Consider the following 72,089-nt stretch of genomic DNA (forward strand, 5'->3'; position numbering starts at 1 on the left):
ATCCAGTTAAAGAGCTAATAAAGCAGAGGACACAGAGAGGGAGACAGGGAGGGAGGGACGATGCAGAAGGGAATATTGAGATCGTCTCCTTGTGGATAATGGAATAGTTTTGTTCGCCGGCCGGTGGAATTAAAAAGAATAAAATGTTTCTTCAAGATGGGGTTTACTTCTTGTCAGCTGCTGAGGGATAACAATTAAAAAAGACAGAGACATCTTTAGATAAAGAAAGAGGTGGACAAATGCTGATCCATGACACAGATAGGGAGCACAGTGAGACACGTCACTCCTCATGCTTCATAATCAGCAAACAGCTTTGCGTTCATGAATGCGAACAGATACATTCTCCACAAAGTCTGTCTTCTGTAAAGCATCAAGAGGACAAATGAAGACTGGAAACGCAATTTCAGTTGGGATCTGGTGGACTGATCAGTGTCTGGGCATCCAAGGCCAATGAGAACAAGGAAAAATATTTTTGGAGTAATGCTAGAACAGCAGTGTGTTTGCGAGTTGGCATCTTGGACTTTTCTTTCTTTTTGACTTCATGTAAAACAGGAACTTCTTTCAACGGCCAATCCACCAATGCAATCCATCAGGAACTGCTCTGTACTTTATATTTCTGCACTTGGCTTCAGTGTGCAAATGTGTCCTCCTGTATCCAAGGATCTCCTTTTGAGAATCAGTGCCCACATTTTAACAATAGAAAATATACTAAAAAAACTTTGTGTTTAAGCCTCTGTGTACGTGTGGACCTACTTGAAGTTAAGATACCCACCAGAAATTTAAATTTAAGTTAAATATCCACAAGGATTCTCCATCGTCCTTACAGCCAAGATTAAGGTGAAATAAAATTTTTCTCTTTTCTTTTAAGGGTGAATTTCTAACGTGGCACTACAAGTTTAATTACTTATTATGGTACTACATCAACCAGAGCATCTTATTGAATCTCCTTTAGGACAATCATTTCAATTAAAGGTTCTACCTCCTCTATGGAAGCCGGAAAAGTTATTTACCGGTAAGAGGTTACATTTACTTAAATTCATCTTATATAAAGATCTAGGAACATTTACTTGAGGACTCACACATGCTTCAGTAGAAACGCCTCCGTATAGCCATACTTCTACCAAGATGTCAAAATCCAAGAACCTTCCACACTTTATGGTTCACTAAACTCTAGGTGGTGATGGGGATGTAAGATGGAAGAGAAGGCAAAACAAAGATGCAAAAAAAGGATGTTTCAATGCACCACTGCAGTGTTTTTCTGGATTTATTACATTGCATTACATCGTGTGTAATTTGCATTGATCATCTACAAAACTGCTAAACCAAGCAAGTGGAGCAGAAGAGCTGCAGCATGGGACTCAGCTGCTTCAAGTCATGGAAACATAACAGTACAGGCCACAAAGGTGAGACACACACATTTACATGCAATATATTATTTATTAATCCCTCCAGAAACGTGGGTTGGTGTGTGGTGCCCTTGAGTGGGATCTGTAGCTTGCTGACTCAGGTTTGGCACCTACAGTATGTTAGATGACACTGTGTGCGTGAGTGGGTGTGTATGCATGTTAATGTGTGTTTGTGCTTTATACTATATGTCTGTGTGCCACATGTGACTTTGACAAGGACAGATAAATGAGCATGATGGGACATGCAGTGTATTAACAAGTCTGTGCACCATATAGAGATGAACGCTTAAGTACCAATACCATACAACAGCTCCACATCAGTGATGGGTATTCATTTATAAATATTTAAAAGATATTCATTTTTAAAAGTTTTTAAGTGAGGTTCACTGTGTTAATTGTCATACTATATGCCATTTGAGGTGATTATATAAACGTGACTTGGACCACCCCCCTAAAACACCCATCTTTTTGTAGGTAACAGAGATGTGTTGGCCAGCCCAGGTTCGTATTTCTTCCTGTCTAACAGCGCTGGTCAGGGTGATGAGTGGCTAAAGAGCCTCAACAAAGGAGTCTGGATCCCTTTTACAGGTACACAAATACACAAACACACTGTGTGAGGATATATTCCCAGAAATATTTTTATGCTTTAACATACAATTTTAACAAATTCACACAAGTGAATGTAGTTTGATGCCTGCTGGGTGTGTGAGAAACCACAACTGTACAAAAAAAGATAACATTAGTTCCCTTTGATGCATATAAAAGTTAATCAACTCAATTACACATCTACTTTCTGACAGGATGAGGTAGACTTTGGTCCTATAAAGAATCTGATCTAATATCCTCCTCCCTCACAGGTGTCTTTGGTCAGCGCCTGGAGGAGACGGTATTATACGAGCGGCGGTATGGGATGCGCTTGATACCTCTGGTGGTGGAGCAGTGTGTAAACTACATCCGGGATCGTGGGCTGCATGAAGTGGGTTTGTTTCGTCAACCGGGACAGACCAGTCAGGTCAGGGAGCTGCAGGAGGCTTTTGATGCAGGGGAGAGACCGTCTTTTGACAGGTACAGCCTGTCTGCTTTTTACCTGTACAGTTTCCTTATCACGTGTTCTTCAAAGCATTCTGTGAAAAAGTTCACTTGCTGTCTTTTGTCTGCAGTAGCACAGACGTCCACACTGTGGCATCTCTGCTGAAGCTCTACCTCAGACAGCTGCCGGAGCCTCTTGTTCCTTTCAGTCACTACCAAGACTTCCTGCTCTGTGCACACAAGCTGAAGAGTGACTACTCATTGGTAATTGCATGAAATTACAACATACGAGAGTGTGCCAGAACATAATATTCAAGCTGAAATAATTGAATAACCCTAAAAAATAACCCCGATAGGTTGGAATGGCAATTCTTCTTTACAAACTGCTGCACGTTATAAATAAATAAAAAAATTAAACAGATAAATTAATAATTTATTTTTTTAACGTTGCATACTATATCTTTATATTTAACTTTTGCAATAGACAGCATTTAGTGTGCTTGGACCTATACAGAGGGCAAAAGCTACTTCTAGCTACTACATCTTATTTCTTACCTTCCCACCATATCTTTGCTCTGTGTCTTTGTTTATTTCCCTCATCCTGACTTCCCACATCTTATTCTTCCTCCCTCAGGGTTTGGAGGAACTGAGGAATTTACTTCATGAGTTGCCAGTTGCAAACTTCAATCTACTCAACTTTATCTGCCAGTAAGACCCATCCCACAGTTTTATTTTAGATGTCTGCAGGTTTTCATTCAAGTTTAATATTGTTTAATACTCAAAAACAACAAATAGAAAACTGGATATACATAAACTCAATGGAGCTCTAGACAAATGGCACAAAGACTTTGCTCGCTTTACATGGTGGTCTGAATGCTTGAGAGTAACGGACAGCTTAAAAGTATTTATATCGTGTGTGTCTATGTGTGTGTGTGCAGGTTTCTGAATGAGGTCCAGAGTTACTCTGACAGTAACAAGATGAGTGATCAGAACTTGGCCACAGTATTTGGGCCCAACATCCTCCGAGCCAAAGCTGAAGATCCACAAAGCATCATGGGAGGTAGACAGACAAACTGGCACAATCGTACATTGTCATCGAACTATAATGTTTTACAGTAAAACTGGGTTTACGGTTCTAATTTCAAATGAGCTGAAGACATTTAAAGCTACATTTACCATCCAGAGGTGATTTGTGCTTTATGTTTTCATTTAGGGCATCAATCGATCTTCCTGCCTCAGCCTCCACCCAAGTTGTCTCACTGAGATTCTATTTAGAATTTGAATAATGAATAATGATTAAAACTATCCCTGTAAATGCACTTTATGATATTGAATAATATCTTAATCTCTCTGTCTATGCTCTAGGTGCAGTTTTAGTCCATGTGTTGATGTTGGCGTTGATTAGAGAGCATGAGTCTCTATTTGCCAAAGTCCCATTGTCCATCGCTGTCCGTCCACCTGGAGGTTTGCATGCATCACCAAGTGCTCTGAGGCACCCACATGTTCACCCTTTGCCATGCTTCCGCCAACTGTCTCTGCCTCTCATCGCACAATGTTCCAGAGACCCAGGACAAGCCACCATAGACAATCCCAGGTACAACAGACCTGATCTAGCAAAGAGTCACAGTCAACCAACACTCTCAACATTTTACACAAGTAATAAAAATTATTAAAATTCTATAGTCTTTAGTGATCTGGCACTAAACTACTTACTATTTTATTTTTATGAGATAATTTCCTGTTTCTGTTTTTAGTTGATTACCTACCCTATTCCAATGCTTCTGACTTGCCTGACAAACAACTTTTCCATGTTACATTAATCCCTTTCTCACATGTCTCCATCCCTACTGTCCAACATTACCAGACATCAGTAACCTTGGCACTTGCTTGATGTAAAAAAGTCCATTATCTTAAAAATATAACAGTTTCCTTGCTCTCCATAGCCACATGTCCTCTGCTGGTGTCAAATCAGACTTGTCGTCTGGCCAGAAGAAACTTCTTGGCCATCGCTACACCTCATCCCATCCAGAAAACTGCTTCTACCCCTTGCCCTCCTCCAGTCAGCCCTATCAACACCACTCTGATAGACACAACATAGACCATCACCAGCACCATACTGGCCAAGGACCGTCTTCTACAAATGTTCAAGTCTCAAAAACCAGTCTCCACCCACAAGACCCACTGGCAGACAACGTCAAGCCCAGGCGGATGTTCATGGGGTGGGCAAAGGTTTGGCCAGACCCAGGAGAGGCAGGCGCTAGTTTCTGGACCTCTGGTGCTGCAGAGGAAGAAGGTGCAGTCAGTGGGAACAGCAGTGAGGTTCAGGAAGACAGCACTCCCTCTGCCTATGACAACCTAGACAGAGTGTCTTTATGTCAAAAGATGGATGACACTAGTAGACATTTTGAGATCCATGATTCAGGAGATCATATTGGAAGTTGTGAAGAGGTGGCAGAGCAAGGGGAGGAGCAGACAAGGGACTCCTCCTCTTCATGGTCTTCCTGTGAGGTTCTACCATTGGATGAGAGCAATGCTGTGGGTGATGTTTGTCCTGAAATGCCACCAAAGACAGATAAAAGGTTATCTCCGAGTCAAGTAGTAGAAGAGGAAAACGTTGATAATGATGATGCTGAAGACAACGACTATGATGATAGTGTCCAGCATCCCAACTCCCCAGCCTCCTGCTCTGTACTCAGTGGCAGCCCTCTTAGTACAGGCAGCTCAGAAGTGTTCCTTCCCTCAGGTCCTATAGATTCCCAGAGGTCTGAGCCTCTGTCCCAGCCCAGAGACGCTCAGTCACTCCTCGCTGAGCTGCGGCAACAGATGGTTAAGCAAAAAACGGAATATCAGGCCAGGATACAGAGGTGAGCCAACTTTAAATCAAATTGACATACAAGTTAAACTTTAGAAAGATCAATAAATACTCAAACTCGCCTTCTGATGTTTCACAAATGCAATAAATTGTAAGTGCTTTTCTATAGCCTGAGTATGTACTCTGTGGTACTTGTGTTTGCTGCAGGTTGGAGCACTGCAATGACGTCCTTGAGAGGCAGGTTGCAATATTGCAGGTCAGTCTGGAGAAGCAGAAGCGCAGCCAAAGTGTAGCGGAGATCAAGATCCGCAAAGTGGAGAAAGCCAAAGCTGACGCTGACCGCCGAAACACCACACTGCAGAGAGAGATGGAGCTGTTCTTCCACATGTATGGAGAAATCAGAAGAAGAGGAGGAGATCAAAGAGGAAGAGGAGGAGGGAGTCTCTAAAAATAGGGAGGGATAGGTTACAGGAGAATCCGACACAGGAGACAGGTTTGTTGATAAAAGGGAGGTAGGGGATATGTAAAAGGTTTCAGAAACAGTCTGTTTGAGGACAAAGGAGAGCCTGGACTGTTAGGAAAGGTGGACTTGTTTAAAATACAATCAAAATTACAAAAAGGGCTGTAATACCAGCCATTTAAATCAATCTTGCATTGTGTTGTTTCTGAGTCTTTGCTGCCTCCCTATGATGGCATCTGGCAAAAACAAGATTAGGATAGATGTGAGGGTGGCTTGAACCAGACAAAGCACTATGACTGGAAAACTGCGTACAAGTCATGGCATAATGCAGTCTAAATAGTATCTTTCAGTAATATCGGAGTGCAGGCCTTAATTTTCTACAAACCTAGAACAACCTTCTGAATTATGAAATTACCTCAACCCTGAGTTACCCGACACCTCATCAACAGATACTGCAAGCATGGCAAGACCTTTTATATATTTATTGACTTCGAAATATACAAAGCATGCGTCCAGTCACAGATTACCTGCTTTAATGGGTAATCACTGAAGTCTGCTGGGCTAGTCAGATAAGAAATCTTACCAATTACAGTTTTGTCTTTCTGTACCTTTCATTGTGGAATCAGTTTGTACATAAATAGACTTGTTTAACATGTACCTGATTTTCTACTTTATTCTTATTTGCCTGTTGCGTTTAATCAACAGATGAGAACCGCAACTGGATGAACCGAAACTCTTTAAAGCCTAATAATATTTATTACATTAAACAGTTGTACTGTTCTGCTTTGTCAATCTCTGTAAAAGAAAAAAAACAAAACAGTGAATAAAAGCTGTTGGAAAAGATACCTTTTCCATACCAGAAATAAAAAGCACTGGCTCTTGTTTTTGCAATGATAATGTAACATTTATTTTTAAATACCTAACTGTGTTGGAAAAGAAAATCTATACAGAGGAATAGAAGAAAAAATATCTTAATCATCAACTGTAAAAAACATAAAACAGAAATATATAGGAAATCAGCCAGTCTGTACTACAGAGTCACACAGACACACATGTGAAACAAACACGATGCTTCAGTCAAGGAGGAATTTAAAGGGAACAGCATCACATTTCAAACATCTGAACATAACGCAACTGAACAGAACAAAAACATTAGACATTGTATTCACTTATTATTTACAGCCACAGACTGCAAGAGTGTGTTCACATCGGTGTCCAGATTTAGGAGAATTCACTGGGAATGAAAAGGACAACATCAACAAACACCACAGGAGAGTCACTGATGGCAACTGACGTGGACTTGAAATGTTCCCTTCATAGAAACAGTGACTCTTCTGTTCCTGGGTTACATTACTGTACAAATGGAATCCATTACCACCAAACACTGTTTCCACTTAAATAAAGTGCAAAATCAGCCAAGAGCAACGTTTCATAACAACAGAGACAGGTGAATCATATAATTTCCATAAGCTTAACCAAAAGCTTTGTTGCAGAAACCTTGTATAAAAGACATATATTAGCATTTAGCTAGCACTATATACATATCTAGCGCCTCTGTGGCAAGCCATCCACTGTAAGCCTGCTGCAGTGCCTAATATAAAACCTGCATTTCAATAATTTCTCAGTTAAATACATTGCTGTGACATTTTCTTTTAGAGTGCATAATGTTTCAAATCGAATTCTCTCTGTCAGTGATACAAGGTTTCTGCAGGCTGAGCTCCAGTTTGCACATCTCTTGCTTCACTCAATGTCCACACAGCAGCTGCTAAGCAGCAGAATCAGTCAGAAACAGAAACTAAACTCCTTCATATTGAGTTGAAAAAAATATAAAAAATTAAATTAAAAACAGCCTCGAAGACTGAGCACACACAGAAAGAGACTTCTTTTATTTCATTCTCTAGGTTTATCCACTTTGACTGACTTCAGTACTCAAAATGTGTTAAGTGTGTTGCTACAGGAGGAGATAAAAAAGTAAGGGTTTTTGTTATTGTTGGTTTAATTTGTATTAAACTACAGTTAAAAAACTGGTTAGACATCTGCCCTCTCTGCTTTGTGATGGTGAATGAAAGGTTTTCAGAGACAGACAAGCTGTACTGACTATCAACATAGAAGGAGAGAGCATCTTCTTGCATGTGTTAGTATTCTGGATGTCTGTGTAACACAGGAGAGTTGGTCCAGATTAGATAATGAGCATTGAAAGTGGGGTAAAGTGCATTTACAGGGATAGTTTTAAATCAGGATCCCCATCATCTTCACCTTAAGATAGTCATAGTTAAATAATCTGACAATTGACTCCATGTCATCTGGACGAGGGTTGATTTATGTCAGTTATTTTCAGATCTTTGCATCTATAATTGTTTCAGTGGCGAAGACTGTGGGCAGTACAGTGGTTCAGTGAATGACGGTGCTGCTGTTAAGGTCCCATGAAATGGTTTTGAGGTGCACAGTTGAGGTTTGATAAGTTTTCACAGGGAATGATGATAATAGCTGCTCAGGAGGGTGGGCATGTCATTAAAGGCAGCATGAAAGACACCAACGATATTGGTTATGCTGAAAACAAATTTTCGTTTGTTTTGTGAGTTTGAGTAATAATTTTACTGTTTGTCTTTGTCTTCTCTTCCAAATAAGTTTGGCTAATTTAGAGGATTGCTTATTTTCAGCAACATCACAGTAACTGTGCACAAAGGGACTATAGTCAGAGCTCATCATTTCACGGGACCCTTTGCGTCTGTGTGGCACGCAGCTTTGACATTTTTTTTTTTTTTTTTTACACGTCCCTTCAGAAGCCAGAGGGCGTCAGGATGTTCATATCTCTGTGTTTGAGCTTGTGCGGTCGTGTTCCCTGCCGTCGGCCTTCAACTGTGGGAATCTCCATTTTGGGAGGCGCCATCTTCTGAATGGCAGTGTTATCGCCCAGCCGCGTGGCCTGTGACTTCATTACCTCTATGGGACTTGGCTTCTGTGCACCGCGGTAAGCCTGCAGTGCAAAGCCTGCTGGGAAACAAGAAGCGGAGGAAATAAATGATCAGTTTGGCAAAAAAGCTTAGAACAATTCAATTCAATTTTATTTGTATAGCGCCAATTTACAACAGAAGTTATCTCAAGGCACTTTACAGTGTAAGGTTTAAGACCTTACAGAAAATATTTATACAAAAAATTATTGATGATTTGTTTACAGTCTGTAGATTAGCTTAACAGGCCTCATGTCAACAGCAACTGAGATTTTTTTAAGCACTTTTACACTTGACCTAAAGCTATTTAACATTTTAACTCTGTTTAATGTTAAACTGTGTCTCACGTTGTCTCAGCGATTATACTGTACATACTATTCATGTGACATGTGATTTATGTCTCTCAGAATTGAAGGTGGTTATCCAGATACAGATCCAGATTTACAGAAATTACTTTTGAATTTCTATGAAATCAAACTGTGACATAAAAGCAATACTACATCTCTAGTTACTAGAGATGTTTTTAAAAATGGTTCTACAAAACTTTTAACAAGACTGTTGGTGGAGGTCTGTTCTCCAAAACATCATCTGATTTAAGCATTTTTAGCCGTTTCAACACACAAGCAAATGTTTAATGTTCTGACACTAAAACAATAAGTTTGCACTGTGACTCCGTCATCACGGAGGTTATTTTATCATCCTGAGAAGGAACACAGTGAATCTGAATGTGGTTGTTTGTGTTCTGTCCAGTGTGCTTACTATTAAGGCATAAAGCTCAATAACAAATTTAAGAGTAACTAGGTCAAAAGTGGGAATCACTAGCTGCATTGCATAAGTTTCCTTTTCTATTTTTTTTTTTTTTTGTCACAAAGGCATTTCTGATGATTACTTTGAGTTGTTCTTATGCTTCTAATTGTTTCTCATCCATCTTTTTGTGTGTGGTACTGGACCCTGGTGTTTTATGCATAAAATGTTGCTACTTCTTTTTGCAGTTTTTGCTTTCCTCAACTTTAAACTCACATTTTCTTAATGCAGTTTTGAATGTATTTTAAGATGCTAATATTCTTTCTTATGATATCAAGTTATATTAGTTGAAAATATTAAGTATTATATTAAGTATAATAAATACCGTATAAGCTGCTTTACATGAGAAGGAAACTTAACCTGAAACAGTTTACAAACTAATAAGTTAGAAGGCCGGAAGCTGGTTTGTCACTTTACTGATGCAGCCTTTGTATTACATGGTAATGCACAATCATTTAAAGTATTTTAAAAAGTACGGTTTTACGGTCAGTTTCAAACCTGGTCTCTACAAACCTCTTTCTTAACTGAGAAATTTGCATTTCTAAGTCTAGCAACTTCTGAACTTATGCACAAAAACCATATTTCCTTCATTTACTTACCTAAAGTCATCCTGGAAAAAAGATTTTAATTGTTTCCAAACACACTGAATGATCACACATATGAAAATCTAAATGTTGTTTCTCAGCAGACGCCTCCGATCTAAGTGTGAGCTGACTTTTATATCAGTGGGATAAAGAAAATCTTTAAACCAGTGAGCATATTATTGGACTGTGAGTAAGTGTTTGCTGCCAGTCTAAAGGTTGTTAATTTACCCATGTAACTGTTGTGCTGTGATGTAACTATAAAAAAAAAAAAAAAGTTTCTGTTTGCACTTGACCAAACAGTAGAGTATGTCTGTTGGATTTCCTTTCGGCTTATCTTCTGGTGTAATTGTGTCATTTATTAAAGATGTAATGGGAATTCAGCTGTAAGATAAGTTTAACATGAGAAGAGGGAACTTTTTTGTGATTTTGTTTACACCAAACAAACCGACATTCAAGAGCCTTTGTCAGGATTTAGTGCTTCACAATTAACCAGTGCGGCTTACCTGTATTTGCAGGATCTGATCCAAGGTCTGAGGTCGACTTGTGGACGAGCGGCCGAGGCCCAAACACATTCCACCGTTCAACGACGCCCCCTACTCCTCCTGCCGCTGCTTCTCCTCCCGCCATGTCCACGCTGCTATTGGAGGAGCTAAGGCTGAGCTCCGAACCTGTACTACTGAACCAGCTCCTACACAAACACAAACACACAAACATTATGCAATCCTAATGTGTATCTTATTTCTGCGCCAGGACAGACTTGACCAGGGCACTGTGGTTTGTGTTTGTGTGCATACCTGCGTTGTTGTTTTGGGGAGCTGTGTGGTGTATTGGATGGAGTGGACTGTGCTGAAGAGCTCTGCCGCTCTTCTCTGGTCTCCATGCTCTGGATCTGCAGTTTCTAAACAGCAACAACAAAGCATTGTTTAATCTTATTGTTTGAAATGCCACACAGTATTACCTCCATGTACAGGGAGATGGAGTTTTACTGTCATGTAGCCAACTCTTGTCTTGAAGAGGGAACTTTTCTGTGATTTTGTTCAAATGCATTGATCTGGTTCTCCAATTTGTACTTTTTGTTTTATATTTTGTCACCTCAGTGGTATCTGAAACATCATTCCTTAGCATATAAAGTGTGATGCATTAAAAGTCTGTATCTAACCTGCATGGAATCGGGTATGCGGTGGTGGTGCCTCGTCTCCTCAGCGGTGAGGCCTTTGTGGGGTGTGTAGCTGGTGTCAGTGAGCCCTGCCCTCTGCTCAAACTTGTACATACTATCCTGGGTCTGCTCTGAGAGAGACAGGAAAAGAAATGAGTGAAAACTGAATTAAACTTCACAACCTTTTTACCTTATTAAACTTAGGTTTAAGAAGGTTGTGGACACCCCTCAAACCCAGTGATTACAATGATCTTATCTTTCTTCATTAAATTGTATAAAACACACAGAATTACTTAAATAGACTGTATTGCTGTCATTATTATATGCAACGTACTGGTGATAAGAGAATTCATGATGATGGAGGAGGCCTTGGCTTTCACCACACCTGGCAACCTGGAGGGGGTGCTGTCTGACACTGTAGGCTGACTAACTGCCCCACTCTCATCCTCCTGGTGGAAAAACAAAACCAAAACAAAAACGTCAACATCATTGTCATCTACACCTCTGCTCTTAGTAGTTAGTCTAAAGTAGAGAATAAATCAAGTGTGTGTGCTGTGGAGGTGCTGTCTCACCTCAGCAAGATGTGTGAATTTCCTTTCTGGTATGATGGGTCGTCTCCACAGGTTGTTAATGGTGATGTCATGGGGGGGTGTGGACATAGGGGCCTCCAGATTATCATCGTAGCTGAGGGCTCGTCGAGTCATCCCGACAGGAAGCTTCATCCCACCCATCCCAGAACCTTCTATGGCTGCGGACACAAACAACAACTCAATGTCAGCTTTGTCTTTACTACTGACACTGAGACAATTTCACTCTGAGCTGTGCACTAAAAAATGATGGAAATAATAAAGAGCATGACTAGACTTTTGTAAGCGTTTTCCAGAATTTTTGGGGGAGGGGGAGTCATAAAGTAGTGAAAGACAGACTTCATCTGTTTGGTGTTTTCTCATGTAGAACCGTAGAAATTTGATAACCATATCAGGTTTTATGTAGGTTCAATGAGTATGATAGGAAGTGTGAAAATGGCAAATTTAGTCCTAAAGCAAAACCTTATTAAAAACCTGATATAGTGGGTGAACAAACATGTTTACTGAGTGGTTGCTATGGCTCAAAGCTTCAATTTTGATGCAGCATTCATGAAACTATGGAACATATCTTTTTGTCCATTTCAGGCTGTAGTTATAAATATAAACAGATTTCTTTAAACAATGTGTGATTCAGTGTGAGTCACGAGTGCGATAACACTCCACTCAGACATGTCTCGTGTGAAACACAAAACAATCTGTGTGAATCCCCTGATATTCCGAATGTGTGACGCAACATGTTAGTCCTTATTTTATGTTTTTGTCTGCTACCAGTAAGTAGTAGAAACCAGAATGCCGATTTCTGACTCACAACACACACAGGATTTAGTGAAACAGCATTAAAAAAAAAATCAATATCTTAGAAAGGGGTCAGCCACAGTATCTAGACACCCAAACATTACACTTATGTGCTGAACATGCTGAAACAGGAAAGGCTATTTCCTGTTGCCAAAATATTGGAGGCACACTATTGTCTGACAAGTCTGTAACCTTAAGACTTCCCTTCATTGAAACCGAGGAGTCAAGCCCAAACTGTGAAAACCAACCCCACATTTAAGCTTCAGGAAATACTCACCTGGTAAGTCACCAGGGCCAGACATGATTTCAGTAAGATTATGAACAAGATCAACTAGGACAGGGCCTGAACAAAAGAAAGAGACAGCTGCATTATTACACTTACACACAGAAACAATTATTCTGCTAGAGTCCTAAACCTACACCTTTTCTATAAATATCTAGATGCCAGAAATTACAGGAGCAATACCAGGTCTACACAGTGGCACATCTGCTAAACACGTTCCTCCTGTGTCGCTGGGGTGTCTTCAAGGTGTGCACGCCATGTTTTGCATGGTTGCACCACAGCATCACACTTGAATACTCCAAATGTGTTAATAAATATGCAGAATCGAAACACATTTAATCCCATTTTTTTCGAATCTTTGCAAATTTTGCCAGATGCAATAAAATATTTTGTAATGTCAAGCACAGATACTGAAAACAGTAACGAGACAAGACAAGTGGGTACAACTGTAGCCTCTGCTGTAACCAGTAGATGACAGCAGGATTACTCCTGAGGACGATGGCACAGGCTGGCTTACATAATTCCTGCAGCAGCAGCAGCAGCAGCAGCAGAGGCCTGCATCACCCGCTGAGGAAATAGGTTTACTTCAAAAGAAAAGCTTGTGGGATACAAGTAGTACTGTAGATGTATAAGCAACTAAATCATGAATAACTAGAAACAATATAGCTTTTCTGTTTATAGTTGAAATTAAAGACTATAATTTCACAAATGATATATTTGAAATCCACATATATAAATACACCATCCATACCCATTAACTTCATCACATAACAGAGACCATATTCCCATTCTCACATAACACCATTCAGACAATCAACGAATAATACAATCAGATTAACAGGTGCATTACTATGTGATCCCTTTGACATTAACATATCAGCATCCTAAATATCTGCATCACCCAAGATCAATTTCACTTTCATATTCTACTAAAACAATACGTATTGGTGTATTTAACTCTACCCGAATTGAAGACTGACTCTTACACATTCGCAAAATGCCTTAAGTCGAGTTTTAATATTTACGCATCAACAAAAAGCAGGTAGGTTGTTAAAATGATATATTATTTGACTGTAGTTCAGTGGCCTCTGGTCGGTCTCCCCGCTCGACATAGCCGAAGCGGTCGGGGATGAAGGACAAAAAAGATGCAATAAAGGTGTCGAAAAGCCACAACAACACTGAATTGTCAACATCATGTTATATTTAACTCACCAGAGGTACAAAGCGGCTTCAGAGCGATAAGGGAAACATCGGTGACCCTCCGATGTCGACAGGACCATAGAGAAAACAACGGAGTTGATGCACAGCGGCCATTACTGCTTCAGATAAATACAGGACGCTTCCTCCATCCAATACTTGATGACGTCGTTCACGCTGTGTATCGCGAGAGTTGCGCTGAAAACTCGTTCCCTTCCTGTTCATTTAAAATAATCAGAATAACAATAATACATTAAGATTGTTTCATAATATGACTGCACTTACTACCTTTTTAAAAATGTTATTTTAAAATAAGGTAACAGAAGAAAACCTGGCCAGGAGGGGACATCCACTGTTGGAATCTAAACAGGTCAGTCATGAATATAAACAGGTTTTTTCTTAATGTCCTTCAGTAATGGGTCATTTGACTATATTGCTTTTTAACATTTAACATGCTTTGATAAAAAATCTTAAATTAATTGTATGGTGCTGTACTATAATATAGTCTAATTTTTGAATTACTAAAGTTGCACTCAATGAGCACTCCAGCAGCCAACCAAAGTGGTCTAGAACTATAATAAAAACCCATCTGTCAAAATCAGCATTTGTAAATAAAGGTTAAAAAAATTGTTTAATCTTTTAACTTCATGTTGACAAAATGATATGCCCCTATTATCAAATGTATTTCTTTGCATTATAAAATAAATCATGATGGACTCCTTACAGTGACACACTTACATTTTAAATACCATTATATGTTTCACTGTTACGCATATATTATAATATGCAAAAATAAATAAATAATTTCACACCTAAATGGACTATCAGAGGGCAGTGACACTATTTTGACAACGTGCTTGTCTCCACCCAGTGGCTGACTCAGACGACGCTTTTATTAATGGGACAATAAACACTTAGGCCAAATATTTAGGCTACGGTCAAAGTTCAGTTTACAAGCATTTTTGGCATTGTGGGAGGAAACCAGCCACCGCCAGGGAACCAAATCTCACCTTCTTCTTTCTCATTTTCACTGTGAAGTTGATCTTTGTACCAGCTCTGAGTCCTCCCACCTCCTGATGCGCACAGCAGTATTTGCATAAAGAGCATCAAGCGCCTCCCTCAGTAGTTTTTCTTTCTATGGAAGGACTCCTCTAACCGGACTTTCCTCTTCAGTCTACACTAGGACTACTAGGACTACGTAGACGACCTACCTTCACAAACCCTCAGAAGAAAACAGCTTGAGGAACCTGCGTGGTCTTTTCCCGCAGCGACTTCTCCGCCTTGAGAAACTTGCAGCCGTCTGCTGTTGCTGTTTTTCTCTCGGGTTTGTGAGGAGTTTAAGCTGACAGATCCATCAAGATGTCTTTCCAGTCGAGCCAGAAGTCGACTACGTCGACCTCGACCTACCGGACCGTGAACGTCACCCCCCAGGAGCAGCTGACCAGCACGGTGATCCAGGCCGGTTCCGTGACGCAGGTGCCGTACGCGCTGAACGGCTATGACTCGGTGCGATACCTGGTGCCGATGCAACAGGCCGTGCCACAGCAGTCCTACGTCCTGATGCAGCAGCCAATGGTACAACCAATGGTACAGCCAATGGTACAGCCAATGGTACAACAGATGATGTCCCCGGTGTACCTGCAGAGTTTACCTCGCCTGAGCGTCAGCAGCCAGGAGTCCGACCTGCAGTACCATCAGCAGAGCACTTTGGAGGTGAGCAACCACGATCAGCCCCTTCTCCTGCTCAAAAGGCTCATTTAAACATGATTATTAAGATGAACTGGAACAAAACCTTCCGGGGTGCAGGGAAGGATGAAACACTCTTCTCAACAAAGCATGCAGTGTCAAAGGTTATATTAGCCTGTTTAGTAAGTGCAAGAGTCTAATGATCGGAATTTAGTAAGGAAGCATTTGAAAGACAACACAGGGAATATTTACTGAGCTCAAACAAGCCTGAAGGTGACTTCCTTAGAATCTGTTTAATGCAGTGCATACCAATAATCAGCCACCTTTAAACCACATTACATATAAAGCTCAGAAGTTATTATACATGAAAAAGAAATTAAAATACTGTGCAGAGAATTGAATGAACACAAGGTCTGCACATCACCCGTGTATTGATCTGTGGCTATGATTGGAAAAGATGTGTAACTAGAATAAGGACATGTATTGTGTTTTGTGGGTACTTGTTCAAATGCACGTGAAATGCTCTTTGATGTTCCTTATAGCAGCTTGAATGTTGCAAACACACAGATTATGTCCCACTTTTTTTGTGCCACTCTGCAGTCTTTTTCTCTGGTGTCTGAATGTGATCATCAGCCCGAAGTTAATTGATTATTTTAAAGTATCACTTCAGTGTCATCATTTTTTATCTGGATAATCTAGATGAAATAGAATGCAGCCCAGTAGCGTAGTTGTTAAATTCCTCTTTGCAACTTCCTTGCTTTTTAATATCGCAGGAAACCTTTGTTGAATGTCATCTAGAGGTGTTAATAAGTCAATTAAACAGTTATTCCAACAGAACATTATATTTTGTAACTTGTTTAGGCAAAACCAAATAACCTAAATTTCCAATATTTGATGTCAGACGATTCATCAATGGATCAATCAAGAAAACAAGTTTCATTAGTAAATAATGAAAACAATTATTTGCAGCCCTGGTGTCTTGATTCTGAATATTCTGGTATTTCTGCTGCTTTGTTTGTCTTGTTTTGTTAAAGACAGGTTTGCAGAAAAAAAAACAATTTTTCATATTCTTTAATACAAGCTATAAATGAGCTTTTGTTTTTATAGTCACAGTAGTGACACTATACTGTAGTGTTTTGACATGGGTCTCAGTAATTTAATGTCCAATAACTGGAATTTAAAGTGTTTGCTATGACTTCCCTGGATGATTAAATGAGCTCTAGTGAAGTTATTGTTATTACCTGGGTTCACATTCTCAGAAGGATTAAGAAACTATTGTTCCTGCCCTTTGACACTTGACTGTTTTATAGACATTGTGTCATTGTCAAAGTATAACACTGCATTATGCATTGTACTTCACTTTGATCAGTAGAAATTGTGCTGCAGGCTCTGGAGTTTGTCACCTGCTGAGTTTTCACCTTCCTTGTATACTTCTTACCAGTGTGGTACCAGCCTGCTCCTGAACCCGCTAAAGTGTTGACAGCAAACTCTTTCCTGCTCCGACTAACACTTCCTGAAAGCTTTGGCCTTTTCCACCCAGATGGTTTACACACGTTCTCTACTGTAAAATTAAAGCATTTGAATATATTCCTGGTAGTTTACTTTAAAAAAAAAGAAGTCAATTTTAATGTTTACTATTGAGTCACTACACTCTAAAAGTTCATGTCGTGCTTGATAGAGAAGCGGTGCCACACCCGGTCTGACTGTGTTGAAGCGACACACCCTCACATTTGAAGACAAACACATTCTTCCACCTGGCGGGATTAGTTTTGCTGAATTAAACAGCACTGATACGAGGGCAGTTGAACATTACACCATGCCCTGCAAGACTAATTCATTGTGATTGGGTGGAGGACGTCATTTATTTTTGTATAATTTACAGTACATGTCAATTGAATATGTCTGACTTGTTGATCAGACAAACAGTCACAGAAGTCACACCGGGCCATGGCAGCTTTATATGGGGATCTGTTGCTTCTTTCTCACACCAATTAACCACTGTGTTGGTTTTAGAGGGCAACCTGCTCGACTGCTTTATTTTATTTTATGCTGTTAGGGTGGTATTACACTTGACAGATGGATCTTACCTCACCTGATCTGAATCTGTGGGACTGTTATTGGCTCAGATTCAGCTTTCAAATTGCTGATGCCTTCAGAGTGACATCAAGGCAAGAGGACAAGTACCAATATGCTCTTCTCAGTTGGGAAGCAGTGCTGCACTACACTGTACAAACTGCATGAGTAAAACTATGTGCATCAAGACGCCCAGATCACATATAAAGCTTTGTTTGCTGTCACTGTTTAGCATGATTTTGTATTGAGAGTTAGTTTGCCAGAAACAAATGATAAACAGAGACCTCAGATGATCATTCTTTGAGGTCCTGTTGTGCTGATTGAGTCAGAGATCTGTAAACAGCGGTGTCAGCTCTTGGGTCTATTGGAGCAGGCTTCATGTATCAGGTAATTCAAGGTTGAAGTCAAGGTTTGAGTCTAGCCAAAGAAATTTCAAATCAAATCTCAATTCAAGACAAGTCGCAGTATGTTCTTTATCAGAACAAGTGCTAAGTCTGACATCTTTCAGGACTAGGGCAAGAATAATCAAAGTCAGGTAGAGGTTATTGGGCGTGTTGGGCACTAAATGTTGAGCAGTTTGAGACGTGTTTGACATAATCATGTCATAGCTCACTAAGGATCATGCAATATCTTTGCGGTGCTTCCACCCAGCTGAGCCACAAAAGAAACACGTTTTTGTAGCAAATTTTGAATGGATGTGGTAATTGACTCTGCAGCAAACAGCCACAGTTTCACCTCCTCCCTGTATGATGCACACAGTCAGATTGTGTTTAATGGGTCGTGTACACGGTCCCAAACCATTAATTGAGTGAGAATATTTAATATACTTAATGTTATGCAAAAGCAAAAAAGAAATCGTGTTGCTTTGCTTAACATTTGAATTTTAATTATGTTATCTTCTTCTCTGTCCCTCCTTTGTTGGTTGTATCAGAGTACCAGCAGGAAGTCTTCATCAGTGTTCAGCCAGTCACCCAGTCCCGTCAAGAGTCCCGAGCCAAGTGCAGAGGAAGAGGAGGTGAGGAAAACACAAATGCATACAAATTTGCACCATAAAGGTTTTTTTTTTTTGATAACAATGCTCAGTCTGGCAACTGCACAGGTATGTGTCCCTCACTTGGTAAAAAACAACTAGAGTCATGTTAAATCCTGTTTTGTTTACTTTAGTTTAAAATGAATAATGCTGTGGATAAGAATCTAATCTCAACAAAAGTGTGTAAACTCCACTAACAGACGTATTAAGTCATTAAACATGATCCACAGTCCTGCTAGGCAAATGAGCCCAAAACGTGCTGCAGCATGTAACCCTGCTCTTAAAATGTCACTCAAGTTGGGAGAGAAAGTGTGAGCGGTTTTTCCTGTGTCTGAACTTCACACAGTCTAGTCCACTGGGTAAAGACTATGGAAGGAACAATGACTAGATATTTAAAAATGAACAGATGTAACTATTAAATTAGTCAGGGAACTAATATCAGACAGATGTTTAGGTTAATTCATCCTCCATGTTTGGTTCAGTAGATATAGAAAACTAGCTTTTTTTTAAGCATTATAACTGAGTTACATATTTGGTGCTACAGACATAGCCAAGCCTTTCCTCTCTGTGCCATTTGTCTGCGGTCTTCATTTTGGTAAAATCATTCGTGCTAGCTCTAAATGATTTCAAATTGGATGTGTAATTTTGTGATAGAACAAGGAGGAGTTTCTTCAAATTTCACAACCAGGTGAAGAAAGATATAAAAAAAATAGCAGAGAGAGTGGTGAGTCTAACTGGGCAACCACACCCATCTACATGAAACCTCTCTTTCAATATGGGAACATGTCAGTGTAGCATAATGAGCGAGCGCATTTTTATTTTTTTTATTTTTCGTTTTAAACCCTTCTCAGTTCAGCCGGGGGCGATTCACTGTACATGTGCGCTCTCGGTGTGCAGCTACGCCCTGCCTCCACATTCACACTGTTACAACAGCACTTTGTTCATAATCACAGGACCTTGTCACAGAGCTGACAAACCATTCAGGGTGGTTGTTAAATTGGGGTGTGTCTGGTCACTTCTCATAGGCCTGGGCTGTGGGTGGGTGCATTCCTTGGATGTGAACCTGCAGCGTCATGTATATAGCTGTTGTCAAAGCAGGGAGGTTCTCTGATTTATCGTGGTTGGGACGGTGCTTTGATGCCATTCTTGGCATGACCAGTGAAAGCCTCATTTAATGTAGAGTAATCATACTTAGTTGTTATTCGGCTGTTCAGTCTCAGTTTCGTGATTGTCTGTGTTTGCCCGAGTGAGGCGCTCACATTTAAAGAAGTTAGAAGCAGAGTTCAATTAGCAAAGACACAAATGAACATGAATGATAGTTTAATTATTAGAAATTAAACAAAAAGAATGGAGGTCTGTAAACAGCAATCAGGTCAGACATCCCCTTCAGCCAGGATGATGATTGGATCATAAGAAGTCCTGTGCACAGTACATGGTGAAATTATTGGTTGATAGTTGAGAGGTGGAGTCCTGGTATGATGACGAACTAATGTCATCAACAGTTGCCTTCATGCTTGAACTTGCATTAAGCTCGAAGGCTGTAACTGGCAATTTTCATTAATGTAACTGTAATTTTTAATAAATTGCCATGTGTGAGTTCCTGCAAACAATAACTTGATATTTTTCCTTTATAAATGACAACATTAAAAAAAACATTACCAGATGAATTATTTTAGCAATACACATAATGCATATCGAAAGAAATCTGCAGCGTTGTTATGTGGGTGGTCAGTAAGAATCAATCCAGAATAAATTAGAAGTACAGTCTTATAATTACACTAAGGCTTTTAATATTTTCCCTTCATCTGCAGAGTGTGTGCAGCTACTTGCTTAGTATGTGCTCAGTCTTGTGCCAGGTGCAACTTCAGAAAATAATTTGGACTTGTCACCACCTACTCACCTTTTCTCAAACAGGCAGCAGAAAGCTTTTGACAAGATTGTTTGAAGAGGTCAAAGTCAGGAGTAAATTGTTCTTAGACAGACATGTTGACTGTTTTTCTACCGGAAGAAAGATTGTTTATTATATTCTTGATGTTTTTTTTTCTTCAATTCTATATTTTCTAATTTCTCTTTTAGTTAACTTATTACTTTTGTAACTTTCAAATTACTCCGAAGCTCCTTTGAAACTGCTGGTACCAAAGCTTTGACATATGATGCAGCATTTCCTAGATTTGGAAACTTGTGGTTTAAGAGATTTGTTATCTCACAGCATGTGATTCCAATAAAAACAAATTATTTTTCACAGGTGAAGCCATTAGGGGTATAGTACTAAGTGTGTACATGTACAGTATGTGGGCAAGAAACAGGCAAAATAAATTTATGACTTCAGTGACATCTTAAGTGTAAGATAAATCCCGGCTTTTTGACCTCTGCTGTTTGTTGACTGACAGACACAGTGAGCCTGAAGGGAAAACGTCTGACAACACACTTGCCCACGTTTGTCTTTCTGTAGTTGTGTGCATGCTCATTGGCATAATGCATACCTTAGCCCCTTTACTTTAATATTGACAGCTAAACCTAAACCCGCTGTAACCTAAAGCTCCCTCTAACCTTAACGCTTAATTTAAGTATTAACCTTCACAGGTAGCTGAATGTCTGATTTATTGGCTGTGGTTCAGAGAATGGAGTGCGTCATCCACTAATTTCAACATCAGTCCCCGGCTACTCCCGTAAATATGTTCTAGCGTCCCTGTGCAAGACGCTGAACCCCAAGTTGCGTGTCTAATCAGTTTATGTTGCTAACATGCCAAGACTTATGAACAATGAAGATAGGTGATCACTATCAGAGTACAAGGTGTGGTAAAGGAACAAAGCCAATAACCAACTTTTTGTAACTGACTCTTACATCAGATGCCTACAGATAACAGATAAATTATTTTCAATAATTTCAAACCTGAAAGGAAATTGAACAAACAGCAGACTGACTTGCATTAGATTTATTATCATATCATCCTCCCTCGTGGACGTGGCAGATCAAGAATGAAAACTAAACCAACTATAGCCAAACTGCACATGGATTAAGATTTAATATTCTCACACATGGGATGGGGCCTCTCCGAACTGTCTTATTACCTAAACCTTCACTCACTGAGCCAAGCGAAGCATGACATGCCCTCACAGTCAGCCACTCTTTCGTGATTGGTCGAAACAGCTCATATAGGTTTGTCTGTAGCTCTGCCTGCAGCTGTTAGCAGACATATACCGGTTTGTACAGGCCAAAGGTGCAGCTATGCAGTATATGTTAGACTATGAATCATTTCACATTTTCTGTGGATTCTGTAAAATGTGAATATGATGCCGACCCGAGGCTCAGCTTTTATCTCTGTTGCACAACACGGCCAAACGTATGTACACACTCTTTTCTCCTCCATGCACAACTACAGAACCAGGGAATAATTGAGATGTTTGCTTTAAAATGACCTAAATGATTTACCTGATCGTTTGTTCATCATTTGAAATTTTGAAAATTTATCGGCACTGAAGATGTTTTTATTGTTATTGGCAAATTATTTTTTTATGCTCAGTTGACAGTGTAATTGTGGTTCAGTGTGTGAGTAACATTTCTCAGCTTCATTTTTACATTTTGGACATTCGTTCTATTATTATCCAGAGTGAGTCGAGCAGACGTGAACCTCTAGATCTGATGGCATTCTGTAAACAAACACAATCCCTTTGAAGGACATCAAAGCCACAGCGTGCAACAGCTCTTTGATAGACCAGCTGAGTGAAAGGTGTGAAGGTGTGATTCAGCAGAGCGGTTGCTGATGGACGTGTTTACTGCTGTCTGAGTGAAATCTGTCATATCTTCAAATCTTCTCACCAAGTAAGAATTGCCTCGTCGAGCCTGAAACCAAATTAGAATGAGTGATTAGCTGAGCTCCAGTGTTGTTCAGGTTTTGTCCCTGATCAGCTGCTTTCCAAGAGGCTTTTCTCGCCACTGTGGGGTATGCTTAGAATTCAGTCCTAATTACAGGACAGTGAAGGATGGTGTCACGTTGTGGTGAGGCAAGAGCACTAAACAAGATATCATGTTTTTACACATTTACTATGAGCAAATCGCAGCATTTCCAATAGTTTCTGAGCCAAAAAGTAAAACTATTATTTTACTTCACTATCATAACAACAACAACTTAACGTGACAGGACGAAGGGTGATTTGTAGCTTTAAGAAAACACATTCCTAACAGCTGTACAGGACAAGCTTTTCAACAACAGCATTTTACAGCCTCGCAGTCCATATTTGTGTGAAAATATTTACAGCTCAGCACCTGGTTTTTGTGTTGTCAGCTTGTATCGCATCAGTGCTTGTTTATCTGGTATCTAGTCGTCTTCTTGCATTGCAATAAACATGATAACACACCTCACGCACATCTCCATCAACAGGCATCTGGCATCTGTATGCTATCTGCTTTCCAGTCTGTTGCTGGTAAAATCACCTCTGAAGCTGTCATACTATTGGTATAGCTGAGTTATGGCCTTGTGATGCATTTTGTATCTGCACATTGTTGTTAAATAAATTAAATTTTCCAGTTTTCTTTCACTATTCTTTTGCCTCTGGTGTGAAAAGATTTCTTCCTCCTTCTTCATTCCAGCTATGAAGTTATGATTGGCTGATTAAGTAAATGTAGCCCTTGTTTCACATGCTTGAAATATTTGGTAAAGCATTTGTTTGTGTGGTTCTTACCAACTGTGCCAACAGGGAGAAAAGCTGGATGAAACCATGAAACTGTAGGAGAGCAGGAGTAAAACATGAATGTCACTGGAAATTCATAGTAATTTAAATAAATCTGGGTGAACATTTTCCACCACGTGAGGAAATCTTTAAAAGGGAATATTTATTAATCTTTGGAAACATGCTGATAACACTGTCACGTCTGTACATAAAGATAAAGCAGGATCAGGCAGTAAGTTAGCTTAAAATTTTTCTTAGGTATTCTGATGCTGCTATTTAATTGATTCTCATAATTTTCTGGATATTATCAATTCATTTGATGCTTCTTTAGATTTTATAGAGAACTACAAAGATTAGAAATTGCTTGCATTGATTGCGTTACACCAGTAGTGCTGCAGCAGTCACACAGCTGCTCAGTGAGTGTGTATAAGAACTGCTGCCTTACATCTGACATGATCACATCAGAGGTGGTTTTCTCACACATTTGTGTTTTTTTCAGTGCTAGATTGTGTTGTTATGGTGATGTCTGGACCACATCCAGGTGTCATAATGACTTTTGGAAAGACATTGCTTGGCGTTTTATCACCGACTTTTAGCTTGACTTTCAAGTTGCACGTCTAGTTCTTTTTTAGATTAGTACAAACTTTCACTGTGTGTTGAAACTGGTGGTGATCCCCAAATTAAAAAAGTAATCATCACAGTTATTTACGTACCTCACATCTGTTGTGTAGGCCTGAAGCCTGATTCCATTTTAAACAGATGAAGAAGAGCATGTGTGCAGTGATTGTTGTTTTGCTTTTTATTCTGTGATTTTCAGTTTAAGTTGAATAAACTACTTCATTATTTTGACCTAATATAATTTCAGCTGGTGGTTTTGATGTTGTCATCAGTGAGAGGGTCAGAATGAAAATTAAGTTGTTTCAAGAATCCCTTTAAAGAGTGTCAGTATTTTTACATAATAGAGATTATGAAGGGTAGTGGAAGAGTCACGGAAAAGTAAACTGGAAAGAGCTAGAGATACAGTACAGACTGAAATATTCTTACCTCACTGCTCGACTGAATCACACACAAAAATGGCTTGATAAGAGGGAAATGTTTTGCAGGACACAAACAAAGACTCTCACAGAGAGTTGCACAAAGAGCCTGTGTGGTAAGGTGATTCTTCTCTCTCCAATAACAACCTCTACTGTTACTCAGTCACAGAGAGTCCTGAGAGTCCGGTTCACACACTGACCTACATCACTTCACACACACACACACACCAGAGAACCTGTCATGGTGAAAAGGTGATGCGATGATATATTGGGTTTAGATATTGGATTACTCGTCTCCTTTCACAGCTTGTAGAAGTCAAACTAGATCAGTCAGTCAGTTACTGATGCTGAAAAGACTTTGAGTGATTTTTGTTTGCACTCGAACAGGAAGGTGTTTCTTTTTTTGATCCAATTTGACAAGAAGATCGTCTTAACTTCAGAGAACACGCTGATATCTCAGGGTTTGGCCTCCAGGCAGGGAGAAGACAGAGAAACCTGTGTCAGTATCTCACTGTAGGTCTTCAGCTGATGCTGGGAACACTGACGTTTACTTTTTCAGTCTTCCCTTATTCAGATCAGGGGTCTAAAGATAGAGGATGCAATAGGCTGGATATGAATGTAGTTGACTTGTTCAGATATTTAATTAACTAAGTTTGACAAAAACTCAATTTCTGTCAAAATTACTGTAATACAATATAAATAAAATCAATACTGTAATAAACAATTTTATCCAGGTCATGCACCTGCATTACCTAAACTAGTGCATTCAGGTTCAGGTCTGGGATCTACTTACCTGTGAAGACATTAACTGCCTTTTAAACACTACCTTTAACATGTAAAGTGGAGATAAATCTCAAGAATGCTAGAATCTCATTGTCAGTGCTGGTATCTACTGGTCTGTCCATATGTGCACTCTCCCTTTCACTTCAGGAATGACAGCTATTTTACCGAAGCAGCCACAAACCCACAACACAGAGACACACCCACCCCCAGGCAGCCCTACTGTTGCACTCTTATGTTCTCATCTGTTTGTATTTAGCATTTAGGAACAAATATAAAAGCTGCCGGTCTTTCGTCCCACTGTGACCTTTGACCACTGCAAAATCATAAACATAAATACAGGTTTCACATAGTCGCCACTGCAGCCAGACAGGGTTTGACTTTACAGCCTCTCACATAGCTTCAAAGGTGTGTGATTTATGGAGTACAAAGTATGTACTTTTAAATATTTATTAAAAAAAAATGTTTATGGTGGTTTCATGTGCTCATAGATCAAATTGTGTCATAGAAACTATTATCAAATTTATTTTCAGCATATCAGTCATTCGTCGGCTGTTGAAAAATTTCCAAAAAATGTTTTTCATGCACTTGAAAATTTAAGATAACAATGAGATCATGTGGTCTTTTGAAAGATGTTTGTGTAAAGAGTGTGTAATCTGATTTGAATCCACTCCTGTGGCAGTGTTTCCTGGTTGTAATGATGTCATTGTTTAGGCTTTCAGCCGTTGGGTGGTGGTGAAAGGTCAAAGTAGAAACAGGAAGTTTTCTTTTTTATTAACACTCTGAAGCAGTTTATCAAGAGTGTCTTTATCAATTTGGTGCCGTTCTACAGAACAACCTTCACATTTCTTCCAATTTAGCACATTTATAGTATTGAATTTTTGCTGGCAGTGTGTCAGAGTTAACTTTGGGGTCATTTTTTAGGCTGTAGGAGTAAGCTTTCATGATCAGATAATCTTTAGCAGAAGTGGACAAAAGATTATTAGAAGTAAAATACAGTGCAATACTAAATCTGTCTACAGCCCAAAAACACACAGACTGGCTCCATGTGGGTTTTGGTCGACCTCCAATGCCACAATAGTGTAAACCTCACTTAGAGGAAAATTGGGTTCCCAATGTTCTTTAGACCCGTGTGGAATCTGACAGGACTCCGAACAACCACACATATTTATGACATCAGTCTCTGTAAGTCAGGGGTCAAACAGAGATCAAGTAAAACCATGTGACAAACTATAACACCACCCAAATTGTGGGTGGGAAATATGTATTCATCATATTTAATCACACTTCAGTCTTTGCTAAAAGCTTGAGAGATGAGGCTAAAATAGTTTAGTGACGGGCTCTTAAGCAACCAGCTCATCACAAAAAGTGCATCATAGGATGACCTAAAAATAGAAGAAGGGCGGGTTAAACACATTACAAACACAAGGAACAATGCTTGTGTGTCAACAAACACGAAGCGCGTGACAGGTATTTGCAGAGTCAAGGTGTTTTCTGTGTGAAGAGTACACACAGCGAACAGCCCAGTTCAGCTAGGCTCAGCTCAGCGTGGTGTTAGTTAACAGGTTATGCAAAAACGGACTCTACTCTGTTGCTGCAGGTAGATAACAGGAGGTGATGGGCGTGTTTGCTCAGAGCAGGTGTAGCTGTAGTATGTATAAGTAGCAGGTGGGTATCCTAGGATCTCGAATGTTCTAGAGTTGATTTACCACATGATTATAAATATAAACTATATAGGAAACATATAAGTACTCCTGTATGCATGCTCCTTAGCAGTTTGTAGTCTGGGCCTGTCTTTTCATGGTTTAGTTTTCTTAGTTATAATTAAGCACTTAATGCTGCAGCGTACACTGAAATTTTAGAAAACAGCTTGCTCTCATATTTGTGTGTCAGAGCCTCTTTCCTATTTGTCTAAATGGAAGGAATCACATTCGTCTCCTTAAGTACCCGTCAGGCATCATTGTTAGAATATTTCAAAGGACTTTTCAGTTTCAGTGAAACTGTCAGGTCATCTGAACATGTTCATTATTATCAGCTTAACTGCAATAAATTGTTTTGTCAGAGGTTCAGAGGTAGTTCACTGAGGTTCCCATTGAGTCGGCTCCTCAGATCGTCTTTGCAAGAGTGATCCATGTTGGCTTTCATCACTTATATGCTTTTCTTCCAACTTTCTTTACTAACTTTTTACCAACTTAAATTTACTCTACATATACTGTGAACTAATATAAGTGACAGACAATGTTTACCTTGAATACAGAAAATAGTACGAAGATAACGTACGAAGAAGTACGGACCCTTCACATTCAAGCACAACTGATGTTTATCTCTGTTTATGCAGGAGGAAGACGAAGAGGAGGAAACAGTGGAGGTGGAAGAGGTTGAGATTCTCAATGTCATACAGCAGAAACCGCCGCCAATGATAGAGAAGTTGTCTATAACAGAGGTGAAGCGCGAGTTGAAGGAGGTGCCACAGTCCACAAAGTTGGACACACGTTACTTTGGCGAATTGATGGCTGAAGTCTACAGGAAGAACTGTGACATCTACTCCTGCATCTCCGACCATGTGTCCAAGATCCGTGGACAGTGAGTGTTCAAGTGCTAGTGTGTTTTACAGACCACGAAAAGTAAAATCACAGAGTGATTACAGCAATGAGAAAAAAATCATTGCTGTACTAATCAGTACTGAATGCTAATTATGTTTGGACTAAGACTGACTCTAAAACATGAGGCGCTAATCTGCCTTTGGGAGCTTTTGTTCATGGCTGCAAAAATTTCATGTTGGATGAAACAAACTACACAGAGAAGTAATGATTTTATAAGTAATTATAAAACGACTTTGATAAAATCAAATCATTTGGCAAATACTGTAGGCTAGACAACAACCATGAGGTATCAGCATGCTGATAGATCTCATGAGCAGCAAGCTCAAACAGGTCAGAGAGGAGTGTCAGTTGGCGTCTTTTCATTCTTAATTCCTGCCTTTTCTCATCACACACACTGGCTGCGGTGGGTAAAGTCATATATTCAGTTTTGTTATTCACATGTTTTTTGTCACCCTGCATAAGAAACACAGTTACTGTACAGTAAACCTGGGTCAGAAAAAGAGAGGCTCACATGAAGTGCAGAGCAGGTGGTCTGATGTAGCCAGTAAGAGTAAACGGTGGCTCAGATCAGAAGTCAGGTTTGTGTCCATCAAGTCTCCACCCAGGTGATTCATGTAGTGTTATTTCAAGTAGTGTGTGAAACCATGAAATCCTAATCCTCCTCCAGCTTTTCACTTCTCTGTTAGCTACCTTTGACATCTGAGGCTCTAAATCACTCACACAGACATCTGGACCATTATACTGGTGTGGCTGATTTATGTGCTTTTCAAGAAGTGACAGAAGGAGTGAGCCTACTGGGATTTTTTTTCTCATCCCTGCATTTATCCATCATTATCTATCATTCACCTTCTAATAAGTTTTAGATTAGAGATGACGAATGCTCATTTTAATGTTGCATTAAACTCTGTATGTTGGGGTTACTTATGCCTTTTATTTCACTTTTTGTTCTTTGCTCATATTATCTTAAAATCTGGACTGAACTGATTCCTATATATGCCATTATGTATAAGTATAGGCCGTTAAAGGTAATGATATATACAGATTGACAACTGTTACCGGAGAAGGCGGGAGAGATGGCACAGCTCCAGCTGTATTTCTTCAAGTTGTGGTTACTGGGTTTGTAATAACTTCCTGATACATTGATAACGACAGATTTAATTAGTTATTTAGCTGGAACTGAGTCTGGTAGTGTGTCTGCACCTGTTGATCTTTCATTAAACGCTCTTGATAAATTGAGCTAGAACGTTCAGAATTAAAGTCTGTAAAAGCAACAGGAGCCTAGTGTTTAAATAAATATATAAACAGATTAAAAAATAAATAATATAAGTGATAAAGTGGACTCTTTCTGGGAGGGCCACATCTCTGGAAGGCCGGGTCTGGCACAGACACAGTCTGTCTTGTGTAGACCAAACTTTTATTCTGGATAGAAAGTCAGTCCCCTTAATGTGGCAGTGTGTTTGTTTTTGGCCTTGCTGTGCTAATTACGTAGAACAATTAGACACACACACTGTTTCTGGTTGAGTCATGCAGTCAAAAACACAGAAGTGTCACTTTCTTTTTTCCCCCTCTTTCTTTGCCATGCTCATTGTTTGTCTTTCCTCTCTCTGTGTTACAGGAAACACCATCTGGATCACAGCAATGACTATAAGGTAAGAAAAAAATCAGCATCACACACATCTGAGAAATACATCATAACAGTGCTGTCAGAAGACACAGCTTTATCCTTGGTCAAAGTCGACCACAAGCTGGAAATAAAACAGACTTTATTTAAAAAGCTGTTGATTTGTGCACAGTTTCATTGTTCATTGTTTGTGTGTGTTTGTCTTCAGATGGAGAAAGACGAGGTGGAGGCTTTGATTCCCAAAGGAGCCACTGAACTCACCAAACAACAAATCCGCTACCTGCTGCAGGTGAGTGAGAGTTTATTTTATTTATTTGTATATTAATCTCTAGATGACTATAAATATTAGACTTCATTTCTTAAATCATTTCTATTCATTCTCAGAGATGCTGTATCTTGATGCTGATATTAACTCCTCCTTTCTTGTGCTTGTCAGACTCGTCTCACTGCAGACAAGAGCATGCGTCTGCTGTTATCCACCTTCAGCAGTCTGAGAGAGGAGCTCCTCCACATGTCTGAAGACCTACGGGTAAGAGCTGCTGCTGCCTGAGAGGGACTCTTTAAACACTATACTCTGGTCCAAATATGGTACAAGATCAGCAAAACAGTGCAGCTCTGCATGGGCCCAGTCATTGACTGTTACCTTCCTAACAGTGAATGTGACTTTAAAAGAAGCCAAAGCCTCCAGTATGTTTATGTTCTGCTTTCACCATGAAGCCAGACAGCATCAGATGACCCTTAACTGGTCGACACAATTCATTACATGACAACAAACACAACCAAACTGTTGCAGAATAAAAAAAAATTGTAAAGATAAGATGGCAAAGGAAGCATGACTGAAGACTGCATTCAGAGGTAATCTGAAAAGTAAACATAGAGATGGAAAATCACAGAAGAAGAAGTGAGCCATGTTCAGCTACAAAACTGTGCAGAACATGCGTCAGCACACTGTGGCCAGGTTGCATAAATTAAATGTGAACGTAAGTGTTCGCACTTTAATTTGTGCGAGGTTAGAACAGTATGTGCAGCCTACACATTACATTATGAGCCTTTAATAGTTCTAATTAGACGCTTTAAATTATAGAAGGCACATGCTGGCTTCAGGCCAGATAATAACAGCTTATTACTGTCAGCGTCTATGCCGTGTAGTGGAGTCACTTTACTGTCACCTTCCTGAAGAATGCGAAACATACATTGCAATTGTTTTTATTTTTGCTTAATGTTTAAATTTTATATCAAACAAAAACAGACAGGGCATATGAAAAATGCAAACACAAGGACAAATCCAGTTATCTAACTCTATTATTCTTCCTTACCTGACCATAATAAAAACTAATTCACAACTAATACAATCCAAATATCAATCAGCAAGGAAAAATACTAAGACATAAGTCAATATCTGAATATGATATTGATACATGAAAAAAAATACTGTATATACTGTGTGTCTCTTGTGTTACAGCGTCTGGAAAGTGAGAAGGAGTCTTTGGAGAGAGATCTGAGTTTCAAAGCAGACCAGGCTCGGCAGTATGACAGCCTTCTAGAGGCTGTCAGGGAAAACAACCGACAACTCCAGGTAAGGTGCACCTCTTTATTTGTGTACAGGTGAAATATTTAAAGAAAGAATAACTCTTGAAATTAATTTACCCTCTCAGATGTACAGTAAATGAGATGAACAAAATATAAACACATCTGTTTAGTAAGAAAACAACAGCATTATAATCCCACTGTTGTGAATCTGCACGTGTCATTCCTCTCCAGGTGTCTCTGAAGGAAGCCGTCACCGTCCAGCGCTCCCTGGAAAGCCAGATGATGAGCAATCGAAGCACAGACTCGAGTCGTGAGTTCAAGATCAAGGAGCTGGAGGGGAGGATGAGAGCACTGGAGAAGGAGAACGAGATGCTCCGACTGAAGGCAAAACACTATCACTCTCACTCTCTTAGGAAAAATATACCATCAATTTAGTTGTGCTTTTAAAATAACTTTTTTCTGCCTAGCATAAATAAAATAATGACATAATATTTACACAAAGATTTCTCCACCTGTGCTTCAGCTGTTAGACAAGGGCCAAGGAAACAGCTCCACCCTGCAAATCAAGACAGAGGAGTTGTCACGCCAGTACAACGATCAGCTCAACACCATGAAAGAGGAAAAAGATAAGGAGATACAGAACCTGAGGGTGAGATTGAAACAGGACTACTCGTTGGGTTGTAGTGAGATTAAGGTTCAGGCACTAATGCCCCCCTCAGGATGACTTGTAAATGGATGGGACGCTTTGGGGAGTGACGTCACCCATCCTGTCCATGTGTCTGTGTCTGGCAGTCATTTTTGATATAGTGGGTGGTTCGAATGGGGCAGAAATCTAAAATTGCGTGACGTCCTCTTCTCTCTCTTTGTTCTCCCTCCAGACCCAGTTAACGAAAATCCAGACCACGATCACTACTACTGAGAAGTCGTCCTCAGAGAGGTCTCTCGAGCTGAAGATCTCAGAGCTGCTCACCACGTTGAAAGAACGGCAGATCACCATCACCAAGCAGGAGGAGGTCTGTAACATAACACACCAACACTATTTCTGTTACAGCTGTTCTGACTATTTTACAGTTGTTGATGGAGAGATCCTAAAGAACCATACCAGTGTGTTTGCATGTTTCATCTCTTTAAATACAAACCGTTACGACGTATTGTCAACCAATTAATAAGGAGTGGACTGGGTCATGAGCAATATTATTTATTTATTATTTTTTTGCTTTCTTGTTTGTGATTTGTTTAAAACCATCTAACTGCTTCTTATAGTAAAATCACTACATTCCCAAACAGAAAGTAATTAAGTTATGGCTTTCTAAATGAACAAAAGACTTGTATATGTTCAGTCACGCAGAAAGAAACAAAGAAGCCTTAAAAAAATCTGTTTACATAGAAACACACAGCTCCCTTCAGGGTTATAAACTGATTTATTTCTTCATTTCATTTTCACTTTTCAGGTACAACTGCATTCTGACCTTTTTTTTGCACAGCATCAACTGAAGCGGGCTGTCAGTTAATTAAACCCGGGAATGTTTTTTTGTCACCCCAGGGTGCCGACATTGCATACCTGCAGTGTAGTTTCCCACACATGAAGCAAGTTTTGGCGTCGCAAGCTCATTTGCATTTAAAGTGATCTGATAAAAGGACACGCTTAGAAGACACGATGACTGAAAAATCTGCCTCTGTTGTTTTTTTAACTAATGACCTCAATTTCTTTTAATGTGCACTTGTCTAACACACAAGAGACCGTACAATTACTTTGTTCACACGAAATACTGTCTAAAACCACTGTAACCACCAATGATTTAAGGAGTTAGCAAACAGTTTATTATCAGGTTTTATAACCACACCTGCACACAAACAGTAGTTAATGAAATAAAAAACTAGATAAAAAAAAACAAAACACAAAAAATCTGAAATAAACATTATAAAACAACAATCCCAGTAGAGACGTTAAGTACTTTACCTGTCCACTCTTTTGACATGTGACCTGTGATCTTGTGGCCCTCAGGAGATCAGAAGGTTGATGCAGGAGAGAAACGACAGCTCCAAGAACGTCACCAAGACAATCATCACCAAGAGGTAAGATACTACAGGAAACTGTAGACCAAAGAGACAGAGAGATACATACAGTACATTTATACTGCATGAATATCTAAAATTAGATATTCTCATATGTTGAGATACTTTATTTTGATTTTCATCAGCTGTTTTAAGTTTTAATCAAAGGCTTGAAATGCTTTCACTATACATCTAATGAAAGTACAGTAGTATAGTTATAGTTAAGTACAGTTTAACTCTAAAAAACACATGATATTTAGATTTTTTTAGATGAACTAGGACTTTCTGCTTAAGCCATCATTGAACATATCTATATGTGTGTGGAACCAGGTACAGGAACCAGTACCCCATGCTCGGCCTGCTGAGTGACGACTACCAGCTGACGTCGCCCGTCAAAGAAGCCAAGACCATTGTCATTGAGAGAACTGGAGAGATGATCAAACAGGTAAAAACAGGAGCGGAGGAAAGGGTTGGCTTTAAAAGTAAAGACCAGTAACAAACAACACCAAAAGTTGTAGTTTTTTTTAAATGCATAAGGACCCTGCATTCTCTGAACTGAAGCAGAGAGGGACCATCCGGAGCCACGGTCACTCTAACATGTTTGTTATCAATACACAGTTCAAAAGCTGCTATTCATGGTGGTATGCAGGTGAATTGGTGCACACGACTCAAGTAACTAATGGCACCATTAATGCTGACCGGTGTATGGCGGTTTTGGAGCAACGTATGCTGCCATCCAGACAACATTGCTGCTTATTTCTGCAAGGCCAAACCACGTCCTGCATGTGATACAGTACAGCAGCAGGGCTCTGCAGTCAGAGTCTGCGTGCTAAACTGGTCTGCCTGGTCCAGACCTGTCACCCACTGAAAACATTTGAGCAGCTGAAATCTTTTATTAAGCAGGAATGCAAAAAAAACAAAAAGCTTTCATAACCTTTCAAAACTGAAGCGACTGGTCTTTTCAGTTCCCGGACACTTTGAGTGCTGTCACAAGAACACCTGATTCAACAAAGTGGTAGCAGCAGTATCACGTTTCTCTGTTTCAGCATTTTTACCATTATCAAACAAATAAAAATCACTGCAATCTGTTTTAATTTACATTTCAAGTGGCGTCCCAACTTTTTTTGGAACGGGAGTGCTGTGTACACAGCAAACATTCAAGCCCGTGTTTGCGTGTTGATGGACAGATTCATTCAGGGAAGCCTGCTGGCATCGAGGCTGTGTGCTAAATTCTGTCGCTGGTGATTGGTAACAGACCATCTTCACTAGGTTGCACTACATTCAACACTGATATAATGAAGAGTGGGAGGCAGAGGTCAGAGCGATGGTGAAGGTTTGTAGCAATACATACAATATAAAAATGAACTTTATATAAAAATGAAAATTACATCTTCCCCTTATATCAATCATTGTTTCAAGGCCGGCACAAACCTAAAGAGGGGGGAGGACATTTTTTAAGTAAGAAGAAGGAAAATAATGGTATTGGCCCCTTTTCACATGAAACAGTGGCAGTGTTTATTGGAAATTAAGGGACAACTGTGTACTTATCACTGCTCTCTGCTCTGGAAACAAATGAGCTGGTGTCACGCTGTGGTAAAAAGGTCCTATCCAGGGAGTTCTGCTGCAGTTTTTTGGGTCGAAGCTCAGAAATGTATTAAAACCAAAATTCTGTCCCTTTTCAATATCTTGTGTCATGTTGAAATTCTACTGTATAATATTTAGAATAACATGCAACATACACACTTTGAATTACGACACATAGTATGACATAAAAGTATGCTACCAGCAGGAGGCGCCAACAACATATCAAATTCAAAACACATTGAAATCAAGGTTGTGTAAAGTGAAAATGAAGGTGACCATGAGAAAACTAACTTGACAGTCTAATCATTTCTTTATTGCACACCCATTCATCTATATTGAGTACAGAAGACCATTCAGCTACAAGGCCAAAATAAGGAAAACCGATAAGATCGAGCTTCTGTGTGTCTGAAATGGGGGAAGCTGGTCTGCCTGCTGCCAGACACCTTTTTCTTTCTTTGTTTTGTTTTTATTTAAACCTGACCAGTGGTTTGTACAAAGATGTAACACCTGTACCTGTGTTGTGTTTATTTCGAAACAGGAAATCATTACAACTCCTTAAAGACACTGCTTCTCTCCGACAGGAATGATTGAACGACACGAAGACCCAGACGCCAACCTCCCTCTCCCCGCCCTGCATGCTGTTCCCCCTCCCCTCCCTCATCCTCAGGGCTCCCAGGGTTGGTGGTGGTTTGAAATCCCCCTGTCCCCTTTAAAAATTGGGATCAGTGGCTCACATGTTTGGTTTGATCAAATTGGGTTTGTTTGGGTTTTTCATTTGGGCTTTTTAAAATAAATTCAAAAATTTACAACCAAACCTTTTCAGGTCGTGCTGAATCTGTTGACTGTTAAATGAATTATAGCTGCAGTAATGAAGCAATCATGACAACTGGGAACTGGGTGGCACTTTGTGCTGAACAGATGAGAGTTTTGATTAAAGTTCAGACTTGAGACAATGCATTTGACATAACTCTTCTGTTAAGTAAAAGTATAAGGTGGATCTCAACAAAGATTTGAGATCACGATTACCAAAATGTAATTTGGCAAACAACTAGAAATGTAAGCTTCTCTCACATTCTCACAACTAAACACATCTCTCTACACACTAGCATTGAAACATATAATATATACCATACAATAGTCCCACATACTGACTATTTTGACCAGATAAAAAGACTATTGGATTATTAGCTCTCTGCTGTAGAGTTGGGATCTGTGGCATATTAGTCAGAATAGAATCACAGCACTGGTGATTCTGTGATATACTGCAAAACAGTCACCTGTGATACATAACAGTTTATGTACTGGAACAGGAAAGCATCCTTGTACTCCTAGGCTTTGTTTTATAAAAGCTTTCAGTCTCATTGGACTGAAAAGAAAACAAAGAAAAAAAAAACAGCAAACTGTTGGAAAACAGTTTTATTTCCTGGAGTAAAAGAAAAGTGTAGCTTCATCTCAGTATCACAGGAGATTGTATTGTGATATATTGCTGTATTGACTTTTCTTTTGGCCCATCCCCACTTGGCAGGTGAGCTAATAAGTTCCAGTAAAGCTGCGCTGGGCTTCCCATGGTTGTTCCCTCAAATCAAAGGGGGGATTCCTCAGCTTCCAGTTGTCACTAATGTACGTTTAGACTGATGCCGTGTGGGATGTAGCATGAGAGTCTTGTCAAAGCCACCACAGCCATGCCAGCCCAGGAGATGAGGAAGCGGATGCGTCACTATGATTGCTACTCTGCATGTAAATATTTTTTTTAGATATATTTATATTTAGAGCAGCTCTCCTGCAATATGGAAAATATTCTGATTGGATTGTTTGCTTTGCTTTTGTTCTGAGCTAAATGATAGTTTGTATCTGTGAACTGTGTACTTGCAAAGCATTTTACTTTGAGGTTTGTACGACTTAATCGACTCAGAGGTGTACGGGTCTGTGCTGTTAACATGTAGCTTTGACGTGTTTGTGTATGATGGACGGAACTGGGTTGAGGCTGTGTGGTGTATCACATCCATCAAAGGCAATGCAAGGGAGTGCAATCCCATTCCCTTTTTGGAGTTTTGCTGGTTGGCTTTATGCATCATGAAGCATGTTGGAGGCTTTGTGTCCACTGGGTGCTCTACTTTCTAAGTTTCAAGGGATTTCTTGAATTTGCATTAGAAATGATTAGTGCAATAGAAGAATAGTTATTTAACAAGCTTCACACCCCACACAAAGTGCCACGTGCTTTGCACACACACTATTATTGCAAACATGTGATCCACAGTTCTGAGAGAAAAAGAGCTACCTTGTGGACACAGAGTCATTTTAGTAAGCTAATGCCAGGTCAGCATGATTATTTAGTTGATCAACTTAATCATTATCATCATCATCATCTAGTCAGAAGCATGAAATGTGGCAAGTGATCATTTTTAAGCGGCATTCGCTGCATTGGACCAATGGCAGCACTTGAGTTGCTTAAAAAAAAGCCCTTCATTTGCTTTCTACGTGGGTAATTTTATGTAAAATCTTGCCTTTCTTTGCCAGCAGAGGATAAATTGTATACTGAACAAAATCAACCGGTTGTAGCTAATCCACAAATAGATATGTCTAAATATATTTTTGTATGCAGAATTTTTTTCCCTAGTCCAAGAGGATTTGGGCTGTTAGAGTGTCTACTTGGCCTCAGTCCTCTTCAATGAGAAATATTTGAGCTGTGATAGGTTGTGATTAAAATCATTTATATCTTTGCAAAAGTGCACTTGTTTGGCTTTTTACTTTACACACTGTTTAAGCATGATTAAGTGTTAAAGGATGAGATTGTGACTATTTTGATTGTCCATTCTACCAGGCACTTAGTAAAAGCAAAGGGGATTCATACATCACCACTGCAGTGCACCTAGTATTTCTTTGTAGGAGTCATGACGATTACTAAGCTCTGTGTCCAGCAGAGGGACTCAGCTCCCCTCAGCAGATGGTGCTCATCTCGGGGTCAATGAGTGGAGCTGATGGAGCAGAGAGACAGAGAATGAGGTCATCCCAGCTCTGTAGGGCTTGGCTCAATTGGCTGCATGTCAACCATTTTGACTTCAGTCACTGTTCTCAAAGCCCACATGGTCACAGAGGAAGAAACCATCACATTGCACTGCAAATGGTTAGGACTGTCCTGACTTACAGCTAGGCCTGCCAGGAGCTGATTACATGCTGGAGTGATCAGTGTTCAGATAATCACTTACTGTAATTGATTATTGATACTGAATAAAAATAATCTTATTTGAGACGCTTAAAAAATGCAACTGGTGATTCATGTTTTTGGGAAATTCTCTAACATATGGATAATGGATGACACCTGAAAGAGGACAATTGTGAGTTTTAGAAATCAATAAAACTTATTTACTCTGAGATTATAGCAAGTAAACATTAACAAGTTTACATAACCATCTGAATAAACTGAATTGAAATTAACTACCATATAATGTCTTTACACTGTTTGTTTAAATTTAATATTGTTAGCACACAATCATATTTTCATACAACTGAAGACGTTAAGGTCATTGGGTCCCCATACATTGATTTTAGCAATTCCTTACATTTAAGTGACTAAACTGACCATCAATGTTAAGTGTTTCTGTCTGCTTACCTTCTGGTTATGTTTCATGCTGTCTTGGTTGCAACGTGTAGCAGTTTAATTGTTTTGACATTAAAGCCAGTTGTTTTTGTAAATATATTTTTTTCAATTAAATTACATTTGCATTTATATCTAGACAGTTAGTTGCGCTCCACAGTACCCATGTGTTCACACAAAATGCACGAGGTAACTTCATTGCCTTAAAAGTTGTCTTGTAATTGTTGTGTTTTGTTTGTTTTAATTCTTTACTTTAAAATTAATTTCTACAGTTGATTCAGATTCAGTTGATTACTGTTGTTGTGGGTGGTGTCTTTCAACGTAGGCAGCGTTGGGGAAGCTATTTTCAAGATAGTTTTGGAAACTACCTATAACTTCACATTGGAAGAAGTTGAACTAATGTAAAGCTGAAAATGCCATTTTACAAATTTAACAACCAAAAACAGCCATTAGCTGCACTTTAGAGAAGTTTCTTGACTGAATTGATTATGTGGCCCATTCTATGTAAAAACCTGAATTCAAAAAAATAAATAAAACCTGTTGGTATTGGAAATAGTGGTAATAGTAACCCTCTAATAGAACAGCCTGGGATGCAGTGCTGTAGTGTGAATTCACTGCCTGACTATGGGTGTGAAGGTGCAGGACACAAGAACTCAGTGACATGCTGCCTCTGCCTTTTAGAGTTACTCTTCTCTCTGTGATGCTGTCTTTGATTGATATCAAGTTCCTTTTAATGTCTTGCTTCTGTATTTTCTTGATCAAACATAGAGGACTTGATTACAGAATTACACAATATGTCATGCCTTCCAAAGGGATTGCCACTTGGCACAACTACAGCGCCAACATACACTGGCAAGAAAAAATATGTGAACCTTTTGGAATTTCATAGTTTTTCAGGTCCTGAAGCAGCATGCTCAGGTTATGTTTTATGACAAATGAATGCAGAAAACCATGAGATTCCAAAAGGTTCACATACCTTTTCTTGCTACTGTATTTCGTTCTTTTAATAAAGTCTTTGCTGCAACAGCAACAAGAATGAGACAAAGCATTTATGTAAAACCAAGACAATGGTGTGAAAGATTATTATTTATTATTTATATTATTAGACATTATAATTAATCCATTGTTAACATTTTAATAGTTTTAAAGTGAAGAAACAGTCATGGTCAAGATTAAACCAAACTAATGTTGACTATCAGTAGGAGCTAGAAGCAGACATCCACACTGTTTAGCTTTTCCAGACTTGTATTTTTCACATTAGCATGTAAAGTCACATAAACAACTACATGTCCCCTCTGTCTGTCTGCCATCCACATATTCCTTAACATTACATCACATTTAACTTCATACACCATGTCAGATGTATACTCTCTACCTCTCTCTCTTTCTGTAAACCCAATATCCTCTGAGGCCCAGGGGTTTTAGAGTGTAAAGGCAGTGCAGAGGCAGGAAGAAAGAGACTGCATTATCCACATCAAAGAGCCAGAGTTATCAGCCATAATCAATGATTCCCCATTACACTCTGCAGTCAGCCTCTCTCTCTCTCTAATCAGATCAATATGGTTTATTGGCATGGATGGAAGTATGATATTAATGTTGGTAAAATAAGGGGGCGATTCATCAACAAAGAGTGGCAATAAACAGAACATGTATAGTTGATTCTTTAAAGTAGTAGATATGAAGTCTGACCAAACCAAAATTTCTATTTTTCACACTAGATAAAAGTTTTATGGGGCACATGGGAGAAATGTAATTCATGACTGTATGATCATCAAGTCCTCAAACCTTAATGGCCATATACAGTACATCAATTGTCCCTACAACCTCCTCTAAAAATCATTTGACACTGGAGTCCAGTCTCCTGCAGGAAAGTCCTGTGCTTAGTTGACCCAACCCTTCTCCCTACAAGACTTTGTACCTCTGAATGCTACGTGACAGCCTAATAGTCCAACCGTAATATGTCTTTGTTGGTTGTTTTAAGCTGCTGTAAAGTGACCTATACATTTTACAGTGTTGAAAGATGTTGTCACTGATGCTGTTGAGTTATACGATACAACAACAGGTGTTTTTATTATTTTATCTATCCCACTTGTATCAATGATGATGAATTTCTAAAATGATTAAAAAGTCTAATCAGCACCTTTCTAAAAGCATCATCTTTATCTTTAACCTCAAAGCATAAAATCATATGAAACACAAATAGTATGCAAATATTGCACTCTGTATATTGTAAATATACACATGCACACATAGCATCTATTGTTTATGTGTAACATAACATAATGAAAGAAACATTTTTGATTTTGCATGTTTATAACAAAGACAGTGAAAGTAATTTGTTCGCAGAACTGCAGCAGGAAGTATCAGTAGATATAGTGGCACATCCACACATTCAAAGTTAAAGGTGACTCCAAAGTACTGGAAGTGTTTTTTCACTGCTCAAGAGTAAACTATTTAAGATGCATTCACACTGCATGCTTAAGATCTAGTCCAAATCAATTCCTTGATGTTGTGTGCTGTAAAGATATTCCTTAGTATTTCATGAGACATTTCTTGCCTGACTCATTTCTCATCTCTAATTTCAACAGTGCTTAATTTGCTTAAATGAATGGTACCCATTGTCAATCAATAACAAATATTTGAAAAACTGAATATAATAAAATCATTACTGATTGGACTAAATGATAAAATAATAAATAGCATGACTATGATCTATAGAAAAACTTGCAATGCAATGATTAAACTTAAACTTAAAACTAAGTAGTTAAGTTATATAATTTACATACAGAGAATAGGTGACATACAACAATAAGGCAAATGAAAATCACATTGTACCTATCATCCGTATTGACCCCTCGCCCCCACACAGCTAGGCCTATCGACCCTTTTCTCCCAGTAACTAGGCCCCATGCCTGGGGTCAATGACCCACTGCAGCCCCCTGCTTGGATGCAGGGTCAGGAAGTGTGTTAGTGTGTGGTGGGCACACAGACTCACACTACATATACATACCAACCCCCATTGGGACACAAACATGTAGAAGCGCACACTGATGCAAATCCTACAGCAGTAAAAAAAATATATAAATAAGTGCAAAGTGGTGAGTTAGTCGCATTTACCAAAAATTTCATTTATGTTTTATTTCTCTTTTTCACTTTTCTCTTATTGTGTTTCTACTGAGGTTGAATAAAAGCAGCTTAGAATAAAAGCATTTGCCAAATTAATGTCATTTTCTCAGTTTATTTATTTTAGTGGCTCTAATGAGGTGTCAACAAAAACCTTGTCTAGACACTGATGTTGGGACAAACTTTAAAGAAAATGTATTATCTTTTTTAAAAGCTTTGGCTTTGGATTTGTTATTATAGTCCTGGAAAACTTCAATAACTTTATTGCAAAGTCAGTGAGGCAGGAAACACAAGCAGTGAGACCATCTTACAGGTTGATAAGGTAGATGATCTAAACTACACAATTTGGAGGTGAGACTACAACTGGTCACCCCTGAAATAGTATTGAACCATAATTACGCAGACAAACTATGTGCACAATCACAGCATGTACAAGGTGAAGCTAGCCCTGAGCTGGTTCCTGTCATACTTACTGGTAGTTGGGACAGGAAGGATGCAGGAGGCTTCCTTCCATCACAGCGGCCAATATTTCAAGTCAAGAATCACAGATTGTTCAATGTCATATATAATTGGTCCTCCCCAGCCATAATAAGATCAAATAATATAAATATAATAATAATAATATATATCTATATCTATATATCTATATATCTATATCTATATCTATATCTATATCTATATCTATATCTATCTATCTATCTATCTATCTATATATATATATAATATAAAGTTGGGTATTTTGAATAACAATCATGAATGAAATGACAAATATTACTTTTAACCTTAATTTTAATGCTCAGGGGATATCTTGAATCCTATACATCAGGGAGTATCCTAAAATACCAACATTAGTTTAGTTTTCATCATTACTTACTAATAGTTTTACTTCACTGACTCTAAGACTTTATTTATCAATCCGAGAAGGCCAAAATGAAACAACAGTAGTGTGCTGTGAGCAAGAAGAACACACCATGGAAAGGTCAGAAGTGCGATGTGCCACATTGTATAAATCATTGACAGGAACTGCTGCTTTAGACAATCCTGAAAAGAGAAAGAATGGAACTAAACCTTAAACAGATTCAATTGAACCTATTTGGACATATTTTTCTAACTTCATATAGTTTTGATCTGTTATTTTATGTTTAATGTAATAAAAAATGTGAAACATAATTTCAGTTTTACACACTTCCTTGGTGTCGTGAATAAAAAGTAGAACCTCTGCTTAAAACAGGATGTGTAGGCACTTCACTATAGCACAGTGTATCACCGTTTTACACTACACTACTAGACAGCAAGCCGTGGTTACATGGCGTATTTAGCCTCAAGTCTTAAAGGGTTAAATGAAAGGAAAGGTGGACCGAGTGACCTGCAGTGTATTTGTGTATAATGGAGTTAAACTGTAAGAGATACTGTAGGTTGTCAGCCTATAGAAAACCTCCGCCCTATCTTTCTTTCTCTTTTAATGTCTCAGCTCTGGTTTGTCTCACTTAATTCTATCTCTCCATCTCCTGATCCATCCATCAGTGTCTCTCTCTCTCTCTCTTACACACACACACACACACATCCTCTTCTTTGCTCCTCCTCCTGCTCGTCTCACATCATGTCTCTTTGCAACTCATTTTAACTCCCATCACCCTTTCTTTCTCTCGCTCTTCCTTGATGAGTGAGTGAATGAGTGGGTGAGCAAGTAAGTGTGGGTGAGCGGCCATAGCCGCTGATGCACTCCTGGTCATTAATAAAAGTTTTATACACAGTCAGGAAATGCATTTGAGCTCCGGTGGCTGGGGCTCCTCTCAGACACACAGGAAATGGGCGCTTGGCCGACAGCCAATCCTGCTATTTCAGGGGTTCGTCCGGAGCCAATCAAGCTGGGTCAGTTAATGGATCGGTGGCTCTACGTTTCTCCACACCCAAATATCAGCAACAATTAAAAACTGTGTGCGGGTGACCAGGGTGGGAGCCAAGTCACAGTTGAAAAAGTAAAAATGTGAAAAAAAAAGAAATCTGTCACATTCACCTTCAATTTGGCCAGTTGCATATAACAATGCAAAAAGGCACAACATATTGTTTCTTGTATGTATCTAGCATGTACTTAAAAAACCCTTAAAAATACACAGTCGCTGTCAGTCACATCACATCGATTCATCAAACCTGTCGTCAGTGCAGTTTTGAGACTAAACACAGGCAAATAAAGTGAGGAGAAAATTCCCCTCACTTCCTGTCTGACTGTTCAGCCAAGCACTTCAGATAAAAGCATCCAGTAAAAAGCGAGAGTGTGTGCGCGCAGAAATGTGTGTGCAGCAATGCTCACGTGAGAAAAACATGCCGTAATGTGTTGTGTAAGCTGACACCCATGCACTTCATGGGTGGGACGCCTCATCCACATCCAGCAGGCATGGGTACCACAGCACGGTGACACACAACCGGATCATACAGAAAGATACACTCACATACACGCACAAAGGATGTGTGTCTAGAGTGGAGCGCCGGCAGAAATGGATGACTTTGTCAGCTGTATGCTGTTAACCAGGCCATTTGACATTGATCTCTGCCTGACCCAGAACATCTCTACATCTCTCCCACAAATACGTGCACACAGATACAGAACCACATAAACACACACTCACCGAAAGCTGAGGAATTAGAAAATCTCGCAGATATTGCGAGATAAGTGCAAAATATGTGCACCATGCTAACTTTCATTAACAAGAATGCTAATTGGCCATTCCAGTGCAACATGAGTGGTGATACAATGTCTGTAAGTTCTGAATTTCATTTATATAATCAAAAGAATGAATTTACAAATCACAGTATGATACAACTTAAATATGATTTACTGTTAGAAATGTCTTTGGTTTCTTTCAGACGTAATAGAGCTGAGCACTGTTTTCTGTTATTCTACTTTCTCAGCAATGTCTGTTTCAATATAAGTTCTTTGTCTCTACAATTTTGGACTGTTGTTCAGTCTAAAATAGTTCTTCTGATGGCAGCAAAGTCAAAAGGAACAGAGTTTCATCTCTTGGTTTCTACACTTGTTGCTTATAGGGACATACACAAAAAAATGACCAGTTGCACTACCACATGTTTCCACTAGGGGCAAAGTAGAATTAAACAGATGCAGGTGGAAGGAGAAAGAGCACACACAGACACACACATATATAAGACAAAACACAGGACAAAAGATGCATTTGGAGGCATATTTATCATTGTGTTATTTTCATATTTAAGTTGTCTTCTTTAACCAAACAAACAGAGATCAGATCATCAGATATTATTTCCGAATTGCAGTGTGGATGATTTTTGTGAAATGTCAGGAACACAAACAAAACAACTAAAAAAAGGTAGTTTTGATTTCTTTTCAACCATACCATTTGTCTTTATTCTCCCTTAGGCTGTCTCTATCAGCAGTTTGTTTCATCTCAGATATTTTCCTCAACAGGAAACAGAGCTCCCTCCACCCCCATTAGGGACCAGTGTCCGGTTACCTTACTGTGTGTGTGTGTGTGTGTGCGTGCATGTTTGTATGTCTACACTAGTGTGTCTTCCTACAGCAGCAACTTGCTGAGTAAGGGCACACACCAAGAGACAGAAGTGCGTGCAAACACACACTTATCTTGACCATCATCTCCCTCTTAATCTCACATAAACACACACACACAAAGAAAGCTGTTCATATTACAGTCATGCAGCATATTGTCAGTGATGTCACTTATCCTTATGGAACAAATGAGTGAAAATCACCTCGTTACCTCTCTTCTACACTGTAAGTAGAATGACCCTGTGCACATTATTACAACACTACAATAAATAAACAGACAAAGTCAAATAAACCACAGTGATATTTTATATCACTCCCTTATAAGTTATCAAAACATTGCGCCCCCATTGAGAAGTGTACACAGAATTGCAATGTGATGCCCACAAACAACGTATGGAGTTCCACAGGGTTCTGTTCTAGGATAAACATTTGTGTCTTTCCTTAGACAAGAGATGGAAGTCACCTTACCTATGAAACCAGCCAAACAAATCAATTAGTTAAACTTCAAAAACCTCTTCAAAGACATGAAGGCTTGGATCTCCCATAACTTTCTACTTCTAAATTCAGACAAGAAATTGAGAATTGAATTGCAAATGTATTTGGGCCTAAATATCCTATCCTATCCTATCTAACCATGCTATCAAACAGTCTAGATTGCATTGCATCAGCCTAGAATTGCTTTGGCCTACAGTATTAGTGCCTTGAAATCATTTTTGACCAGGATATGTCCTTGAACTCACACATTTCACTCTGTAAAATGGCTCTAGAACAGAAATCTCTAGACCTTTTTTTCTTTTAGGGAATATTGCCAAAATAAGCCCCCTGTAACCTGCACCCTGGATGTCACTATCATGCCACTAACACGTTAATTTCCCTCCCTAAATACATAATTTACACAAGTTAGGCTTAAGCTGCTTTGATACATGCACATGCACTGGACCTTCTCTACACATTACCCAGAAGAGCTACATGAGAAAATGCAATTGTCCAACTAATCCAATAGTGTAATTACAAATAAAATAAATCAGAAAAAATACTTATGTCATGTATCTTGAAAGAATCAGGAATAGCAATATGAATAGAAATATACAGGCTTCTGCCCAGTCATGTTCATAAAGCAGAGCTGAATTGTATTCATAGATGAGAAAGGGAGGGTGTGGAGAGAGAAAGGGAGGAGGAGGGGTGACTGGAGAGTGTGTGTGTGTGTGTGTGTGTGTGTGTGTGTGTGTGTGTGTGTGTGTGAGTGAGAGAGAGAGAGAGCGCAAGAGTGACAGAGAGCATCCAGTTCCCAGTCATTCATCTCTCGGGGAGAGGAGAGGAAACTACAACAGCATGAGAAAAGAAACATTTTGTTACGGAAAATAGGAAGATCTTTAAGAAAGTCTCCATTCAGTCTCATTCACATTCTGTGCTGCTCATTAGATTTAATGTGGAGCTTCTCTACTGAAACTGAGGACATTTTTCTTTTTCTGAAAACTGCTGATATAAGAATATAAAGCCACATCTGTGCCAGTCCTATGACAGGAGCGCCACATGAGAAGCAGCTCAACAACTTGTTCAGAGTTTGGAGCCTTCAGATGCAGCGTGTGTAGTGGACACAGTTTGGTTGTTCTGCGAGGTGGAGAAGGAGGCGACTTCAGGAGGATCCAGACGCTCCTGAAAGAGCCCTGGAAAGAGGAGGAAGAGGAGGAGAGTGCGCCATACCGAGAGAGAGAGCATCCTCCCAGGCTTATCCCTCGTTGTATTTCACACACCCTTAAGACAAGACAGCTTTAGTAATCTTATAACATTTCTGTAGTGGGATATCATAAGTATTTCAGCAAAATATACCCCTGCAGTAACATTAATTGTTTTAAAAGTACAATTCAAACTAACAAAAGTAAGTTTAAACATAAATCCATCACTGGATAACACAGAATTATTCAAAATCATTAACGGGACATTGCAGGGATATTACGGACGATTTTTTGCACACACATAAACACGTACACCCCAGACGCCCCAGCCCTCTACAACAGAATGGATCTCCCACCAGTCAGAGGTAAGCAATAATTCATCCTCTCACCATGTGATTTCCTGATGAACTATTGATGATATGTGTGACCTTGAAATTAAAAGGTTCCTTCTAAAGTTTTTGATCAACTAGGAAAATATTTAAAGGGCATCTGCAGCTTTGCAAACATTTAGTTTTATTTTTATTTTCTTAATATCTAGCAGCCATTATAGACCGAACAGATTTCACTACAGAACAAGACTGTGCTCACAATGACAAAGGATTTATTTATTTATGTTGAAACAAACTTGAATTTTCACTTGGTTACCACAACAATGTCCCTTTAGCCTCTTGGATGTTCATGTTCCAGCAAAGGTTTGGTTGCTTTCTCCATTGTAAATCCTTGAACACTATGGTTAGTCCAGAAATATTCATTTAGCTGCCTAAATAATTGGCAGATACTTTCTTGTGAGATCATACTGAGATAGTGTTGAAATCCACACTCATCAGATGTGCTTAATGTGCAAAGAACATGAGGACCACCAGTTGGCGATAAAAAGATGGGCATGAGTCGTTTAGGTCTAAATAAATCAAACCTAAATAAGCAACAGGAACGTGTCTCCCATATCTTTTGGAAGGTTTCGAATCAGATTATGTGGCCGGTGTTTAAATACATTGAAATATTTTTTACATTTTTCGCCTTTGCTTTGTTGATTATCTCTTGTCTTGGTTTTCGTTGGGCAACCAGCCAAGGATGGACGATCTTCACATTTTAACCTCTTTTTCAACAATGCAAGACAATAATAACAACAATTATTGCTCTGTACTGTAAATACATATCATACAGTTATTTACCATTTTTACAGTTAAATTGCTCTGTGTGTGTGTTTGGGCCTGTGGGTGGAAATGATATAGATATGGAAGTGATAGATATCTGCCTGCTGACATGTCAATGGTGACCTAATTTGCCCATGGTGGACAAATTGCTTTTATAAATAGATAAAGTCTGTAATAACATTGAATTTGTGTTTTTACCAACTCCTGGATTAACTGTAATTTAGGCAACTTAAGGCAAACTATTTTGAAACAATGAATAGTTGTCAGAGTCACATCAATTGATGGTTAGGGTGCGTGTCAACAGTGTGTTTTTGCAGTTTGTGTGTGTGTGTATGTGTGTACACATGTGTATGACTGTGATGGGGACATGTGGGGTTCAGATTGATTGTCCTCAAGGTCGGATGCAGAATGTCAATACCCATCTCCGCTGGGGTGGGACTGGAGGGGTGGGTGGATGAGCAAATGATGATGGGATGGACTGATGGGAGGGAGGGTGAGAAGAAAGAGTGAATGAGACGAGACCAGTGGTAGTGCTAGGAGGAGGGACTGAACAGGGACGGATGGATGGAAGGGAGGGGATGGTATGTGTGGAGTGGAGGAACATGGCGGATAGATGAAAGAAAGATGAAATGGATGGATGGCTAGATGAATGGAGATAGCGTTTTAAATGCCACAGCAGAAACACTATTACTGATACTATTACTAGTACTGACTAATGTGTTGTAGAATAAACAATTAAAATTTAGTAAAATACATAAATAAATAATTGGTTAAAAAATGAAAGAAAAGAAACAGTTTCTACTAAAAATATAGTATAAAAGAGTAAACACTTGGGGTTCAATGTCTTCCCCAAGGTTACTTGTCGACATTTGGACCAGGTTATGCTCCTTTGTTTGAGATGAACAGAAACAGAAACATTATTTACTGGTAATAAAGGCTCTAGCATTTGTGTTCTGACAACTTTCTGTGTCAGTATTGTTGTGGCACAGAGTGTGAAGGCCAAAATATTCAAAATGCAGTATTTATTTATAACACTAAGCGACAAGAAGGAACCATCAAAGCAGAATTTGTGCAGGTGAATGGGAACCTCCTGATTTCTCTATTTGAGTACAAATTCAATTGTTTTCCCAAAGGAAGTCAGTTAGTTATTGATTAGCTACTGACAAAAATATTTTGAACTCAACATTGATTGATTAAGGTTTGGTCTGCTGGTTGGGGAAAAGAGATGTTTATGAAATCAAGTGTAATATTAAACTCTGAATACTCTTTACTACTTAATGTTTAAAGGATGCTCATGTTGTACTAATATCACCTAATCTGACCTTTGATCAAATAACTGCATTGTGTGAAATCAAACTGATGGATAACAGTTTTTCTGGCACTCGTGGTGACAGCTGTTTAATCCCCAAGATAATATGTTTACTGTAGGTATAACACAATTTGTTGGTCAGTGTTTTTCCATTGCATTCACTGGATGATTCAGCAAACCAAGGTTATTTCCAGTGCAAACACTCAGTACCTATGCCGGAAGTAATGTTTCTCTCCAAAATATCATTCAGAGAATGGTTGCCTTTAAGTAGTAATGAAAAAATAAAGTCTTACATTTTGTTTCTAATAAATTTAACATTATTGGACTATAATATTCTGACAAGAAGGAGTGTGTTCTTCTTGTACTGTGTGGTAAAATGGTCATGGACTGATGGTCATGTCTGACTTGGGAGTAATTCTTCCCAGTGACTCCAATGACAGTAAATTTAAATCCAGTAATAAATCAGGACGAACATGACAAATCTACAATTTTTAATTTTGATGTATTTCAACACAATATATTACAATAAACAACAATGCAATGTAATGTATGTTAAAGACACAACTGCTCCTATTTCCTTCTCAGCTCTCATACAGTAGTTTCCTTCCCTGTAGCTCATTTTGAATTTGTCTCTCTCTTTATATTTGGCTCCAGCACTTTCTTTTTTAACATTGTTAGTGTCACCATCCCTCACTCATTCACTGCCTCTTTCCTTCCTCTTTTCCTCCCTCCCTCCTGCCCGTTCTCCCCCTGTGCCTGGACTTGCTGGTCTGCAGTGTCTATTTCAGTCTTTCCGTTGGGGTCAGATTCGGCACATCCGGTATCTCATCCAGTTTATTGTCATTCAATCCTGCTGTGCTCCCCGAGGGCATCAAAAAGGAAGGCCCCTGGGTCTTAGAGCCTGACGGGCCTCACACGCACAGTCATGAATGCAGCAAAGCTGGTTGAACTGCAGTCAAATGTTTTGACCTCACACATTAGCATTTATTCTTTGATTTGATCAGAATCAGAGTTTCATGTGTTGTTTATCTAATGGCTTTTTATTTTATATTACTTTTAAAACTCTCTATCATGACACAGCTGAATGAACTACAACAAAACATGTGGGATTGGGTATAGTTCTAGTTCTTCCCATTCTTCTATGATAAAAATGCAATATTTATGCAATATTTTTATTATTTAACATTAAAAGTATATATGCTCTTATGCTACTTTAAGAGTTTTATATAGAATCAATGATACACCCACTCATATTACACCTTTCTGCCAATGTAAAGAGAAACTGAACCTAAGTACATATACTGTCATTTTCCCTGTTGTTGTCCTACTTCAGAATATGATCTCTGTAAAAGAAAAGCCCAAGTTGAAGTTGATTTTTCAGGTAATATTGTGCAATGGTTCTTTCTGACATGATTGTCTGATTGTTTCTTTTATACCTGTATTATTGCTCTGTCTTTGTTGCCAACAGGCACAAAGAGTTCATCCTTTTATGTCTGATATTTTGGTGACAGACAGACCAACTCAAAAACTAAACAGGACTGGCCAAAAAGCAGAAAGCAGAATGAAAAGTAAGGTTAGTGAAGGGCAAGACAGCACAAAAGTAATGAAAAGGGAGAGTGGAGGGAGGCAGTGGAGGTGTGAAGGTGATGTGAAGGGGGGACAGGAAGTAAGATGATGTGGAGAAATGAGAGGAGGGGAGGAGAGGAAGACAGAAGAGAAGAAGAGAGGGCAACCCCTCCTCATTCCATGGCAAAGGGTCACTGCAGTCAGTTTGAAAATATCCCCAAACCATGATGTCATCTGTAAGAGATGCACCAATGCTCTGTCCAATAAACTCCATCACTCACACACAGTAAGTTGTCCACATTAGAGCGGAAGTCAAAAGGGAGACAAGCAATCAACACAATTTATGAGTGATTTCCACTTTTGAATCTTAATTAGTTCATTTTCAACCTAAAATACCTGTGACATCACATCTCCTCATCGCCCAATTGTCATCCCACGGACTGAAACACTTATAAGCCTCCTTCAAATGAACTTTGTATTTTTACGGTTTATCTATATATTTATCTTTATTATTATTTATTTTTTCTGATGTGTGTGACAGAATACATTTATTTTTATTATACATTCTTTAGGATTCATAAACTTAAAGGGCTACTGTATACCTGACCATATAATTAACCATTTTCCAATTAAAATATTTGACCCCTGGCAACTTAACTTAACTTAACTTAACTTTACTTTTGTTCCAGTTCATTGTAAAACAACTTTCCGGTGAAATGTTTACAGACAGTGTATTTAATTGTACTCATACATTTTATTTGATTTTTAAACATCATGTTTAAGGAATCATAGCACTTGGTTGAAGTTAGGGAAAGACTGTGGCCTGATTCAATACAGAATAAAACAGAAGATCAGTAAAAAGGGATCCGGCTATAGCTGTGTCAAAGAGTTAAAATCCTTTGGCAAAGACAATTTTACATTTGTTGGGGAATAAAAAGAAGATATCAGCATTTGCATCTTTGGTGCTATAACCACCACAGGTGAAGACAAAAAGAAAAAGTAAAGACATTACATAAAATTAAATTAGTGCCAATTAGATGAAAACATGACCTAGTCTTAAGTAATGGTAATCACTCTAAGAGGCCCAAAATTTAATGCTGTCCATAACTGACAGGTGTCAGGAAGCACTGCACTGCACTGCAACTTGCAGCATATGAGGCTTTGAAGCTGCACAGTAGTCCACTGCAACATTAAAACCATCAAATGGTGTAATTGTAATTTTTTGCATGATCGGTGAATGCCTTTATAGTAAGCATGTGTAATTCTTGACAGCATGTGCTGCATGCTGACATTAAAACTCAACACATCATCAAAAAAAAAAAAAAAAAACAAAAAACAAACATGTAGTACAACAGTAGATGTGGCAATGGAACCAGGTAGTATAGAGTTTTTTATGGAAAATAGTGCTGTAGCAGGTGCGTATGTGTGTCTGTCCCAGGGCAGAGGCTCAGTCATTACTGATACTCCCTCAGCACAGAGGTCCATCGTCAGGTTACCACTGACGGCCTCTTGAAACACCAGCTCTCTGTGACTATTTTGCTCTCAGTTTGGTTTGCTTCACTAATGTTTTTTTTTTAAGTGTAACATATTACCATACAATGACGCCAGTAAACCCCACAAATCTGCTTGTTGTAGATTGAGAGAATCTGAATTTAAGCTTAAAGCTATATTTTTAGAATTATTTTGTTAGTGTCTGTGGTTAGTAGTCAAATAAAAGGCATAATATATATGGGCTAGTGCATTATAAAACTACAACAGTGTTAATTTTCCCCACAAGTAAATGTTTTTAAGAAACACAGTAAGTTATAAGCATGCACACGTACAGTTTGGAGTTTATGAGTGTGTATCAATAATAAATAATGATCAATAGTAATAACTATAACTAAATGACTCTAAATGTCTCTACTGGAAGATGTGTTCATGGAAATCATGTTTTTTCAGTCAGCAACCCAGAATCCTTACACACTCACACGTGCCATCTGAAAACAGAACAGCTTTCAGCTCCACCTGTAATGTGAGATGGGAGATGGGGCCTGCCTTGTCCTCTTCCACCTCTAACACACTGACACACACACACCAGACACACACACACACATATCCCAGCTGTTGTTCCCAGAGGATGGATAACAGGCACTCCCTATCAGAACCATACTGAGCATCAATACCCAAAACACGACTTTAACCCTCAGGGTCGCCAACTGGTTTTGCAGAGGCATGTGCTGAAGCAGATACTAATACCAATGAGACTAGTTATTCTCAATCTCACACCGACATTACGACATTCATTGACCACATTTGGTCAAAGACAATCCACTGCAAAACACTATACTTCTGCAGCACATTTTTCAAATGCTAACAGACTTTGTTTAAAATAGACCATGTTTAGAATAGATTTCAATTCAATTGAGTGTATATATGGTGCCACATGACAACAGAAGTAATCTCAAGACACTTTACAGACTTTAAGGTTTAACGCATTACAAAATAAAAAAGTATACAGAGTTATATAGAAAACCCAACAACCTCACTTGAGCAGCACTAGGTGACATTAGAGAGGAAAAACTTCCTTTAACGGAAGAAACCTCCTGCAGAACCACGCTCAGGGTGGGCGGCCATCTGCCTCGACCGGTTGGTGTGAGTGAAAAGAGTGAAAAAAAAAAAGAACAGCCGGCAGGTTTGTTTGTTTAGGAAATATGTATCAAAGGGGGCAGATTGGTTGAGATAAACTAACGTAGACTGTGTCAAGAGTTTCGAAAAAGTAGTTTCAGGATTGACCATGCTTGTTAGCAATTGAAAAAAAGTGTAATACTGGCTGTACCATTAAGTAAAAGTGAGATCATGAAAATGGGCTGCAGGCCTCTTCTTCTCAACAATTCGATGAGCTGAAAGGCGGGTGGGCAGAGCATGAGTGAGCCGTGGCCGCCGGTCTCCCTGATGAGATTAGTCACCAGGACTTTTTCTCTCTCCTCAGTCTAATTTGAAAATGCATCCTCATCTAAACAACCTGGGCCTCCTTATCTGCTGCTTTATGGCTGGACCTCTGGAAGGAGGGATCAGAGAGATAAATTGAATGAGGCTGACTGGTAGAACGCCTTTAATGGTCAGGTTGCCACAGTTTGTTCAAAAGTCTCTCCTTGGAAAGTCTGGAGGACAATAGGTTTCTGTTGTCTTTTTTGCTGTTATGGTCCAGCTTGCCAATCACCTCTGTATCTGTCCAGCATCGGTACTGCATTTTTTACTGTTGTTCTTCTCAATAGGAGGACCTGGACTGCCCATGGACAGTTCTGCTCAGCCACTTATCTCACACAAACTATCTAGTTCTACATCTTTCCCTTATAATTGTAAATAAACATGCATGTATGGACTTATTCTTATTCGTATTCACAACTGGTGAAACTAATTAGCCTTGAAGTACAATGAAGTGTGCTCATAACTTATTATAGATCTACATACCCATTCTTTTCCAGGACAATAAATTTTAGTCTAACAGGCAACAGGTAGCTAGTCATGAGTTGACAAAGTTCATATGATATATTTTCTGATCATGCTTGATGATGATCAAAATAAAATGTTTTGTTTATTGTTACAGTACTGAAGACATTGGAGAAGTCTTTTCCTTTTGTTCTGGCAGCTTAGTGCAGATGTTAACAGAAAGTGATTTGAAATTTGTTCAAATTAGTACAAATATTTTGATGGAGTGTTTTTAGAATCAGTCTGTATTCATACGGATGTCTCAGGCCCGGCATCTCAGACCTACGATGTCTTTTGACTGCTGCTCTCTTTTACCTCCCTCCTCTATCTTATCTCATGATGCTTTGAGCACATTTCCGTTTGGCCTCATTACTCTCTCCAAGCGGCAGCCCCTATGTGAGGAGCAGGCCAGTTTTCTTTCCCCTTGGGTCACTTGGCAAAACTGCAGTTTCTATGTGAATGTATGGCTAATTGTATATGGGCTTGTGTATTTGTGAGTGTGAAGTATTAATACTTGTTGGCTGGTTAGTTTGTTAGTTCAATTTTTTATTTCATGTTTAAAACATTTCTAAATCCAGTTTTCACTTCACGTTGTTTTTGGTCACTGAGTATAAATTGATTGCAACTTCTGAATGAAACAAGTAAAAAAGGTTAAAGGTGGAATAGCTTCTGAAGTCACTGTATATTGTGTTTATGTACTGTATGTGGTTGAATCACTGAACGTCAACCTCACTAACCACTGTCATTTTCTTTCTTTCTGTGTTTGCAGGTTTATCTGATGTGCCGTGAGTGTTGGGAGCACGTTGCCCCAGCCCTGGCCTGCAGTCCTGGTGCCACCTGGTCTGGCTCACCAGGATGGACCCCGTTCATTCCTATAGGATGGAGCTGGATGGGATGGACCTCCAGCAGGTCCCAGTGCTATCACTTGACCAAATATGTGTCATCCGGGCCAAAAATGACTATGTGGAGAGGCCCGTGGCGCTGGAACCGGCATCGCAGTCTGGATTCTTTTTTGCTCATAATGACAGTTACCCTCATGGAGTACACACCCATCACCCCCAGCCATCTTTCCACTCCGCCTTGCCCCACAGCCAAAGTCTACAGCAGCAAGCTCACCTGTCCCACCTGAGCCGTTCCAGTACCATAAGCTCCTCCATGTCTCGGACCAGTGCCACCTCAGACCAGCGATTGCTGGCAGGTTTGACACCATCTCACTCTGGCTTAGGTTCAGTGGTCCGTTCTCAGCCTAAAGGAGAATTCAAGCCTGATGCTTCCTTGGGTAAAGTTCTGACTGAGGATGAGGCTGAACTGGGCCTTCATTTGTTCATTTGTGAACGGTGTGGCCGCTGTAAGTGCCAAGAGTGCTGTGCCCCCCGCCGCCTGCCTTCCTGCTGGGCCTGTGGACAGCGCTGTCTGTGCTCTGCTGAAAGTGCTGTGGAGTACGGTACCTGCTTGTGCTGCGTTAAAGGCTTATTCTATCACTGCTCCGCCCAGGATGATGAGGATAACTGTGCTGACCGGCCATGCTCTTGTGCTTCAGCCCATGCCTGTGCCCGCTGGGGCACAATGGGGCTGCTGGCAGTCTGCCTGCCATGCCTCTGCTGCTATCCCCCAGCCAGGCTGTGCCTTGCCCTGTGCCAGTGTGCCCACGACAGAGCTACGCGCCCTGGCTGCAGGTGCAGCAACACCAACACTGTGTGCCGCAAGATTTCTGCTTCCAACCCGAACCCTGGCCATCCCTCACTCCGCAGCAAAGCTCTGGAGAAGCCGTTATGACAAGCTTAAACGGGGGCCAGGTAACTCAGTTTCCCCTCAGCTGTCGCCAAAGCAATGCTGTCACCACTCAACAGTGCCACAGCTGACATTATGACGACAATGCCATTGTGACCCACCTACCTACATATGACAAGCCAACGAAATCAACCAACCAAGTGTTGTTCACCTTATGTACCTTGAATTTCCTTCTTCTCCAGTACAGGAGGGACCAAAGCTTTACTGTGCCTGTTCATGTTGGAGACTTCATGCCTAAAAACGAAAACTCAAGCTAAAGAAGAAGAAGAAGAAGAAGCTGTTGTGCTTTGCTAGGTTATCCTTGAACCTTAACTCTCTCTGCTTTCTGTGCAGTAATCTGGATGTCTTAAAATCTCTTTATTTATTGTTGAACCTCCTTCCTCCCCCACTTCACAAGGAGAATGCACAAACATGGCAATAGACCAAATCAGGAAGGAAAGACACTTATGTCAGTGTGTATGCTCTATGCCAAGAGTTTCTGTCCTGTGCAAAGACAGAAATGTGAGAAAACGAGAACGTAAAACCAAAATGACATTCAGAAAAGGCTGAAGATAAACAATGCTGCGAAATATCTGAGCAAAACACCAAGGCATAAAGAGAGAACAAAGAAACTTGTAACACACCTACTCAAACAGTTTCACACCAAAGAAGGGACCATGCACTGAACAAACTAAGCTAATTTGTCAAGGAAAAGCACTGTGAGGTAGATGAACAATTTTCCCTTCAGCAGCCAAGAGTTCAATGGGGGATTATTTAACCGGAGGGATGGTGCATCCATTGTGACTAGGTAGTGTGTGTGTCTGTGTGTGTGTGTCCTCCTACTGTACAACAACCTGTGTATAGAGACTGTGCATGTTGTTTTGTCAGCTGCAGAAGCCTCCTTTGTCTTATTTTTAGCAGTGCTACTTCAGTGGAGCTCTGATGCTCTGGTCGGGTTTCCTCCTGAAGTCAGTCTGTCGCCAATCTCCCTCCTCCAACTGACCTCCTTCTCTGGCCCCACCTCAACCCATCTCTCCTCCTCCATCTCATTTAATACACTCCTCCATTTTCATTGCATCCTCACATCAGGTGCCCTTTTCTCAGATTTCCACACCCCCCCACCATAATTTGTTGATTACTGGAAAGAAAATTAAAATCTTCCAATTAAAAAAAAGGACAAAAAGATGGAATTTATTTCATATCAGCGCTGCACCAAAAGAAGAATATTGTAATAAAATAAAACAACCCATCCAACCCACCAAAAAGCCTGCTGACATGAGGCTTGTTATTCCCACACACCCATATATCCTCATCTGTCTCTCTTTGTACGCTCAGAAGGCTAAAAGCCTCCAGTTTCCAGTCCATGGAGAGTTGATCAAACAGGCAATTAGCTTTATGATAGCTCTTAATGGGCTAGAGAAGAATGAATCATGGGGCAGCAGGGAAAAGAGGGTAAAGGATGAGAGGAGTTGTGGTGTTTAGCAGATGGACAGTTGATGGGGAGAGAGGGGAACTGCGAGGCAAAAGAAAGGAAGGTTGGATAAAAGCGAAGATGTTGCTGTTGCTGTTAAGTCAGATGGAGAACAAGCTTGAGCTAATGAGATTAAATTACTAATGAAAGGACTTTTATCACCTGAACTCATTTGTCACTTTGTGGATGAACACAGTTTTAAATATAAAACACAAAAAGGAACAAAAGCGTACGCGGCTTCCAGAAAGAAAGATTTTCAACGCTGACAAAAAAATACAACAACACACAAACATGCACAGTGTCAGGCATGCGCATAGGTGTGTGTACGCTTGTTTGTATGCATGTACATGTTTTAAGTGTGTGTGTGTGTGTGTGTGTGTGTGTGTGTGTGTGTGTGTTTGAGAGAGAGAGAGAGAGTAAATGTTTGTTTGTGTGTGTCGGGATGCGTCGACTACTGTAAGCACAGACACACACACTAACCTGATTTGTTAAATGTTACTTTGCTATATTTTTATATGTAAATATGGGCTATTAACTGTATATTTTTATTCTGCTTTATTTTGTTTCTATGAAATTGATATTATTGCAGCAGTTTTCCATTATAGTGAACATTTACTTAATTTGTTCCACTTGTGATCACTTCAGAAACTTTTGGGGCAACGACAGCGAACTTGTCTTTCTTTGAATTATAGCGTCATCATTATCCAGTATATGACTTTGTTCAGAATCTTTCCGGGTAAAATTTTTGAGATTGAATATGTCTCCAGATAATCAAAAAGCACCTGAAAGCCTCTTTGAAACTTTTTCAGACAATCACAGCATCTTTCTGCATTCATGCAAATTTGGGGAATTCTTTAAGGAAAGTGTATCCAATGTCCATTAAATATAATTACTGAGCTCCTTGTATAGCAATCTAAGAGTTATGTCATGCATTAAAATGGATTAATTCTCTGAGAGGTAAGAAATGTTTTAGTACTTTTTAAGTGTTGCTCTTTTCAGGATGTGTGAATGTTGTCCCAAATGTTTCTGCGCTCATCACTGGTTTCACTTTGAGATAGGTTGGCAACTGTGGAGGACACACTCAACTTTAACTTCTTTTGTTTTGATGTTGCAACTTTTTACCACCTTTAGTGTTACGTATGGCACAAAATAATAATTATAATAATAACAATTAGTAGAAGCAACCAAAAATCCTAAAGTTTGTAATTCGCACCCATTCATGCACATCTCTGAGGCTGATATCATGTCCAAATCGATGCTGATGAATTTGAAAACATTTTTTTTTGGCATTTCATCCACACTTAGCAAGTGTTTTCAACCACCCAAAACTGAACAAGCTAAAAAAAAAAAAAAAAAACAGCAGTCAAGAGCTTGTCAAAAACAATGATGTATGCCTGTTATGGGAGCTATTTATTATCATTCGCTGCCACATCCTATCCTGCATGCATGGTCTTGTGAATGACAATGCTTTAAAAGCAACAGAAAACCAGTTGGCGACCATACGCAGAGCACCTGAACATCGACTGCACATGTCTTCGATTAAAAAAAAAAAAAAAAAAAAAGGTTTGTGGTGTTAGACAACAGTAGTGTGGAGAGAAAACATTTGAAAATGTCTTCAAATCTAACTACAAATTCATGGGCATAGCCTCAGATGGGTTCTACAACGACGCACACACTGTCTCCTCTACACTGGCTGGAATAGTTCAGTCACATCTTGGTGCTTGTGGAGAAAACTTGAGGAACATTTGTTTGTACCCGAATCGCTTTTCTATCTCAGCTGGATGATGTTACAGAGGAAGGTGATGCATTTTTGTAACAGGTTATATTTAATCTGTGTTCAGCATAAAATATGAACAGGCGCAATTCAATCATAACCTCTTAAGTATGCAATTTTTTGTAAGTACTACAGATACACACAGAATGACTCAAGCAGTGAATGTTGCGTATAATTAGAAATTTTCTTTTAAAAACACAAGCAAATGTGTTGATTTACCAGATTCCTACTTTGCACCTTTGTTTTAGATTTTTTTACTTTTTAAAAACACCAATGCTGTGGTTAACACTGAATATACCTTTACAAGAGCTGACATGAGAGCTAGTTAGTTAAATGTTGAGCTGAAAGTAGCATGTTCATCCTTTGCGTGGAAGTGACTTATTCCATCTCAACTTCAGCTGACAACTCTGTGTGTGTCTGTATGTACAAAGAAAGCTACAATACAATGTACAAATATTTGGATTCCAGGATTTCCCAAACTTTTCCAAATGTTTCCAACATTCCTCCCTCAAGACCAGAGCTCATGTCAGGAACCTGTCTGATGCTGTATGTACGCAGGCTGCCACTATAACCACTACACTTCTCCTCTTGTGTCTTAGCAAGCTTTTGGTACAAATTGGCACCTTGTATGTTGTAAAAGAATTTAAGGAGAGTATACAGAACAAATATATATAGAAATCTATCTAAAATGAATATATTATATATGGAACAATATGCATTTCACACTTTCTGTTTCATTGCTGGTATTGCTTCATGGATATTTATTTACTGTAAATGGTTGCAACAGTAGTGATAACAATAATCATGACCATGACGCTGATGAGTCACATATTTATTTTACAGATGAGATAAAAAAAAAAAACACCAGTGTTGTTGATGTTTGTCTTTTGGTTTTTGTTTGATTTTTTTTCCTCTCGTGTGGTGTGGCTGCTGCTACCCTCCTGGCTAAAAATGAACCAATAAAGATGTTTCCAAACAGACCAGACTTATTATGAAGGAGTAGCGTGAGTTTGTAATCCTATTATCAACAAATTAAGAAAAATTGATTTGGATGTGTGAACTTATTTTATGCAACCTACTTTCTTTTAAATAAATCAGAAAATGCTTCAACTTTTTCCATAGAGGTTGTCTGCTTGGAGCATTCTGATTACATTACTATTACTTAAATGAAATCAATTATTACTAAGTGAAAGTCATATGAGTGCTAAGTTATCAACATCCAAACTAACTAGTTGTTCTCACACTGAAGCTACAGTGGATGTAGGCAACATGCACATGATTCTGGACAATAAACATAAAGATTGTTCAATCCAGTGTTCAGTGCAACTTGCACTGAAAACCTAAAATAAATAAATAAATAAAGGAGCTCCTGGATCTTGAACATGCAAAATAAACCCTCTTCTTCCTCATTTGATTTACTTTACTCAGTCCATACTGACTTATAACATCTTTAGATGTTATGCCTGTAACTCAATTGTTGTTTTTTTTCTGACATCAGAAACTCTAACAAACTGTGGTGAGATGTAGGTGGTGAAGTCTAACAACAGTTTTATAAATGAGGCCCCCTGGTACTCCACTCCCCTCACTTTACTCTGTTGAGCTCATAAATAAGTAATAAAGGCTGGGTCACACTAATGGATTCCTATACCAGTGAATATGTGTGTGTGTATGACACAAAAAAGATGAGAAGAGAGGAGCGAGAGGAAGTAAGGTACATTATTAGAGGAAAAGAACTAAGACTGTTCAGAAATGTATACGTATGTAGTCATGTCCATCTTTCATTTCATCATCTCTTTCTCATACACACACACACACACATGCACACACACACACACTATATTCACTGTATAGATTTATTTAGATTTATGGGAGCTTTGTAGTAGGTCCTGTCCACAGGGCTGGAAAAATGGCAAGTACAGTCTACTTGTGGGTAGATGGCTACTGTTATTTGGGCAAGGAGGAGCCATAAAGAAATGAAAGAACGTGTTGAGAACATGTGTTTGCCACTTGTGTTACTATATTTGGAGTGACGGAAGAGGAAATGAGTACTAACGCATCATCTGTCCAGCAATCCAATTTTTGGAGCTGTTGGTAGAGCCACGCTTGGAGCCAGTTGCAAGAAAGAGCCACACAATATCTGCCAAGCCACAACTTCTTGCATCTCTGTGTTTCCTTGCATCTGGGTCATTACAGCGTAGTGTAGCTTTTGCTGCTGTGGTCTCCCAAAGTAGATTTTCTTGTGTGTTGCCCCAAGTCCTGAAGTCCTCATTACAGAGAATCTGCTGTTACAGAACATTTCTGTACACTTAGGAGGCCAAATGCAGCTTTTATGTGGTTTGTGATTCCCTGAGAGATACAGGAGTAACTGACCACAAATATGTGCAACTTGTGTATAGAAAGAAGACACTGGTATGTATGTATGTATGGTCATTCTCCAGACTCTCTGCAAAACCCTAATTTAAACATGGCACAATATTTCTTACTATCTCACTCAAGTAAGTTTTATGAATTGTTCACTGTAAGTTTGCAACTTATGCATTAGAGTAAGACACAGTCCTGTAATTTGGCCAAAGCCCTGAGGGTTATTCATTAAGTCCCCAACCTCTGTTGTGTTCCCTACGCAGTGGAGAATTCCGATGGAAATGTCTTATTGTAAATTCTTGGAAAAGGAAGGAAGAATCACTTCAAGAAAGTCGAGTATATGGGTTGAACCTGAAAGTGAGCAGTCTGAAAACAATGGCAGTAATCTCTTGATGCACAGGAAAACAGCTGCAACAATTTACATTGGGTCAAAGTTGAACCTGCAAGTCAGTAATTTTTAGAAATATACAAAGGACATTTTTTGTAATACTCTAATTCCTCTAATAATTACATGATTGCCAATACTGAAACGTGTGTAATAGTGGAAACTTACATGGTTACAATCATCTTCCTAATCTGGAATATTTATTATTAATTTAGTATTAATCAAGTGTTTGACCATATAAAAATAACATCTGAGGCAAAAAGTAGTTTTATTTTCAGAAGCCCCCTCTTCCTAACCTGCAGCCATGAGACAGGCTGTTGCTGACCTCTTTTAAAGTCCAGAGGTGAGGAGCTGACGTGTCCTTCCCAACCTTCTGTCTTTGCCAACTTATGCAGCTTCACTGTGGGCCTTGTTGTTTCTCTGCAGGCAGTGCTCTGTTGCACCCTGGGAGTTGGCCTCAAACCCCTTTAAGAACAAAACCATCTGTCTGTCAAACACCCATACAGCTGTCAATCACTCCAGAAATGATTCTTGTGTGTTTACAGAGAGGATCCTGGTGCTCTAGTGCGACCGAGGACCCTTACTGAGACACACAAGATAGGTGTCACAAACTCTCTGTCTCTCACACACGCACTCAATACTTTGGTTTACAGCCATGAATAGGCAAGGGGAATAAGAGTAGTGCAACTGCAAGAAGGTCAGAGGTCAGCATTGGCTAGAAAACAGCAGCCTGGGAGGTGGGAGGGATTCTGTGTCTTGCTCAAGGACACTTAAGCAGGCTGAATTGTTGCAGACACAGTGATGGAAAGTTTAGTGAAAGTGACAGAGGTGGCAATCAATATATAATCTGAAACACTGTTTAGCTTCACTTCATCATTTTAAGCTGTGGCTTTTCTTTTTGTGTTTGTGTGTGAGAGACAAAGAGAAAAAGAGAGCTGGAGATGAGAACGACTAGAAGGGAGGAAAGGATGAAGACACAGATATGGGATTAGATTGTTCTTACTTCAGATTAGACAGTACAAAGCAAACAAAAGTTATATTTACAGTTTGTAATGTTTGAGGCCTACATCATCATACAACCCTGGATAGTGCATAATGTACTGGACGGTTCATACTAGTATATGCACATTATATTTTTCAGATGTGACAACACCCTGTCAACATAAAACTGCACCCGCTCCAGACACGAGGGTCAAACTTTGACTGTGTATATGTTACAAATATATTTGCTGCACTCGACAAATGCGTATTGTGTCTTCCTGTCCTTCTTTGGGCAATGCAGCTCACACTACTTTCCTCCCCCACATGGGCAGCCATGTAGGGTGGCTCGTTTTTTGAGAAAAAGGACAATTCAGTTTCCCAGTCTTTTTGACATCCCTCGTTGACTGGTTCTAGGACTAGTTTTTTACAGGCTTGTAATGGTGCTGTCTGCCGGGCCAGCTGTTGTAATGGCCGGCTGAGTGTCTCGTTCAACATCTTCAGATTCACTGTAAAACTCCAAAGTGACAGTGACAGACTATCTCTTATTTTCTAAACTGTAAAAGTCAGTTTCCTAGATCTTAGAGCCTGAACACCACATAAGGGTTCATCTTTAAAAGGCAAGTTCATATACTATACATGTTGTCCTCAGCTTCCTTCTACACTGATGCCCAACATAAAAACAACACAACCATAAAAGTATCTATGAAACCTGATTGTAATTGATTATAGAGGTTAACACATTTTAGCAGCACTTGTAAATCAGTATGCTGCATACATTTTGGCTAACATAACTTTGACAAGTTTGTCTCTGAGGCTGAGTTAACATTCAGTAGATAGGAATAACGAAACAGAACGGAGGCGATTCATGGAGTTGGACGTGCGTAAAGGAAACATGTTGAACAGGGAGCTTCACACAGCTGCAGGGATGGGGGAGGGTGGGAACAATATCTGCAGGGGTCAAAAGGTCAGGAGAGAGGTTTTAACTCACTTCCTGTTTCTGCTGCTGCGATGACAAAACTCTTCTCTCTTCTCCCTGGAATTCACATGAATCCCTCCCTCCCACTTTCATTCGTCTCGTCCTGTATTCAACTTTTTCTCACTCTTGCGATTCACAACGGTTGCATCGCCCATTCAGATATTTTAATGTAAATTATGATGTGAGAGCCCCTTCATACAAGCTCTGAGTGATCCAGAGTTAGTTGATTTAAATAGGGCGAACAGCATTTCTTTGTAAAACACAAACTAAAACGGTCATTACATCTTTGCATCTCAGTGTTTTTGTTTGGTCCATGTCTGCTGCTAACCAGTGGTCAAAGTGAACATCTGGTGTCAGATAAGAGATGCAGCTGTGTTTAAGAACTTAGATAAACCCATTTGGGTAAAAAATGTTCCCACTTTAAATGCTCACTTGCAATTTATTTTGATTGTTTTATTTGGTCAAGAAGGAGAAATACCAAAACATGGTTTACTAAGAAAGAACATCCCAATGAAACATAGTTTCTGTGTAGGAGATATTTCATGCCTGTAAAGCAAACTGAGGGCAAATCTAGCATAAGGAAGAGATAAATCACACTTTTTTTGTGCTTACCTAACCTAATGTAGGTCATGACCAGAACTTTACTATACACACACTCATAAACACTGAGCCTTCATGTGCCCACACCATCAATATAAAGACACACACATACACCCTTTCTGTGATTTTCGCCAGACTCTGTGCATCCTGTAGAGAATGCAGAGAGGAAGTGATTGAATAATTCAGCATATTTCCTGAACAGTAATGGCCTGCTGCTGATGGTGGTGTGGTATTCAGCAATGGGGTTAAGTGCTGTACTCAGCCAGCCATGCAACAAACCAGCCAGTCATTCATCCATCCGGTTGGGTTGCTTCCATTTTTCCTTACTAATACAGGGAAATAAAATCAGTGGTATTGGCATAAATGTAAAAGTATACATTATATTGAAATTCTTGATAAATTCTAGGTTTTTGATGAAATCCCAAATTATTTTAAAATCTCATTGCCATTTTCAGTTTAGGCAGTGTGATACTGGATGCTGACTGGCATTATTTACTTCAGTAATGCTTCAATATGACTGGCTTGTTCATCCAATGATGGCAACCAGGCGACTCATGGCACCGAGTTAATGTTGATGCACAGCATGGCCCAACTCTTCCTCATATGTGATTTGAGAGGCCCAGAGTTCTGCCAGGAGGATGTTTGTTGTAGCTCGGGTTCTTGGACAGCTCCTAGCTAAACGTCAAGCTTTTTCCATTGTGTCTCTAACATCAGAGAGGCACAGTGACAAAGTTGGAAGTAACATTTCTGAAAGAACATGCTTGATGTCAGCGCTGTATTTTGGGACAAGGCAGGAAATCCACAGCCCCGGGCGTATTATATTTAGCCATTTGGTCCAGGAAATAGGATGAAAAAGAGAGGCGGTTGTTAGATATTAGTGAGCCTTGTGGGACAGACTGGGGTTCCCACTTTCCCACAGTCTGAGCTGGAAAACATTGGACAGAGGCCCTGACAGTTGGCCCCGCTAAGGACACTGGGTAATGAACTGCCCTGTGCCTTCACAGGAAGAAGAGGTCACAGTGCAAACACACACACACACACACACACACACACACACACACTAAACTGACAATTTATTATTGTACTATTTAAAGCTGCCTTAAAGACTACCTGAATCACTCATAGTGGTAAAGATTTTAATGTGTTTCAGCTCAATATTTGTGTTTTGTGGACAATACCTACAGTCCGGGTGGATACATACCATTTTAACCAGTAACATGGGGACTAAAGTTGTTTTATTTTACAATCTCTGGGTTAAATAGCACCTAATGTATCTGCCACACTCTGCACAGCCCTAGCGGTCATTCTCAAAAAGTACTAAATAGGAAGCTGCACAACTTACTCATCATCTAGAAAGTGAAACATTTTTACGTTATATATCTGTTTTCATTCCTCTTTTCACAGTTGTGAATGAATCACTCCAGCAGCTTTGGAAATGTACTAATATTTAGTCTCCATGACTCTTTTCAACACTGCTCCAACACTGCTTTTCATTCTTAAGCTTGCTGGTTATTTCATAGTCCAAAGATGGAGACTGGAAACACACACACACACTTCCCACTGTATTCTGGTCAAGGAGCAGAGAGAGTGTGGGAATCTTGTCTTTTCTCTTTCTGCCAAATGTATGACGAATCCTGGCAACACACACAAACTCTGACTGAAACAACAAACACACTTTGTCTATTACCTAAGGTAACTGTCTATGCTAATGAAAGGATGTATCACACAATTGCAGATAAAAACATCTTATAGTGACAATTTGCAACATGTCAGCATGCACTTGCTGGAAAATACTACTCCTCAGCTAATGAGGCTGAAAGAGAAGGAGCCTCATGTTTCTGTGGAGGTGTATCTCCCTCTTGTGGTCTCAGGTTGGGAGTTATGGCCAATATCTAAAAGAGAACAGATAGTTCTTTGAGGGATCACTCTTGGCTACAATACAACATGGAAGTCAATTATATTGGTGGTTTTGATCATTAGAAAACCATCAAATGGTTCAAATTACAGAATTATAGACCAATACGCAATTAGGGCAAACTATGGGGTTAATAGTAAAATATAGATTACAAAGTTTGCAGTTTACTGCACTTATGTGAAATGAATTCATGAGATTTTGTCTTTTAAAACCACTGAATTTCAGTTGTGTTTAGCCCCCAACTGTTGTTTTTGTATTGCTGTTATCAAAATCACATTTCATGTATCATTGGTAAGAACAGGTGCCTTAAATCAATTATTTCAGTAAAGTCATCTGCTGAAAGACATTCCTTCTCTTAATTTGTCAATTAATAACTGCATGAATAGTAAATGCAGTAATCTGCAAACCATGATTTGTACACATGCCTTAAAGTCTAGAAATTGACTTTTACCTTTATTCTATTTCTTCACGTGTCTGCTGCCACCCAGCATTAACCTCAACATATAAAGAAAAATGTACCAAGTGGATCAAAAATGTTGTGATTGGTATCACTGATTTATGAAGATACTCTCTAACAGACCTGCCTATCATATGAGATGTTATATAGGGTCTTCTCAATGCCAATTAAGTAATAATAATGTTCTAATGTTATGTAAATAAAAAAATTAGAAAGGGGGCAAATACTTTTTAGCACTGTTTATATACATTTTGGATGTACATGGTATACATGGTCAGAGGCCCAAAGCTTGAGGGGAAGAATATGAGGTGAAGTGATTCTCTAAACAGCTCAATATGGCATCTTCAGTGTTACTGACTCTCCGTAGGTTGTTTATAAAGTTTGAGATTTTTGTACTTTTCTTGATGAAGTTGATGAAGTCTTATATTATCTGATAAACATTATTTTAACCACTAAACATAAATTTAAGTAAAGTAGAAATATATTTAAGCCAGTATAACACAGTACACAGCCCTGTGTAATCATGAGTAGCTCAGCATATGTTTTCAGAGGGAGGGGGGGGGTGGGGGGAGGTGGGGTATCCTCTGCTGATGCAAGCCATTGTGACAAGTTAAATAGAAGCTAGGATAAAAAGGAGAAGAGGAATAGAGAAAGGAAATGGAAAGCAGAGAAACTCTACAGAGGGTGCAGTACTGTTTCTGAGCACACTGTGTCAGCATTGGAACACTGCAACGCTCATCTGGTGCCTGTGAAGCCTCCGAGGATCTCCTACAAGCCTGCTACCTTCAGGGAGCTCCAGCTTCAACAATCTGTTTCTGGCAGCAGGTTTGGTTAAATCCTCTTGTGCAGACTGTGGCCACCTCTCTTCTACCTTCTACAAAAGGAGACTGTTTTGTCAGCAACACCGTCCTACACTCTCTTTAACACATTCACACCAGGGAGTCCCTGTGTAGCCTCCGAGCAGCTCAAGTGGACAGATTTTGGTTTCACTGGTTCCCTCAGTAGGTCCTCAAAAGACGGGAACGGGGAAGATCCAGCCTCTGGTACTCTCTTGCTAGGAGATGTTATCATCAATATATGATGTTTGACAATCCAGGCGTTATTTTAGGATGAAGTGTTGTTATTCACTTTGTTTTGCGGCCCCATTTCACCTGCCTCCACTACTTCTACTTTCCTATAGTGTTTTCATATAATTCCTATCACACTGCCCTGAAGAAAAGACTAAAACCACTCTGTGTGGTCAGAGTCATTTGAAAAACTCAATCTGACTGGTGGCTATGTTGAATTGTTATGTTGCGTAGAAAGAGGGCCTTACACCAAAATAACACTAACTTAATTTCACATACTAAAAGTGAAGTTAATATGAGACCAAAGCAAACAGGTAGAAGAAAAACACCTTATCTAACAATAAATGATCCATGAAAATGGTCATGGCCAGTTTGCTCTATACTGCTGGATCAAAACAATGTTACCTTCTACATCATATGATTTGATCCACGTTAGTCATTTATTGTAAATGTAATTAAATTATGGAATAAACCCGTAGTAATGTTTCAGCTGCAGTATGCTCACACAGAGCTCTGTCAGGTGGATTCATGCTGCCTGGACCTGTTGAGCAGAATAATTCATATTTATAACCTCTGAACCCCAAGTGATTACTGTCGCTGAGATGCCCCCTCTCTCTTTCTCTCTCCCATTCTCTCGCACACACACAGATACACAAATACAGCATGTGTGTGTTGCAGCAGCGGAGTCGTGGGCTGATCAATAAGTAGCACTAAGGGAGGCTAGTTGTCACTCAGCCAGTGTCTGACATCTGCAGAGGAGAAGGCCTGAGCCTGTGATACCCTCACTGACAGACTGACTGGCTTTTATATGTCTTCTTCATTATCTGTCTGACTGACTGTTTATTCATCTGACGGACTTTTTGAGGATATGTCTGACTAGCTCCCTAACTGTGTAATGATGTGTGTTTGACTGCACACACAGTAGGGTATTGTACGATGTCAGCTCTGCTGCAATGTTGGCATGGCCGTACATGGAGATCAAATAGATGTGGCAGGCAGAAAAATAAATGACAAATGTAGAACATTTAGATCCAGATTTGTAATAATGTATCGCAAGTATAGCACAGTATGTGTGTGCATGCATGTGGTAGAGTTAGCATGTTCTGAAGACTTAAAGGTAACAATACAAGTGGCACAAGTGGCACTATTAATTACAACACTTCTTTAACAGTCACAACATAAAGAATATCTTTCAAATTGAGAAATAGTTGACATGAAGAAATAAGAAATGTGAAAGGAGAGAGGAACAGGATGACAAACAGGAAATCGAGCATGCAGAGAGGCTGTCACAAACACATACACACACTCAAAACTGACAGGCAAGAGATGCAAAGGCAGGTGAAACATACACCAAGGTTGTCAGGTACTGTAAGTGCAAAGTCAATGGACAAAGAAGCACGGGAGCAAAGGTGATGAGACAGCTTCGAAGTTGAGGTGACAGGCAGAATGAGCAGGCAAATAGGCAAGAGAGGAAACAGATGAGTACAAGTGAAGCAACAGTGAAACACACAGAGGATGCATCAGTCTAGCTGACACACAAATGCATGATGTGGGAAGCAAAGCGGGGCTGACCTGTATAGCCAGGGAGACAGGCTCCACCTCTGATGTTGTGGTGTTGGGGTGAGGTGTCTCGCTACGGGGTGCTTCTCATCCACCGCTGAGGTGGAGTGTTAACACTAACTTCAATGCAGCCAAAAACCACTGCGGCCGGCTCTCGGCTCCTTGGTGCAGCTCTGGCAGGAGCCTTCAAAGACTGCTCCCGTAGCCAGATTCCAGTGATGTGTCCGCCTGATATTCAAATGTATGTTTGATTTTTCTCTAAGGCTCTGAAAAATGAAACAACAAAAAAACATATTGCCACGGGTATCGAAATATTTCAGATATCTCAGTTCCGATTTGTACACTTATTTTAACGGTCGTGACATTAGAAAAAAGATATTCTCCATGATCTCAGCAGTAGGATGGTAATGAACTGACCAGATGGCTTAAAATGATGATTACTGAATATGGGACCATGTAGTCTAAGATTGGCTCTGTAACCATTACATCAGTGCTGCAAGACTTCTGATAACCCTCACGGCTGCTTAGCAATGTAGATTTGTAAGAAGTTTCTCGTCACCTGGGACGTTCTGACCCGACTAACCTTGCCTCTGTATCCTCCTCACCAAATATGATCTACACCCTCAAAGTTAAATTTATCTTATCTTTGTGATAACACGTTTGTTCCTAGAAACGTGCACAACCAGCTGAAGCATCAATGAGATCCTATAGAAAGGCAGAGCAAGTCATAATAGTGAGTTTCTGGGTCAGTTTCAGCGGATTGCATTGATTTCTGGCCTGCAACACTGCTCTGATCAGCCAGGCACAGCTGTTCACTGAAATTCAAGCACACAAAGTTGGTTATAGGATAAGTGGGAACAAATGCCAATTTTCCAGACACATGTTGGTGCTCATCAGAGAAGAAACTCTAATGTAACTAAAAGGAAATGTAACCGCGGCTGTGTCTCCAATAGCAAAAAAGTGAATATTTAAAAACTGTTAATTGAAAACTGAATTTAAAAATTACATCTGTGACCTTGATTAGACAGAAGTTGGGCTACAAAAATGTACACACGAGCTCTGTTGAAATATTGTGCTTTAGTTAAATGCAATTAGTTTAAATTATTCCTACTCTGCTATTTTGTTCCATTTTGAGACACTATATTTCTCACACCTGGACCTTGAGCATGATTAATTAGAATGAATAAAATTGGGAGTAGAAGAAGAAGGGTGAGGAATGCAGTCATGCATGGGCTGTTTTCTGACAGGAAAATACCATAAGCCACAGGGACAGAGGCCATGACGGGGAGTTTTTGTGATAAAGAGGTGTCTGAAATCTAATATCAGAAAGATTTATTTATTTTGCAACTACGGGAGGGAGAGAAGATGGCTTTAGAAAAATGTTGTTTCTTTTTAAACCGTGCTGAGATTTCAAGGCCAGAGACTTTGGAAAACACAAAAGTAGAAGAAAAAAAGAGCTCTTTATTTATATTTTTTTCATTATCAAACCTCAAAACAAATAATTTCTTTTTTTCAATAGAGCGAGAAGGAGGAGGAGGGAGGGGGTAGTTGATTTTTCTTTTTTCTCTGTTTTTTCCTCCTCTCTTTTCTCCTTATTTTTCAACAGATGTAAAAATGATTGAAATCCCAGCAGGCCTCATTACTGCAGTCCTCCAGAGAGCCATGGAAGGGCTTAAGGTCTTCAAGTAACGATTGAAACATGATTTGTATTAAAGCCAACGATATTCCTCGCCAGAGCATCAAATTAGTGAGAACCGCTGGTGAAGAAAGGAAGAGATATCACCAAAATGTAATTGTCTCCGACGCTCTGAGCCATGGATAACATTACGAGCTGAGACCTGAGCTGAGGAAAGCTCTCAAGGAAAGTTTACTTACTGACAGTACTGTTGTAGTTTACTGCTGTAATATTCAATAAAAGTCATCTAACTAGGACAAAATTTAAGATTGGCCAGTGTGAAGGTATGAATCCCTCTGCCTTCAGCACAATAATTCAGCATCATATCTATTTATATATTGTCTTTTCTGCACGTGTCACAGTTTAAGACATGAATTGAAGCTGATAAAAGAAGGTTATTGTCTGTGGCTGAGCAGAGTGAATGAGCCTTGAGTCTTGAGTCTTGAGTCTTTGATGCCTGGGATCCCAGTCCCAGAGGAAACCCTACTATAGCATCTATGTTTGAATAATCAAGGCTTTATTTTTCCTGTTTGTTAATGGATAGGGTTTAACCTTACAAATCCCAGCCCTTTGTTCAAGAGAACATTATTTTCCGAAGCCTCTCATCTGTGAGATGTCTCTGCAGATTATTTATTTTGGAAAAACACTTATTACCTCAAGGTCATCGTTTAACATCTCTTACAAACACTTGGATGTTTTGTCTTCTTAACTTTTTTGGCTTATTTGATTTGTTTTTCCATCTAATATCCATGCGTGCGACACCACTCCAGCTTTTTCTCTTGTATCAGAATATGTGGTTATATTTCAAATTAATATTAAATGACAAATTGATTGAACAAAATTAATTGATGTAACAAACCCAAGGCAGAGACAACGGGAGCCTGACCCTCGCCAAGGCCTGCTTAGGGCAAACCTCCTCCCTGCCCGTGTGTGT

At 39.4% G+C, this 72,089-nt stretch overlaps 4 protein-coding genes across 6 annotated transcripts; 3 read left to right on the forward strand and 1 right to left on the reverse strand.

Annotated features, from left to right (window-relative positions):
• The first annotated feature begins 1,339 nt into the window (after positions 1-1,339).
• LOC113170497 (rho GTPase-activating protein 24-like) lies at positions 1,340-5,695 on the forward strand. The gene is made up of 9 exons (XM_026372606.1): positions 1,340-1,403; positions 1,881-1,994; positions 2,264-2,471; positions 2,567-2,699; positions 3,070-3,143; positions 3,374-3,495; positions 3,801-4,029; positions 4,379-5,299; positions 5,455-5,695. Exons 1-9 carry the CDS (start codon positions 1,352-1,354, stop codon positions 5,693-5,695), a joined length of 2,094 nt encoding a protein of 697 aa, XP_026228391.1. The 5' UTR covers positions 1,340-1,351.
• A 2,763-nt stretch (positions 5,696-8,458) lies between these two features.
• On the reverse strand, positions 8,459-14,232 carry LOC113171114 (putative monooxygenase p33MONOX). 2 transcript variants are annotated; one of them, XM_026373495.1, is made up of 8 exons: positions 14,080-14,232; positions 12,862-12,927; positions 11,775-11,950; positions 11,537-11,651; positions 11,206-11,333; positions 10,841-10,944; positions 10,550-10,734; positions 8,459-8,698 (listed from the first exon to the last, which is right to left on the reverse strand). In XM_026373495.1, the coding sequence occupies exons 2-8, from the start codon at positions 12,884-12,886 to the stop codon at positions 8,487-8,489; spliced, it is 945 nt and encodes a 314-aa protein (XP_026229280.1). In that variant the 5' UTR covers positions 12,887-12,927; positions 14,080-14,232; the 3' UTR covers positions 8,459-8,486. The 2 variants fall into 2 exon arrangements, with proteins under 2 accessions (XP_026229280.1, XP_026229279.1); XM_026373494.1 differs by having other exon boundaries at positions 8,459-8,701.
• Positions 14,233-15,210: 978 nt separating this feature from the next.
• pof1b (POF1B actin binding protein) lies at positions 15,211-38,879 on the forward strand. 2 transcript variants are annotated; one of them, XM_026373491.1, is made up of 13 exons: positions 15,211-15,777; positions 18,755-18,838; positions 27,677-27,921; positions 29,557-29,590; positions 29,771-29,851; positions 29,999-30,091; positions 31,025-31,138; positions 31,324-31,476; positions 31,616-31,741; positions 31,971-32,105; positions 33,098-33,168; positions 33,478-33,592; positions 35,270-38,879. In XM_026373491.1, exons 1-13 carry the CDS (start codon positions 15,424-15,426, stop codon positions 35,288-35,290), a joined length of 1,626 nt encoding a protein of 541 aa, XP_026229276.1. In that variant the 5' UTR covers positions 15,211-15,423; the 3' UTR covers positions 35,291-38,879. The 2 variants fall into 2 exon arrangements, with proteins under 2 accessions (XP_026229276.1, XP_026229278.1); XM_026373493.1 differs by having other exon boundaries at positions 15,212-15,777; positions 35,313-38,879.
• Positions 38,880-46,304: 7,425 nt separating this feature from the next.
• On the forward strand, positions 46,305-60,156 carry LOC113170936 (protein sprouty homolog 3). Its single transcript, XM_026373256.1, has 2 exons — positions 46,305-47,028; positions 54,933-60,156. The coding sequence occupies exon 2, from the start codon at positions 55,019-55,021 to the stop codon at positions 55,937-55,939; it is 921 nt and encodes a 306-aa protein (XP_026229041.1). The 5' UTR covers positions 46,305-47,028; positions 54,933-55,018; the 3' UTR covers positions 55,940-60,156.
• Positions 60,157-72,089: the final 11,933 nt, after the last annotated feature.

Source organism: Anabas testudineus, chromosome 14 (assembly GCF_900324465.2).
Source record: "Anabas testudineus chromosome 14, fAnaTes1.2, whole genome shotgun sequence".
In the NCBI taxonomy this organism is placed as follows: Eukaryota; Metazoa; Chordata; class Actinopteri; order Anabantiformes; family Anabantidae; genus Anabas; species Anabas testudineus.

Coding starts and splice junctions, on each gene's coding strand:
- LOC113171114 (XM_026373494.1), bottom strand. CDS start 12,886: ATGTCTGGCCCTGGTGACTTACCAG. Junction 11,334..11,536: donor CATGAATTCTCTTATCACCA/GTACGTTGCATA, acceptor TGTCTCTCTCAG/AGCAGACCCAGGATAGTATG. Junction 10,945..11,205: donor GCATACCCGATTCCATGCAG/GTTAGATACAGA, acceptor GTTGCTGTTTAG/AAACTGCAGATCCAGAGCAT.
- pof1b (XM_026373491.1), top strand. CDS start 15,424: ATGTCTTTCCAGTCGAGCCAGAAGTCGACTACGTCGACCTCGACCTAC. Junction 32,106..33,097: donor CCATCACCAAGCAGGAGGAG/GTCTGTAACATA, acceptor TGTGGCCCTCAG/GAGATCAGAAGGTTGATGCA. Junction 33,593..35,269: donor CTGGAGAGATGATCAAACAG/GTAAAAACAGGA, acceptor ATTTCGAAACAG/GAAATCATTACAACTCCTTA.
- LOC113170936 (XM_026373256.1), top strand. CDS start 55,019: ATGGACCCCGTTCATTCCTATAGGATGGAGCTGGATGGGATGGACCTC.
- LOC113170497 (XM_026372606.1), top strand. CDS start 1,352: ATGGGACTCAGCTGCTTCAAGTCATGGAAACATAACAGTACAGGCCAC. Junction 1,404..1,880: donor TAACAGTACAGGCCACAAAG/GTGAGACACACA, acceptor ATCTTTTTGTAG/GTAACAGAGATGTGTTGGCC. Junction 2,472..2,566: donor GAGAGACCGTCTTTTGACAG/GTACAGCCTGTC, acceptor TTTTGTCTGCAG/TAGCACAGACGTCCACACTG.